Source organism: Mus caroli, unplaced genomic scaffold, assembly GCF_978045245.1.
Source record: "Mus caroli unplaced genomic scaffold, Mus_caroli_1 scaffold_8, whole genome shotgun sequence".
NCBI classification, from domain to species: domain Eukaryota; kingdom Metazoa; phylum Chordata; class Mammalia; order Rodentia; family Muridae; genus Mus; species Mus caroli.
In genome coordinates, this window is record NW_028227263.1 from 129957221 (window position 1) to 130011631 (window position 54411).

General features: G+C 39.1%; 1 protein-coding gene and 2 pseudogenes across 3 annotated transcripts; all 3 read left to right on the top strand.

Moving 5' to 3' along the window:
• The first annotated feature begins 10081 nt into the window (after window positions 1-10081).
• On the top strand, window positions 10082-41944 carry LOC147003521 (sulfotransferase 2A1-like). 3 transcript variants are annotated; one of them, XM_085842180.1, is made up of 10 exons: window positions 10085-10217; window positions 11266-11474; window positions 14729-14855; window positions 16203-16222; window positions 21506-21525; window positions 25579-25606; window positions 26964-27003; window positions 33478-33572; window positions 36018-36195; window positions 41722-41944. In XM_085842180.1, exons 1-10 carry the CDS (start codon window positions 10085-10087, stop codon window positions 41832-41834), a joined length of 963 nt encoding a protein of 320 aa, XP_085698306.1. In that variant the 3' UTR covers window positions 41835-41944. The 3 variants fall into 3 exon arrangements, with proteins under 3 accessions (XP_085698307.1, XP_085698308.1, XP_085698306.1); XM_085842181.1 differs by lacking the exons at window positions 16203-16222; window positions 21506-21525; window positions 25579-25606; window positions 26964-27003 and having other exon boundaries at window positions 10082-10217; XM_085842182.1 differs by lacking the exons at window positions 16203-16222; window positions 21506-21525; window positions 25579-25606; ... (1 more) ...; window positions 33478-33572; window positions 36018-36195 and having other exon boundaries at window positions 10082-10217.
• LOC147003522 (histone acetyltransferase KAT6B-like) lies at window positions 22189-24662 on the top strand (annotated as a pseudogene).
• LOC147003523 (histone acetyltransferase KAT6B pseudogene) lies at window positions 24799-25573 on the top strand (annotated as a pseudogene).
• Window positions 41945-54411: the final 12467 nt, after the last annotated feature.

Genomic DNA, 54411 nt, shown 5'->3' on the forward strand with positions numbered 1-54411 from the left:
TCAATATATGGAAATCCATCAACGTAATCCAGTATATAAACAAACTCAAAGACAAAAACCACATGGTCATCTCCTTAGATGCGGAAAAAGCATTTGACAAGATCCAACACCCATTCATGATAAAAGTCTTGGAAAGATCAGGAATTCAAGGCCCATACCTAAACATGATAAAAGCAATCTACAGCAAACCAGTAGCCAACATCAAAGTAAATGGTGAGAATCTTGAAGCAATCCCTCTAATATCAGGGACTAGAGAAGGCTGTCCACTTTCTCCATACCTATTCAACATAGTACTTGAAGTCCTAGCCAGAGCAATTCGAAAACAAAAGGAGATCAAAGGGATACAAATTGGAAAAGATGAAGTCAAAATATCACTTTTTTCAGATGATATGATAGTATATATAAGTGACCCTAAAAATTCCACCAGAGAACACCTAAACCTAATAAACAGCTTCGGTGAAGTAGCTGGATATAAAATTAACTCAAACAAATCAATGGCCTTTCTCTACATAAAGAATAAACAGGCTGAGAAAGAAATTAGGGAAACAACACCCTTCTCAATAGTCACAAATAATATAAAATATCTTGGCGTGACTCTAACTAAGGAAGTGAAAGATCTGTATAATAAAAACTTCAAGTCTCTGAAGAAAGAAATTGTAGAAGATCTCAGAAGATGGAAAGATCTCCCATGCTCATTGATTGGCAGGATCAACATTGTAAAAATGGCTATCTTGCCAAAAGCAATCTACAGATTCAATGCAGTCCCCATCAAAATTCCAACTCAATTCTTCAACGAATTAGAAAGTGCAATCTGCAAATTCATCTGGAATAACAAAAAACCTAGGATAGCAAAAACTCTTCTCAAGGATAAAAGAACCTCTGGTGGAATCACCATGCCAGACCTAAAGCTTTACTACAGAGCAATTGTGATAAAAACTGCGTGGTACTGGTATAGTGACAGACAAATAGACCAATGGAATAGAATTGAAGACCCAGAAATGAACCCACACACCTAAGGTCACTTGATCTTCGACAAGGGAGCTAAAAACATCCAGTGGAAGAAAGACAGCATTTTCAACAAATGGTGCTGGCACAACTGGTTGTTATCATGTAGAAAAATGCAAATCGATCCATTCCTATCTCCTTGTACTAAGGTCAAATCTAAATGGATCAAGGAACTTCACATAAAACCAGAGACACTGAAACTTATAGAGAAGAAAGTGGGGAAAAGCCTTGAAGATATGGGCACAGGGGAAAAATTCTTGAATAGAACAGCAATGGCTTGTGCTGTAAGATCGAAAATTGACAAGTGGGACCTCATGAAACTGCAAAGCTTCTTCAAGGCAAAAGACACCATCAATAAGACAAAAAAACCACCAACAGATTGGGAAAGGATCTTTACCTATCCTAAATCAGATAAGGGTCTAATATCCAATATATATAAGGAACTCAAGAAGGTGGACTCCAGAAAATCAAATAACCCCATTAAAAAATGGGGCTCAGAACTGAACAAAGAGTTCTCACCTGAAGAATACCAAATGGCAGAGAAGCACCTGAAAAAATGTTCAACATCCTTAATCATCAGGGAAATGCAACTCAAAACAAACCTGAGATTCCACCTCACACCAGTCAGAATGGCTAAGATCAAAAATTCAGGTGACAGCAGATGCTGGCCAGGATGTGGAGAAAGAGGAACACTCCTCCATTGTTGGTGGGATTGCAAGCTTGTACAACCACTCTGGAAATCAGTCTGGCGGTTCCTCAGAAAATTGGACATAGTACTACCTGAGGATCCAGCAATACCTCTCCTGGGCATATATCCAGAAGATGTCCCAACCGGTAAGAAGGACACATGCTCCACTATGTTCATAGCAGCCCTATTTATAATAGCCAGAAGCTGGAAAGAACCCAGATGTCCCTCAACAGAGGAATGGATACAGAAATTATGGTACATTTACACAATGGAGTACTACTCAGCTTTTAAAAAGAATGAAATTATGAAATTCCTAGCCAAATGGATGGACCTGGAGGGCATCATCTTGAGTGAGGTAACACAATCACAAAGGAACTCACACAATATGTATTCACTGATAAGTGGATATTAGCTCAAAACTTAGGATACCCAAGATATAAGATACAATTTGTTAAACGCATGAAACTCAAGAAGAATAAAGACCAAAATGTGGACACTGTGCCCCTTCTTAGAATTGGGAACAAAACACCCATGGAAGGAGTTACAGAGACAAAGTTCGGAGCTGTGATGAAAGGATGGACCATCTAGAGACAGCCGTATCCAAGGATCCATCCCATAATCAGCTTCTAAACGGGGACACCATTGCATACACTAGCAAGATTTTGCTGAAAGGACCCAAAGATATCTGTCTCTTGTGAGACTATGCAGGGGCCTAGCAAACACAGGAGTGGATGCTCACAGTTAGCTATTGGATGTATCACAGGGCTCCCAATGGAGAAGCTAGAGAAAGTACCCAAGGAGCTAAAGGGATCTGCAACCCTATAGTTGGAACAACATGATGAACTAACCAGTACCCCGGAGCTCTTGTCTCTAGCTTCATATGTATGGAAAGATGGCCTAGTCAGCCATCACTGGAAAGAGAGGCCCATTGGACTTGCAAACTTTATATGCCCCAATATAGGGGAATGCCAGGGCCAAAAGAATGGGAATGGGTGGGTAGGAAAGTGGGGGGCGCTATGGGGGACTTTTGGGATAGCATTGGAAATGTAATTGAGGAAATATGTAATAAAAAATATTAAAAATTAAAAAAATAATATAAAAAAAGAAGAAATACTTCATATCAATTGTTGCTAAAATATGGAGAATAGGCTGTGTCTGAAGATGAAATCTCACATTGATTTTTCTAATCTCAACTGAACACCTCAGGATACATCGTGTACAACCTCAAGTGCATGCACTCAGTAGCTTGACTATATACATGTGTGCATATATAAATAGCAACAGATATTAAAGAAGAGATCAAAAATATGGGAAAAGGAGGGAAGGCTTTGAGGGGAAGAAAAAGGGAACTTAATGTACTATGAGTTTCTCAAAAGCAACCACTATTAAAAAGAAAAAGAAAGCAAGAAAGCAAGAAAGAAGCAAGAAGAAAGCAAGAAAGCAAGCAAGCAAGCAAGCAAGCAAGCAAGCAAGCAAGCAAGCAAGCAAGCATGAAAGAAATTCCATGCAAAGGTTCTGTATGATATCTGTAATTTTTCTGCACATTCAAAATCATTCTGAAAGCTAGATTATATTACTAGACATTTTAAATTAACTTGCATTTCTATGTCCTATTCCGTCTTCCTGAGTCTCTGATTCGGGGTCATGAACTTGGTCTCACAAATTCTGCAGAATGTTATTTGTACAACTTTTTTTTTCCTTTTTTTTTATTACATATTTTCCTCAATTACATTTCCAATGCTATCCCAAAAGTCCCCCATACCGCCCCCCACTTCCCTACCCTCCCATTCCCATTCTTTTGGCCCTGGCATTCCCCTATATTGGGGCATATATTGTTTGCAAGTCCAATGGGCCTCTCTTTCCAGTGATGGCCGACTAGGCCATCTTTCGATACATATGCAGCTAGAGACAAAAGCTCCGGGGTACTGGTTAGTTCATCATGTTGTTCCAACTATAGGGTAGCAGATCCCTTTAGCTCCTTGGGTACTTTCTCTAGCTTCTCCATTGGGAGCCCTGTGCTACATCCAATAGCTGACTGTGAGCATCCACTCCTGTGTTTGCTAGGCCCCTGCATAGTCTCTCAAGAGACAGCTATCTTTGGGTCCTTTCAGCAAAATCTTGCTAGTGTATGCAATGGTGTCAGCATTTAGAGGCTGATTATGGGATGGATCCCTGGATACGGCAGTCTCTAGATGGTCCATCCTTTCATCACAGCTCTGAACTTTGTCTCTGTAACTCCTTCCATGGGTGTTTTGTTCCCAATTCTAAGAAGGGGCACAGTGTTCACATTTTGGTCTTCATTCTTCTTGAGTTTCATGCGTTTAGCAAATTGTATCTTATATCTTGGGTATCCTAAGTTTTGAGCTAATATCCACTTATCAGTGAATACATATTGTGTGAGTTCCTTTGTGATTGTGTTACCTCACTCAAGATGATGCCCTCCAGGTCCATCCATTTGGCTAGGAATTTCATAATTTCATTCTTTTTAAAAGCTGAGTAGTACTCCATTGTGTAAATGTACCATAATTTCTGTATCCATTCCTCTGTTGAGGGACATCTGGGTTCTTTCCAGCTTCTGGCTATTATAAATAGGGCTGCTATGAACATAGTGGAGCATGTGTCCTTCTTACCGGTTGGGACATCTTCTGGATATATGCCCAGAAGAGGTATTGCTGGATCCTCCGGTAGTACTATGTCCAATTTTCTGAGGAACCGCCAGACTGATTTCCAGAGTGGTTGTACAAGCTTGCAATCCCACCAACAATGGAGGAGTGTTCCTCTTTCTCCACATCCTGGCCAGCATCTGCTGTCACCTGAATTTTTGACCTTAGCCATTCTGACTGGTGTGAGGTGGAATCTCAGGGTTGTTTTGATTTGCATTTCCCTGATGATTAAGGATGTTGAACATTTTTTCAGGTGCTTCTCTGCCATTTGGTGTTCTTCAGGTGAGAATTCTTTGTTCAATTTTGAGCCTATTTTTTAATGGGTTTATTTGACTTTCTGGAGTCCACCTTCTTGAGTTCCTTATATATATTGGATATTAGACCCTTATCTGATTTAGGGTAGGTAAAGATCCTTTCCCAATCTGTTGGTGGTTTTTTTGTCTTATTGATGGTGTCTTTTGCCTTGCAGAAGCTTTGTAGTTTCATGAGGTCCCACTTGTCAATTCTCGATCTTACAGCACAAACCATTGCTGTTCTATTGAAGAATTTTTCCCCTGTGCCCATATCTTCAAGGCTTTTCCCCACTTTCTCCTCTATAAGTTTCAGTGTCTCTGGTTTTATGTGAAGTTCCTTGATCCACTTAGACTTGACCTTAGTACAAGGAGATAGGAATGGATCGATTCGCATTCTTCTACACGATAACAACCAGTTGTGCCAGCACCATTTGTTGAAAATGCTGTCTTTCTTCCACTGGATGTTTTTAGCTCCCTTGTCGAAGATCAAGTGACCGTAGGTGTGTGGGTTCATTTCTGGGTCTTCAATTCTATTCCATTGGTCTATTTGTCTGTCACTATACCAGTACCACGCAGTTTTTATCACAATTGCTCTGTAGTAAAGCTTTAGGTCTGGCATGGTGATTCCACCAGAGGTTCTTTTATCCTTGAGAAGAGTTTTTGCTATCCTAGGGTTTTTGTTATTCCAGATGAATTTGCAGATTGCACTTTCTAATTCGTTGAAGAATTGAGTTGGAATTTTGATGGGGATTGCATTGAATCTGTAAATTGCTTTTGGCAAGATAGCCATTTTTAAAATGTTGATCCTGCCAATCCATGAGCATGGGAGATCTTTCCATCTTCTGAGATCTTCTACAATTTCTTTCTTCAGAGACTTGAAGTTCTTATTATACAGATCTTTCACTTCCTTAGTTAGAGTCACGCCAAGATATTTTATATTATTTGTGACTATTGAGAAGGGTGTTGTTTCCCTAATTTCCTTCTCAGCCTGTTTATTCTTGTGTAGAGAAAGGCCATTGATTTGTTTGAGTTAATTTTATATCCAGCAACTTCACCGAAGCTGTTTATCAGGCTTAGGAGTTCTCTGGTGGAATTTTTAGGGTCACTTATATATACTATCATATCATCTGCAAAAAGTGATATTTTGACTTCATCTTTTCCAATTTGTATCCCTTTGATCTCCTTTTGTTGTCGAATTGATCTGGCTAGGACTTCAAGTGCTATGTTGAGTAGGTATGGAGAAAGTGGACAGCCTTGTCTAGTCCCTGATTTTAGAGGGATTGCTTCAAGCTTCTCACCATTTACTTTGATGTTGGCTACTGGTTTGCTGTAGATTGCTTTTATCATGTTTAGGTATGGGCCTTGAATTCCTGATCTTTCCAAGACTTTTATCATGAATGGGTGTTGGATCTTGTCAAATGCTTTTTCTGCATCTAACGAGATGACCATGTGGTTTTTGTCTTTGAGTTTGTTTATATACTGGATTACGTTGATGGATTTCCGTATATTGAACCATCCCTGCATCCCTGGGATGAAACCTACTTGGTCAGGATGGATGATTGTTTTGATGTGTTCTTGGATTCGGTTAGCAAGAACTTTATTGAGGATTTTTGCATCAATATTCATAAGGGAAATTGGTCTGAAGTTTTCTATCTTTGTTGGGTCTTTTTGTGGTTTAGGTATCAGAGTGATTGTGGCTTCATAGAATGAGTTGGGTAGAGTACCTTCTGTTTCTATTTTGTGGAATAGTTTGTGAAGAACTGGGATTAGATCTTCTTTGAAGGTCTGATAGAACTCTGCACTAAACCCATCTGGTCCTGGGCTTTTTTTGGTTGGGAGACTATTAATGACTGCTTCTATTTCTTTGGGGGATATAGGGCTGTTTAGATCATTAACCTGATCTTGGTTCAACTTTGGTACCTGGTATCTGACTAGGAACTTCTCCATTTCATCCAGGTTCTCCAGTTTTGTTGAGTATAGCCTTTGGTAGAAGGATCTGATGGTGTTTTGGATGTCTTCAGGATCTGTTGTTATGTCTCCTTTTTCATTTCTGATTTTGTTAATTAGAATACTTTCCCTGTGCCCTCTAGTTAGTCTGGCTAAGGGTTTATCTATCTTGTTGATTTTCTCAAAGAACCAGCTCCTTGATTGGTTGATTCTTTGGATAGTTCTTCTTGTTTCCACTCGATTGATTTCGCCTCTGAGTTTGATTATTTCCTGCCGTCTACTCCTCTTGGGTGAGTTTGCTTCCTTTAGTTCTAGTGCTTTTAGGTGTGTTGTCAAGCTGCTAATGTGTGCTCTTTCTAGTTTCTTTTTGGAGGCACTCAGAGCTATGAGTTTTCCTCTTAGAAATGCTTTCATTGCGTCCCATAAGTTTGGGTATGTTGTGGCTTCATTTTCATTGAACTCTAAAAAGTCCTTGATTTCTTTCTTTATTCCTTCCTTGACCAAGGTATCATTGAGAAGAGTGTTGTTCAGTTTCCACGTGAATGTTGGCTTTCTATTATTTATTTTGTTATTGAAGATCAGTCTTAGTCCATGGTGATCTGATAGGATGCATGGGACAATTTCAATATTTTTGTATCTGTTGAGTCCTGTTTTGTGCCCAATTACGTGGTCAATTTTGGAGAAGGTACCATGAGGTGCTGAGAAGAAGGTGTATCCTTTTGTTTTAGGGTAAAATGTTCTGTAGATATCTGCCAGATCCATTTGATCCATAACTTCTGTTAGTTTCACTGTGTCCCTGTTTAGTTTCTGTTTCCATGATCTGTCCATTGGTGAAAGTGGTGTGTTGAAGTCTCCCACTATTATTGTATGAGGTGCAATGTGTGCTTTGAGATTTACTAAAGTTTCTTTAATGAATGAGGCTGCCTTTGTATTTGGAGCATAGATATTCAGGATTGATAGTTCCTCTTGGAGGATTTTACCTTTGATGAGTATGAAGTGCCCCTCCCTGTCTTTTTTGATGACCTTGGGTTGGAAGTCAATCTTATCAGAAATTAGAATGGCTACTCCAGCTTGTTTCTTCATACCATTTGCTTGGAAAATTGTTTTCCAGCCTTTCATTCTTAGGTAGTGTCTATCTTTTTCTCTGAGATGAGTTTCCTGTAAGCAGCAAAATGTTTGGTCTTGTTTGTGTAGCCAGTTTGTTAGTCTATGTCTTTTTATTGGGGAGTTGAGTCCATTGATATTAAGAGATATTAAGGAAAAGTAATTGTTGTTTCCTGTTATTTTTGTTGTTAAAGTTGGCATTCTGTTCTTGTGGCTGTCTTCTTTTAGGTTTGTTGAGGGATTACCTTCTTGTTGTTTCTAGGGCGTGGTTCCCGTCCTTTTATTGGTTTTTTTCTGTTATTATCCTTTGAAGGGCTGGATTCCTGGAGAGATAATGTGTGAATTTGGTTTTGTCGTGGAATACTTTGGTTTCTCCATCTATGTTAATTGAGAGTTTGGCTGGGTATAGTAGCCTGGGCTGGAATTTGTGTTCTTTTAGTGCCTGTATAACATCTGTCCAGGATCTTCTGGCTTTCATAGTCTCTGGTGAAAAATCTGGTGTAATTCTGATAGGCTTGCCTTTATATGTTACTTGGCCTTTTTCTCTTACTGCTTTTAGTATTCTATCTTTATTTAGTGCATTTGTTGTTCTGATTATTATGTGTCGAGAGGTATTTCTTTTCTGGTCCAGCATATTTGGAGTTCTGTAGGCTTCTTGTATGTTCATGGGCATCTCTTTCTTTAGATTTGGGAAGTTTTCTTCTATAATTTTGTTGAAGATGTTTGCTGGTCCTTTGAGTTGAAAATCTTCATTCTCATCCACTCCTATTATCAGTAGGTTTGGTCTTCTCATTGTGTCCTGTATTTCCTGGATGTTTTGAGTTAGGATCTTTTTGCATTTTCCATTTTCCTTGATTGTTGTGCCGATGTTCTCTATGGAATCTTCTGCACCTGAGATTCTCTCTTCCATCTCTTGTATTCTGTTGCTGATGCTTGCATCTATGGTTCCAGATTTCTTTCCTAGGGTTTCTATCTCCAGTGTTGCCTCATTTTGGGTTTTCTTTATTGTGTCTACTTCCCTTTTTAAGTCTAGTATGGTTTTGTTCATTTCCATCATCTGATTGGATGTGTTTTCTTGTTTCTCTTTAAGGACTTCTACCAGTTTGGTTGTGTTTTTCTGTTTTTCTTTAAGGACTTGTAACTCTTTAGCCATGTTCTCCTGTAGTTCTTTAAAGTCCTTCTTGATGTCCTCTACCATCATCATGAGATATGCTTTTAAATCCAGGTCTAGCTTTTCAGGTGTGTTGTGGTGCCCTGGACTGGGCGAAGTGGGAGTGCTGGGTCCTGATGATGGTGAGTGGTCTTGGTTTCTGTTAGTAAGATTCTTACGTTTACCTCTCGCCATCTGGTAATCTCTGGAGTTGTTATAGTTGTCTCTCTTCAGAGGTTGTTCTTCTGGTGATTCTGAGTATCGTCTGTCAGCAGACCTGGGAGACAGGCTCTCTCCTCTGAGTTTCAGTGGTTAGAGCACTCCCTGCTGACAAGCTTTCCTCTTAAAGGGAAGGTGTACAGATATCTGGCGTTTGGACCTCCTCCTGGCCGAAGAAGAAGGCAGAAAACAGGACCTTTCCCAGATGCTGTGTTGCTTTGGCAGGTCACAGAAGCTGTAGGCTTCTGTGGTGCACACTCTCAGCTGTGCAGATTAAGTTCCTAAGTTCAGTGGAGTCCTGGATCCAAGGTGTGCTCCCTGCTCCTGAGGCAGAGGGCTCCTGTGCAGGGCAGACCACTGTCTTCCAGCTGGGAGGGTGCCGGATGTCTGCGGCCCCAAAAGGGTGCTGCCTCAGCAGCTCTGTGGCTCCCACCTGTCCCAGAAGCTGTCTGCCTCTGTGGTCCTCACTCTGACCTGTGCAGACTAAGTTCGGCGGAGTTCCGGAGCCAAGATGGTGCTCCCTGCAGGGCAGGTCACTGTCCTCCGGCTGGGAGGGTGCCGGATGTCTGCAGCCCCAAAAGGGTGCTGCCTCAGTGGCTCTGTGGCTCCCGCCTGTCCCAGAAGCTGTCTGCCTCTGTGGTCCTCACTCTGACCTGTACAGACTAAGTTCGGCGGAGTCCCGGAGCCAAGATGGCGCTCCCTGCAGAGCACATCACTGTCCTCCGGCTGGGAGGGTGCAGGATGTCTGCGGCCGCAAAAGGGTGCTGCCTCAGTGGCTCTGTGGCTCCCGCCTGTCCCAGAAGCTGTCTCTTTGTACAACTTTAAAACTGCTCAATAGTAACCTTTGACTGTATGTGACAATATTTATTTCTCGCCATCAGTAAATATTTCAAAACACATAAAAATGTTAATAATTTTTTACCTGCACTATAAATCTTACCTCTCAGCATTTGTTATAAGTTGAATAGGTGTCCTTGGCTGGAATCCTAACAGCACCTACAAGGAGCTATTCATGATGTCAGAATATTATTGGTTTGAAGGCATACCTTTTCCTGCCATATTACATCAAAGAGAAATTTTGGAAGATATTCGTAATAAGTTTGTGGTGAAAGAAGAAGACTTATTGATATTGACTTACCCCAAGTCAGGTAAGGATCATCAGTAAAACTAATTCAGAAATGTATAAGGGAGATTAGTACTTTGATCCTAATTCATTTCGGGTGATGAGTAGAGTGTTCTATATATTAATGTGTAAAATGACTTGTGGGCATGGAGATTTGTGTGTGTTCCACTCAGACTGACCTATGTGGGCAGAGGAGATCAGCTATGGCTCCAAAACAATGACAGTGCTCCCTGAGGCAGAATATGTCATTGGTCCCTATCTCTGGGGAAGAGATAGAAGAGAGAGAGTGATGAGAATAAATGCAAGAAATAAGAGATAGAGGCATGTATGTGAGGATATGTGGAAGAGAGGACAGTTTCAGGTAAAATTACTATGGACCTTGTCCAGGATGTAGAAAGAATCAGAACACTCAAGAAAGCAAAAAGCAACATCATGGTAGTTTTGTGATATGGATGATTGCTGTGTGGAAGGAGCACTGAACATTGAGCAAGTATTAGGTTGTTGACATATAAAGAAAAATGACACAGAAATTCCATAGGCAGTGGGAATATAGGAAAAAAGTACCAGACACTATCTCAGAGAAGGAAGCTAGAGAAACATCCAGTGACAAATCAGAACACAATCAGAAATAAAGTGTGTGATAAAAATGCACAAGGGAATTGATTCACCTTAAAAAGGAGAAGTACTCAGTCATATATTTCAGCATGGGGGCATCTCAATGACAGTGAATTAAATTAAATGAGGTAGTCTCCAAGGGCATGTGATATGATTATAACATTCTGAAATATATGAGATACAAATTCATTCCACCAGAATATAGAATGATGTTGGCCCAGGCCTGGAGGAGATATTCCATTGCCAGGTTGCTGTTTACTGAGTATAAGGTTTTGCAAATGAAGTCTAGAATATGATGAGTGAATATACTTTGCACGTATGTCACACAGACATTGTGAATACAATTCTGTGTGCTTGAAATTGGGCAGCACTGTAAATTTTATGGGCATATATTCTACTTGAGGCTTTTTCACAAGTAATGTTGAAATGAGTGACAGTCACTTTTCCTTTTCCTTCAGGAACAAACTGGCTGATTGAGATTGTCTGCTTGATTCAGACCAAGGGAGATCCGAAATGGATCCAAACTGTGCCCATTTGGGACCGCTCACCCTGGCTAGAGACTGAGACAGGATATCCTGCATTAATCAATAAAGAAGGACCACGACTCATAACCTCCCATCTTCCCATCCATCTCTTCCCCAAGTCTTTCTTCAGTTCCAAGGCCAAGGTCAGTGTCCAGTGGTTGAAATTTTCTTTGACTAAACACTCTGAACTTATTTTACCTGACAAATCCTGGAGGTCTTGCTGAAATGTGAAGATGGGATTCTCATGCAGTAGGTGATGCTGATGTTTCCCCACCTCAGACTATATTAGATAGAGTACAAGGATGTGGACCAGCACACAGTGATCCTGGGCAGCTTTAAGAAATAAAGTGAAATATCACACTGAAACATTCATGAACTACATATAAAGGCCAAATAGAGTTCAATCTCTAATGTACAATGGATATTACTATATCATTGTCATCAAAAAGCTAATCTTTCTTATATAATGTATAACTAAGCCCTGTGGGTGAAACACCAAAGACACAATTGCTCATAGGGGAAGAAAATTGACCAGCCATCAATGTTCAAAGATCAGTTATATATACAGTGTCATCACGTGTGTAGCTGTTTATTGAGATCAGTAGCCACAGAAGTCTCCCATGAAATGGAAAGAGGAACAGTAGAAGTAATCAGAGATATCCACATACTGACCTATGAAAGGTCCTAGTTAGTAAGAAATTTTTGTGTAAATTCCTCCATCCATAAAAGCTATAGTTTATGCTGCAACTACAAAGACAAACTTAGAATAATCTCTCACTAAAATGGCACAATGTTTGTGGCCATTCATATATATGTATGTGTCTTATCTGGATTTGGAAAATTTTGACCAGGGAAACTGAAGCTTAAAGAGATGAATTCTATATTTCTGGCAGAGCCTCTCAGAAGACAGTTCCTGACAGCATGCACTTCTTTGCATCGAAAATAGTGTCTTGGTTTGGTTACTGAATATGGGATGGATCCCCAGATGGAGCAGTATCTGTATTGTCTTTCCTTCAGTCTCTGCTCAACACTTTGTCTTCATGTTTCCTCCCATAAGTTTTTGTCCCCCCTTCTAAGAATCATGGAAGTATCAATGCTCTGGTCGTCCTTCTAGAGCTTCATGTGGTGTGTGAAATATATTTTGGTTATTCTGACCTACTGGGCTAATAATAAATTATCAGTTAATGCATACCATTTGTATGCTTTTCTGATTGGGTTACCTCACTCAAGATGATATTTTCTATTTTTATTAATTTTCCTATGAATTTCAAAAGTCATTGCTTTTTATTGATGAGTAGTATGCCATCGTGTAAATGTATCACCCTTTCTGTATCATTTCCTCTGTTGAAGGACATCTGATATATTTCCATAATCTGTCTCTTATCATTACAGCTGCTATGAACATATCCTTGTTATATGTTGTAGCATCTTTTGGATATATGCTCGGGAGTGGGTCCTCAGGTAATACTATGTCCAATTTCCCTAGAAACCACCAGAGTGATTTCCAGAGTTGTTGTAACAGCTTGCAATCCCACATGCAATAGAGGAGTGTTCCTCTCTCCATTTGTCCTAATGACAGTGTTCTTTGCCTTACAGAAACTCTGCAATTTTATTAGGTCCCATTTGTTAATTCTTGACCTTTGAGCATAAACCATTTCTGTTCTGTTCAGGAACTTTTCTCTTGTGCCCATGTATTTTAGGTTCTTCCCTACTTTATCTTCTATAAGTTTCAGTGTATCTGGTTATATGTGGAAGTTCTCGATACACATGGAGTTGAGCTGTGTAAAAGGAGACAAGAATGAATCAATTCCCACTGTTCTACAAGCTGATAGCCAATTAAACAGGCATCATTTGTTGAAAATGCTCTCTTTTTCCCAGTGGATGGTTTTAGAAGCTTTGCAAAAGATCAACTGAACATAGGTGTGTGGGCTCAATTTTGGGTTTTCAATTCTATTCCATTAATCCACCTGCATTTCATTGTACCAATAGCATAAATGTTTTATCATTATTGCTTATAACACAGCTTGAGATCAGGGATGGTGATTCACCCAGTAGTTCGTTTATTGTTGAGAATAACTTTAGCTATCCTTGGGAAGTAGGAGTGGATGGTTGTCAGAAAACACTTTCATTGAAGCAGGGGGAAGGGAATTGGATTGGGGGTTTACAGGGAGGAGGTAGGAAGCTGAAAAAGGTGATAACATTTGAAATGTATACAAAAACATCCAATAAAAATATTTAAAATTTCTAAGACGACTTAGCGAGATGGCTCAGCTGTTAAGAGTACTGGCTGCTCTTGTAAAGGACCTAGGTTCAGTTCCCAACACCCACATGGTGTCTCACAACTCTCTGCAACTCTAGTGCCAGGGCATCCAACTCCCTTTTACTTAATGTCTGTGGGTTTCTGTCCACATATGGTGTGCAAAAATGAATGTGTGCACTCAGACATGCATAAATCAATACATTTGAAGATAAAAAGATGAGATATAGAATAATTGGTACAAAATATGAAGTTCATGTTATTAAAAATGATTACTTTGGGTGCTGGTGTGTTGGCTCCAAGGTAAAGAGCAGTAATTGCTTTTCCAGAGGTACTGACATCAGTTCCCAGAAACAACATGGTGGTTCATGACGATATGTAATGAGATCCAGTGCCTTTTGGTATGTCTGAATACAGCAACAGTGTATTCCTATGTATAAAATAAATATATTTTTAAAAAATAATGATTTTTTTTAAATTATTTCTTTTATGTTTTGACATTTTATAATAAAATATAATTGTATATATAATCATTTTCCCCTACCATATTTCCCCTGCAAAATTAATATATAATTTTTTCTCTCTTTCAAATTTATTTTTTCCTTTTTCATTAATTATGTTGCATATATATACATATGAATATACATATATATTTCTAAATATATTCCTATGTTTATGTATTCCTATAGAGATATATATTTACATGCTTCTAATGTATACAGTATATATTCCTAAATAAATAAATAATCAATGTATTCGTAAATGAATCTGTATATCCCAAATTACTTCAGTGCACCTTTCTCAGTCACTACAGTATTAATTGTATGTTTATTTTACAGGCATGGCCTTTGGTGTTGGATAACCAATTGTTATTATAATCTTTAGAACTGTCGAATCAGTCTGTTTCTTTTTTTCAGTATTAATGAACTAGTCATTTTGTTGTTCATTTTTTACAAATCATATAAAATTAGAAAAGGGGAATTATGACTATAGATTTTTCACTTGTGTATATGTTTTCCCACCATAGAAATAGCAAATGTAATTAGAAATAATTAGATATTAGAATATATCATGTAAATTATGACAGTTAAAATGTGAGGAATAACTGTTGACCTTCATTTACATTTTCATCCATTCAAGGCGATCTATCTCATCAGAAATCCCAGAGATATTCTTGTGTCTGGTTACTTTTTCTGGGGAAACACAAACCTTGTGAAGAATCCAGGGTCTTTTGGAACATATTTTGAATGGTTTCTCAAAGGAAATGGTGAGTAATCTGTTAAATATAGGAGGGGGAGAAACTCAGAGAAATTAATTTCATTAATTAATTTATAAATTAATAAATTTATTTATTCATATTATATATATATTATAAATTTATTCGTTTGTTTGTTTGTTTATGTCACAATATACAGCACCACTCTCCTCTTAATGACCCCTACTCACAGCTCCTAGCCCCATCCTCTTCTCTTCTGTGAAGGGATAGTTGCCCTAGGGTACCTCCCTACCATGACACAACAATTCTCCCCAGGACGTGGTGTGTCTTCTCCCACAGAGACAAGACAAGGCAGCCCAGATAGAGGAATAGGATCCACAGAGAGGAAACATGTCCATGGAGAGCCCCAGCTCCAATTGTTGGGAGATCTGCTCAAAGACCAAGCTACAAATCTGCTACATATGTGCAGGGCCCCTAGGTCTAGCTCTGGATTACTTTTTGTTTGGTGGTTCAGTATCTGAGAGTGCTAAAAGGTCCAGGTTAGTTGACTCTTCTTGTCTTCATCTGGAGTTCTTAACCCCATTGGGTACAACAATCCTTTCCCCAACTTTTCCAAAAGACTTCCACAGCTCTAACTAATGTTTGGCTGTGGACTTATATATCTCTGTAATTCAGCTGCTACGTGGAGCCTCTCAGAGTACAGTTATTCTGGGCTATTGTAGGTAAGCATCTAAGAGTATCAGCAATAGTATCATGGATTGTTTCTTGTCCATGGTGTGTGTCTCAATTTTGGCCAGTAATTGATTGCCCATCTCTCCTCCATCTTTATTTCTGGACATCTTCTGGTTAGGACACATTTGGGGCCAAAGGTTTTTCTGAATGGGTTGCTATTCTTATCCCTCCACTGTGAATCCTATCCGCCTACAGTAGGTGGCATTTCAGATGTGGGAGACCTTAGCACTGTGCTATCACCTGTCAGAATTCTCCAGAAAATGGCTCCCAAGATCCCATCTCCTCACCAAATAATGAAAGAGTTTGTAACTGTAGTTTCTTCTGAAGAGGTGTCTGATGTGTCTGTCACTGAAAAGTACAGCAGAGAGGAGGCCTTGGCAGTCTCCTCTCTCAACCTCTCCATGCTCCATTATGATAACACTTCAGAAACCATGGCAGACAGAAACCTTTCCTTTCCCCAAAGCACATTTGGGTCCAGGCAGAGATCAGCCATCTGGAAGCACTTCTACTTGTCACCCCTTAGTTGCTCAAAGGCTGTGTGTGTCCACTGTATGAATGAGTTCAGTAGAGGGAAGAACAGGAAGGACCTGGTCACAAGCTGCCTCATCAGGCACATGTGGAGAGCATATTGCTCCATTGTACTGCAGGAGAACGGGAGCAACACAGGCATCCCACCATTGTACCCTGTGCCCTGAACCCTGATGCCTGCCCTGCTGCCCCAAGAAGGGGATCTCAACTCTGCATCGTTATCTCCAGGCAAATGAGTCAAAGAGTCCCCTTCTGCCTCCTCATCCCCCGACAGACTTCCTGAGGTCCTGTCATCACACATAAATCCTGGGGATGTGTCCCCAGAAGATGTGTCCATGTTGTCATCCTCTGATGACTTGAGGGAGGCCTCTGTAGTGTTTTCTCCAGAGAAGCAGCCACCAGACACAGTAAATCCAAGGTTGGAATCAGGCCCTGTCTTCCAGCAAAATTAAGGTGATGAGAAAACTATAGTCAGAAGTCTGGCATCACTTTTCCCTGTCCCTAATGGTCAGTCTCAAAGCAGTGTGCCAGTACTGTAGCTGCATTATTAGTCGGGGGAAGAAGGGAGATGTTGGCACCAGTTGTTTGATGCAACACCTGTACAGACGCCACCCTGAGGTGGTTGGGAACCCAAGGACTTTCTGGGTGCAAGTTTGGCAATCTCTCCATATGCCACTTTGGCCTCTGCAGAAATATCCTCCAAATTAACTGACTTGCCAGCAGTGGTCAGAAAAAAAAAACCCTCAAGGTGTGTTTCCTACTAATAGCAAGAAGACCACCAAGCTATGGAATCACTTTTCTATTTGTTCAGCAGACTCAACAAAGGTGGTGTGCCTGCACTGTGACCGGACCATCAGCAGGGGCAAGAAGCCCACAAACCTGGGCATCAGCTGTCTTCTGAACCATCTGCAGCAGTTCCATGGCCATGTACTCAAGAATGGCATCTCAGAGACCACTCTGTCCCATTCTCCAGGCATCTGGAGGCCTCTGGGCATAGAGCTCTTAGGGCCTTTCCCTTTCCGTGACTCCACAGAGAAGTTCTATGACTCTCATCAAGTTGCCAAAAAAATCACAAGTCTCATAGCTGAAATGATTGCACTTGACCTTCACCCACATTCCCTTGTAGACAATGTTGGCTTTAACAGGCTGCTTGAATACTTGAAACCTTGTACTCTTTACTCTCCCCTTCCTACTTCTCTAGAACAGCTATCCCAGATATGTATGACAATATGAAACAGATAATTATGTCACATCTGAAGGAAGCTGAGAGTGGTGTGGTTCACTTCACCTCTTGAATATGGATGAGTAGCCAGACTCGTGAATATCTGACCATTATAGCTCACTGGGTCACCTTCACACCCACTGTCCAACCACATTGTGAGGATCACCATTGCTCAGCACTTTTAGATGTGTCACAGATTGACTGTGACAATAGTGGAAATAGCATTCAGAAGCAATTGGAGTGTTGGTGGGAAGCCTAGGTGACTTCCATTGGCCTTCAGATTGGCATCACTGTCACTGACAATCCAAGCATAGGGAAGATGCTGAGTGAGGGTGAACACTCAAGTGTGCAGTATTTCAGTCACACAGTGAATCTGATTGTGAGTGAGGCTATCAAGAGCCAGAGGATGGTCAAGAACTTACTGAGTATTGCCCGGAAGCTGTGTGAGCGGGTCCATCAGTCACCCAGAGTAAGAGAGAAGTTAGCAGAACTGCAGAAAGACCACGAGCTGCCACAGCACCAGGTGATTCAGGATGTACCGTCTAGGTGAAGCACATTGTTCCACATGCTTGAACATCTGATTGAGCAGAAGAGGGCAGTTAACCAGGTATCCATTGAATGTAACTTCAGAGAATTGATCAACTGTGACCAGTGGAAGGTCATGAGGTCTGTTTGCCATGGGCTGAGATCATTTGATGCTGCAATCCAAGAGATGAGTGCCCACATATCTACGCTGAGCCAGGTAATCCCCATGATCCACAGCCTCAGCAGAAAAGTGGAGATGCTGTTTGGGGAGACCATGGGCATTGACACCATGCTTAAGTCCCTGAGGGAAGCCATGGCGAGCTGCCTGTCTGCCACCCTTCATGACCACAGATACATCATTGCCACACTGTTGGACCCTCGCTACAAAGCTTCCCTGTTCACAGAAGAGGAGGCAGGGCAGTACAGGCAAGACTTAATCAGGGAGCTAGAAATACTGAATTCTACCTCAGAGGACACTGCCACCTCCAATGGCTGTGACTCAGGGACCCCACTTAAAGACACTGGCACAGAGGAGAGCCTGTGGTCACTCGCACCGATAGAGAGAGATCAGAGAGAGAAACTATCTGAAGACATGGTGCTTGCGTATTTGGAGGAAGAGGTGCTGGAACACAGCTGTGACCCACTTACCTACTGGAACCTAAAGCAGTCATTGTGGCCTGGGCAGTCTAACTTAGCAGTCTGATTTCTGGGCTGTCCCCCAAGTACAGTCCCCTCAGAAAAGTTGTTCAGCATATCCAAAGATGCTGGCAGCTTTGGCCATCCCAGTCTCATGATGGAGCATTTTGAAAAGCTAGTCTTTTAAAAAGTGAATCTTCCTTTGATATGCTTTCAGTATTGAACTCATTGATGGAGCCACCAGACTGTAAACGTCCTTCAGAGTGCTAGCTATTGTACCAGGGCTGACTTGCCTGGATGGGCCATTTAGGACCCCAGACCAGGCATCTGGGGCTACCTGCCAGTTCTCACCATAATACCCACATGTGCCTTACTCCTCCTTCAGGCCAGGTGTCAAGGTGCATTTTCAGAAGCCCACTAGAAACAAAGTCTTGGCAATTATGAATTAGGATGATCAGGTTTAAAACTATAAAGGTTTTTTGTTTTGTTTTGAGAGGACAATAATCTGTTTTACTAGAATGAAAGGAAGATGTAAACAATTTTATTATGTAGGGTTTTTATTCAGTTGTGTAAAAACCATAAATTAGGTGCTGTATTTTAATTAAATATTTTATTTGCAACAAAACAGCTTTTGTGGCTGTTAAATGAAACCTGTAAATAGGAGGTGGAGGTTAAGCCATCCTGACTGAACAGTTCTTAACCACAGGCTCCAAAAGTATGTCCTAGAGGGAATATTCTGGAAGCTGTTTACATTACAGAACCAGGCATTTGAAAACAAAACTCATCTTGGGCATATCATGGAGTGTCAATCACATGGCGAATTGGTCATGAGCACGTTCCAATGTCAGGTGTTGCAATCAGGTTTTACAGGGTCAGTTAACTCAGAGATATCCTGCTTATTATGAGTCCCTTGAAATTTAATCCAATTTTTAAAGTCATGCTTAGGACTTCACCAGTGCATGATATGACATGTATAAAAGAGATAGGGCCTGTTGATCAAATATCCCTGCCTCTGGTTTACTTTTTGCATCTCTATACAATAAAGCTATCTAGTAAGAAGTATGTGCTGACCCCTCAGAGCTTGACCAGATATAGCTCAGATTCTTCTTTGAGGAGGTAGCTTGTTGACAAGGAAAGCGCTTGTATATTGCAGTCATGAGAAAAATCTTAGATATTTAGATTTTTTTCCTATGATAGGGAAGCCTAAACCATCATTGGTACATTATAGAGTGCCAAGGATATCAAAATGAAGTATCAGCTATCAGACACTTTACCTGACTCCAAAGTTTTTGCTTATGTCTTAAAAAAAAAAAAGTTTTTCATTTTCTCATTGCAAATCAGTTAAATATTATGGGTGAAACAAATCACTCATTTGCCTCTGATATTTTAGAAAAAAAAATGTTTTGTTGAAATAGTGTATGTAGGCTCTGTATTTAATTTGCCTGGACTATGCTTTCGTGTGTTTATAAATGACGAACTTGGATACTGAAATTAAACTTTTTATTTTTTTAATACTTTTTATTAGGTATTTTCCTCATTTACATTTCCAATGCTATCCCAAAAGTCTCCTATATCCTCCCACCCACTCCCCTACCCACCTATTCCCACTTTTTGGCCCTGGCATTCCCCTGTACTGGGGCATATAAAGTTGGCAAGTCCAATGGGCCTCTCTTTCCAGTGATGGCCGACTAGGTCATCTTTTGATACATATGCAGCTAGAGTCAAGAGCTCCGGAGCTAGAGAAACTACCCAAGGAACTAAAGGGATCTGCAACCCTATAGGTAGAACAACATTATGAACTAACCAGTACCCCGGAGCTAGCTAGACTTCAAGTCCTATATTGAACAGTTAGGGAAAGAGTGGGCAGCCTTATCCAGTCCCTGCTTTTAGTGGGATTGCTTCCAGTTTCTCACCATTTACTTTGATGTTAGCTACTGGTTTGCTGTATATTGCTTTTATTATGTCAAGGTATGGGCCTTGAATTCCTGATCTTTCCAAGACTTTTATCATTAAGGGGTGTTGGACTTTTTCTAATGTTTTCTCATCATCCAAAGAGATGATCATTTGTTTTTTGCCATTGAGTTTGTATATATAGCAGATTATGTTGACAGATTTCCATATATTGAACCATCCTTGCATCCCTAGGATGAAGTTTGCTTGAACATGAAGGATGATGGTTGGATGTTTTCTTAGATTCGGTTTGTTAAAATTTTATTAATTATTTTTGAGTCGATATTCATAAGGGAAATTGATCTGAAGTACTCTTTCTTTGTTGGGTCTCTATATGATTTAGGTATCAAAGTAATTGTGGCTTCAAAGAATGAATTGGGTAGAGTACTTTCTGTTTTGATTTTTTGGAATAGTTTAGGAGATTTGGAATTAGGTCTTCTTTGAAGGTTTGATTGAACTCTGCACTAAACCCATCTGGTCCTGGGCTTTTTCTGTTTGGGAGACTATTGATGACTGCTTCTATTTCTTTAGGGGAAATGGAACTGTTTAGGTCATTAATCTGAACCTGATTTAACTTTGGTACCTGGTATCTGTCTAGGAAATTGTCCATTTAATTTAGGTTTTACCGTTTTGTAGAGTATAGACTTTTGTTGTAGGATCTGATGAATTTTTAGATTTCCTCAGATTCTGTTGTTATATCTATATTTTCATTTCTGATTTTGTTAATTAGGATACTGTCCCTCTGCCCTCTAGTTAGTCTAGCTAAGGGTTTATTTATCCTGTTGATTTTCTTAAAAACCAGCTCTTGGTTTGGATAATTCTTTGAATAGTTCTTATTGTTTCCACTTGGTTGATTTCTACCTTGAGTTTATTTCCTTCCACCGATTCATATTGGGTGTTTTTACTTCCTTTTGGTCTAGAGATTTTGGGTATGCAGTCGAGCTGCTAGTGTGTGCTCACTTCAGCTTCTTTTTGGAGACGCTCAGATCTATGACTTTTCCTTGTAGGACCGCTTTCATTGTGACCTATACATTTGGGTATGTTGTGGGTTCATTTTCATTAAACTCTAGAGTTTTTAATTTCTTTCTTTCTTTCTTCCTTGACCAAGTTATCATCGAGTATAGTGTTGTTCAGCTTCCACATGTATGTGGGATTTCTATTATCTATGTTGTTATTGAAGATCAGCCTTAGTCCGTGGAAATCTAATAGAGCACATGGTATTCATTCTATAATTTTGTATTGCCTAGGCCTGTTTTGTGACTTATTATATGGTCAATTTTGGAGAAGGTAATCTGACATGTTGAAAAGAGGATATATCGTTTTATTTTTGGATGAAATGTGTAAAGATAGCATTTAAATCCATTTGTTTCATAACTTCTATTATTTTCACTGTGTGTCCATTTATTTTCTGTTTCCAGGATCTGTCCATTGATGAGAGTGGGGTGTTGAATTATCCCAGTATTATTGTTAGAGTTATAATGTGTGCTTTGATTTTTATCAAATTTTCTTTAATGAATGTGGATGCACTTGCATTTGGAGCATAGATGTTTATAATTTAGAGTTCATTATTGTAAACTTTACCTTTGATGAGTAAGAAGTGTCCCTCCTTATCTTTTTGGAGAACTTTAGTTTGAAAGTCCATTTTGAGTTGAAGGTGTAGAATTCTCACCTCCTCCTCCACTAGGCTTGTCTAGATGCTTCCATGTTCCTGCCTTGATGATAATGGATTCAAACTCTGAACCTGTGAGCCTGCCCCAATTAAATGCTGTTCTTATAGGAGTTGCCTTAGTCATGGTGTCTGTTCACAGCAGTAAAATCCTAACTAAAAAAACCCCTGCTGATCCCATTCCAATATGTAGCTTCTGTTTGAGGACTAAAGAGTCAAATTGTGAAAAGAAACCAGAAGAACTTGTATCTTGTGCAGATTGTGTCAGTAGTGGATATCCATCCTGTCTGAATTTTTTCCTGAATTAACCACAAATGTGAAGGCCTTGAAGTGGCAGTGCATCAAGTACAAGACCTGCAGAACATGTCAAGTCCAGGGAAAATATGCAGATAATATACTTTTTTTTTTTTTTATTCCTGTGATAAAAGATTCCATATGGCGTGCGGTGACCCACCACTTTCCAGACTGACAAAAGAATTGTAACCAGTGATAAAGGATCCATAAGTGCATTCACAGGAAGGGGTCACCTGATACTGAAATTAAAATAAGCATCAAAAAAGAAAGTGCAGATGTAAGTCTGATGGGAAACACAGATATCGTGACTGAAGAGTATCTGGACAATTTTAATCAGGCCCAGGACTGTCTTGGGAGAAAATCGAATTTGAAAGTGGATTGGAAGACTGTGGTCACTACCCCTCAGTAATAGAGTTCAGAAAATATGATATCCAAACCTGGTACTCCTTGCCTTACCCACAGAAATATGCAAGATTATCAAAGTTTTACCTGTGTGAATTCTTTCTTAAATATATGAAGAGTAAAAATATTTTGCTATGACACTCAAAGAAGTGTGGATGGTTTCGTCCTACAGCAAATAAATTTTCCTGAAGGAAAGACCTTTCGGTATTTGAAGTTGGTGGAAATATATGTAATATGTACTGCCAAAACATTTACTTCGCCAAGCTCTTACTAGACCACAAAACCTTGTATTATGATTTTGAGCCATTCCTTTTTAATGTCCTTACAAAAAATTATGAAAAAGGCTGTCATGTGGTTGGATAATTCTCCAAGGAAAAGCTCTGCCAGCAGAAGTATAATTTGGCCAGCATAATGATCATGCCCCAGCACCAAAGGGAAGGATTTGGATGCTTTCTCATTGAATTCATCTATTTGCTTTCTCAAGGAGAAGGCCAAGCAGGGTCTCACGAAAGCCACTCTCTGACTGGGCCAGCTCTCCTATCTGACCTACTGGAAAAGTGTCATCTTAGAATACCTCTACAACCACCACAAGAGGCACATCAGCATCAAGGTCATTAGGAGAGCCACAGGTATGTGCCCACATGTCATTGCCACCACTCTGCAGCACCTCCACATGATTGATGGAGAGATGGCAGGTTTGTCATCATAAGAAGGGAAAAGTTGATATTGAGCCACATGGAAAAGCTGAAGAACTGTTCCCAAACCAACAAAATTGATCCAGACGTTCTAAGATGGACTCCAATTTTAATTTCTATTGCTGTGTTTTCTGAGGAAGAGTGAGAAGCTGAGAAAGAGCCTGAATGACTAGTGGAACAAGCCAGCTGCTGGGAGAAGGAGGATCAAGAGATCCTGTAGTCTAGAGTTACCAGTGGGCAATCATCTGCAAAAGTACAATAAAAATAAATAAATACCTGCATTGTCCAGATAGGCAGCCAGTGGCCGGGGAGAGAGGACAGTAGTTAAAACTGTCAAAAGAGAGCAGTGAAGAAGAGGAAGAGGAAAAGGAGGAGTACGATGATGAGGAAGAGGAAGATGATGGGGAAGAGGAGGAGAGCATTCACACATCTCCCCCACAGTTGACTAAGCCACAGTCAGATTCCATTAAAAGAAAGAGGACTTTTGTAGTAAAGAAGAAAAAAGGTCATAAACGCAGGAGGATCAACAGCAATGTAACCATTGAGACCATTTCCAAGAGGACAGAAGTGCTGAATGAGCCCTTTGACAACTCAGATGAGGAGAGAACAATGCTGCAGCTGGAGCCTACCTGTGAGGTCCCAGAGAGAGGGACAGAAAGTCAGTTCTTAGAAAAGCATTCCAACATCACGCAGGGAAGAAAAGGCAGACAGAGGAAGAGGAAGGAATCGACAATCATTTCTTCAAGAATGCTGCCCTTTGTAGAAAAGATGTAGGCAATGATGCATAACACTTGAAAGTAGGCAGTAAAGACAATCCTGAGCCTCTAAAGTGCAGACAAGTGTGGCCAAAAGGAGCGAAGCAAGGGCTCTCCAAGAGGAAGCAAAGCAAAGAGAGGATAGATGAGTTCAAGCTGAATCTGTATGGGAAGAACAGGATGAGGAAGGAGGAGGAGGAGGGAGAGGAGGAAGAGGAGGAAGAGGAGAAAAAGACCAAGGTGGTGCTGAAAGTAAACAAAACACAGAAGAGGAAATCTCCTAGGAAAAGGAAGACCCTGTGCATTTGGATGACCATGAAGAGGATGAGGATGAGGAAGAAGAGCCATCTCACAATGAGGACCATGATGCAGATGATGAAGAATATGGCCACATGGAGGCTGCCAACATGGAGAGAGGAGACCTCCCAAGAGAAACCTTCAAAGATGCACTAAAGGGCCAGGAGACTTATTTAGACCTGAACATTCAGTTGAGCCACTTGAACCCTGGGGTCTTGATAAACTGCAGTGTTGGTCTCACAGTGTCATGTAACAGTGAGCCAAAGGAGCTTGCCGGGGACACTGGAATTGCACCTGAGTCTGACAGGGAGCACCAGGAAGAAAAGACACAGAAGCAGGACCAAAAGAACAGTGATGGTATGGATGCTGATCTCAAAGAGGGAGGCCCAGCAGCTGTGGAAATTGACTCCAAGACTGCCCAGGCTATTCAGTCTTTGACCCAAGAAAACAGGGAAAAAGATGACACCTTTCCAGATTGTGCTGAGACTCAAGAGGCCTGTAGAAGCCTGCAAAACTAAACGCACACAGACCAAAGTCCTCAAATTCCCACCATACTGGACGAGTGCCAACAGTCCAAGGTAGCCCACTTTAATCTGTCCATTCCTTTCCAGGCAAGTCAGTTCATTCTGTCAATAGCCCCAGTGTCCCTGCTAGAGAATAGCTTTATCCAAATTAGCCCTGATCAGACTGCCATCACAGTGCCACCTCTGCAGAACATGGAGACCAGTCCAATGATGGACATCCTGTCAGTGTCAGATCACTCACAGCAGGTCATTGACAGCAGGTTCAGTGACCTGGGCAGTATTGAGAGCACAAGAGAGAACAACGAGAACCCAAGCAGCTATGACTCAACCATGGGAGGCAGCATCTGTGGAAATAGCTCTTCCCAGAATAGTTGCTCCTATAGCAGTCTCACCTCTAGCAATCTGACACAGAACAGCTGTGCTGTCACCCAGCAGATGTCCAACATCAGCAGTAACTGCAGCATGATGCAGCAGACCAGCATCAGCTCCCCTCCAACCTGCAGCGTCAAGTTTCCCCAAGGCTGTGTGGTGGAGAGGCCTCCCAGTAGCAGTCAGCAGCTAGCTCAGTGCAGCATGGTCACCAATTTCACCCCACCCATGAAGCTGGCTGACATCCCCGAGACCAGCAATACCAACATTGGCTTATATGAGTGAATGGGTCAAAGTGATTTTGGGGATGGGCACTACCCACAGCCATCTGCCACCTTCAACCCTGACAAACTGCAGCAGTTAACTAATACACTTATTAATCATTCCACTGCTGTGACCTCCTATGCAAACAGTGTCTCTTTGTCCACACCATTAAGCAACACAGGGCTTGTTCAGCTTTCACAGTCTCTACACTCTGTCCCTGAAGGACCTCAAGCACAAGCTACCATGACCCCAACCCCTAACCTGACTCCTCCTCCCATGAATCTGCCACCATCTCTCCTGCAGCAGAACAAGTCAGCATCGAATATTGGCATCTCCCACAGCCAAATACTGCAAACTCAGATAGCCAGCAAGGACCACGTCTCCATAAGAACTAAGTCCGAATCTCTGCCACCAGATGCTGCCACCCATCAGTCACAAATCGATGGGCGTTCCCAAACTGTAGCCATGCAGGGTCCTGCATGGACTTTAACAATGCAAAGAGGCATGAACATGAGTGTGAACTTGATGCCAGCACCAGCCTACAATGTCATCTCCGTAAATATGAACATGAACACTCTGAATGCCATGAATGGGTATAGCATGTCCCAGCCGATGATGAACAGGATGATGAAGAGTGGTTACCACAGCTACCATGGCTCCATGAATCAACCCCCCCAGTACCCGATGCAGTTGCATATGTGCCCATCTGCTGGGCATATGATGGGAAGCCAGCCATATGCCCAGCAGCTGATGCAGACCCCACTCCACACTAACATGATGTACACGGCCCTGGGACCCCATGGCTACATGAACATGGGCATGTCCAAACAGTCTCCCAATGGATCCTACATGAGAAGGTAGACAGCCTGGCAGCCCACCCAGCCCACTGGGCCCCACTATTGGATTGATCTGCGCAAATACCTTTGAAGAGTACGATTTCAAAACCAGCATTGGTGTGAGTACAAAAACATTTGTTGGCACCATTTATTCAAAAAAAAAAAAAAAAAAAAAGCTGTATGCAGCAGAATGCCTTATACAAGTCGTTTTTCTTCTTTCCTTTTTTTTTCTTTTTTCATACCTTTATTTCTGTTACTTTTATATAAAATTCTTTGCAAAGGAAGGCCTCTCTTAGGACTCTAGTTGGCAGTAGCCACACATCTTGCCTGTTTCCATTTAACAGTGTGCATACAAGCCCCTTCCCAAATCACCTGTTTTAATACTGAACCTCCAGCTTTTCTTCTTCCTTGTCTACTCCATGGAAATGCCTTTAGCATTTCAATTACTGTATATTTTGTTTAAGGTGACCCTTCAGTATGCCACTAATTTCTTTGATGGTGACAGTGCATTTTGTAGTAATGTACAAGTGTTGTGCTAACGGTAAGCCACTTCTTAAGGTTTTTGCTTTTTTTTTTTTTTTTGCCTTGATTAGGATACCCTAATTTGAGGTTTTAAAAAAGTATCTATTTTTGTTAATTATAAAACTGTAAAGAGCAATCACAGCTATTCCCGTCTGGTTAGTGAAGGGGGTTTATTGCTAAATGTTTGGTGTAAAGTTGAGAAGACCATTTTCCATTTTGGTGGCAGGCTCCTTTGGGGAGAGGCAGCTTTCTGTTTTATAAATGCACACTTCTATTTATTAAATGAAGCATGTCTCAGTGTTTATCTGTCAGGTTTTGAAGCATTTCATATATGTCCAAATACTTGGCAAGATTTTTTTTTAATCATGAATTTGGTGTAAAGTTGCTATTTTATGGAAATGCCTCTTTACATTTTCATTTCATCTGTAGATTTTTCTATCTTTAAAAAATATTGAAATTATTTTTTAAAGAAAAATAGAAAAGTAGCTTGTGAATAGCACAAAGTAAGCTTACAAATCTCAAGTAAAAAAGCAGAAAACTTATTTGTGTCTGTTTCTATTGCTTCCTTTTGTAGCCTTTGCACCTGGACAGATGGCAGTAAGGGCTAAGCATAACAGGTGTGCACGACCTTTTATAAAGTAGGAGCCAGCAGAACTCTTGTATTTACCTGTTTTCTTTTTATTCAGTTACTTCAAAAAAAAAAAGAAGGTAAACACCCTCCCCCCCAAAAAGCTGTACATTTTAATATAAAATAAATTATGATGAGCCATTTTTAAAAAAGAGAGAAAGTCCATTTTATTTGATATTAGAGTGGCTACTCCAACTTGGTTCTTGGGACCATTTGCTTGGAAAATTTTTTTCCAGCCTTTTACTCTGAGGTAGTTAGTGTCTTCCTTTATGCCTTAGGTGGATTTTCTGTATGCAGCAAAAAGTGGGGTCCTGTTTACTTAACCAGTCTGTTATTGTATGTCTTTTTATTGGGGAATTCAGTCTATTGATATTAAGAAATATTAAGGAAAAGTTGTTATTTCTTCCTGTTATGTTTATTCTTAGATTTGGAATTCTGTTCATGTGGCTATGTTTTCAGGTTTGTTGAAAGATTACTTTCTTGCTTTTTCTCGAGCGTAGTTTCCCTCATTGTGTTGAAGCTTTCCCTTTATTATCCTTTGAAGGGCTGGGTTTGTGGAAAGATATTGTGTGAATTTGGTTTTGCCATGGGATACCTTAGTTTCTCCATCTATAGTAATTGAGACTTTTCTTGGATATAGTAGCCTGAGCTGGCATTTGTGATCACTGTGGGTCTGTATGACATTTTCCCTGGATCTTCTGGCTTCTGTAATCTGTGGGGAGAAGTCAGGTGAAATTCTGATAGGTCTGCCTTCATATGTTCTTGACTTTTTCCCTTTACTGATTTTATTTGGTGGTTTGATTATTATAGGATGGGAGAAATTCCTTTTCTGGTCCAAACTATTTGGAGATCTGTAGACTTCTTGTATATTCATGGGGATCTCTTTCTTTAGGTTGGGGAAGTTTTCTTCTATAAATTTGTTGAGGGTATTTACTGGCCTTTTAGGTTGAAAATCTTTCTTCTTGTCTATACCTATTACCATTAGATTTGGTCTTCTCACTGTGTCCTGGATTTCCTGAATGCTTTGGGTTAGGATCTTTTTGCATTTTCCATTTTATTTGATTATTGTGTCAATGTTTTCTAAGGTATCTTTGCACCTGAGAGTCTCTCTTCTATCTCTTGTATTCTGTAGATTATGCTTGCATCAATGGCTCCTGACTTCTTTTCTAGGTTTTCTTTTTTCAGAGTGGTCTCCCTTGTGAATTCTTTATTGTTTCTACTTCCATTTGTAGATCCTGGATGGTTTTGTTCAATTCTTTCACCTGATTGGATGTGCTCTTCTGTGTTTCTTTAAAAGAGTTATTTATTTCCTTATTATAGTCCTCCATCATTATCAAAAGAAGTGACATTAGATCCATATCTTGTGTGATGCTGTATCCAGGACTTGCTATGGTGGGACAGTTTGGTTCTGATGATGCCAAGTAGCCTTGGTTTCTGTTGCTTCTATTCTTACACTTGTCTCCTGTTACCTGATTATCTCAAGTGCTTGCTGCCCTCAATATGTCTGATTGGAGCCTGTCCTTCCTGTAATCCCAGTTGATTCAGAACTCCTCAGAGTCCAGCTTTCTCTATGATCCTATGATTCCAGGATCCTATGAACCTGATTTTCTGGGTGTGTCAGAGTTCTTGGCAGTCAAGCTTCCTCTGAAACCCTAAAATCCTGTTGTGACCACGCTCCTGGGTACTGGGATCCTCAAATCCTAAGATTGCCGGTGTGTTAGAGAATCTGGAATCGGAATCTCCTCTGGGGACCATGGGACATTGTGTTCGAACCCAAGGTAGACCAGCACTGATCTGAAGGAACCCGAGCTGCTGGTCAGGCAGGACTCCTGTGTCCTTCTTTTGCTGGCACAGGCCCATCATGATTGTTTTAGAACAGATGTTACACTCTACTCACCAGGGATCCTAAGATCCTGGGCATGCAAGGGCACCAAGAGAGTGTAGAATCCTCTGGGGACAGTGGACTGTCTGCTGAGTTCGCACACATGGTGGCCTAGAGCAGGCACTGACCTGAAGAGGTGATATATTATTTTAAAATGTGATATACTCATATATTTGGAATTATTTGAAATTTATATTGAGAATAAGGTATGTATTTTCAGTATTGCTGTAGACAAGCATCAATATAAGATTTTTCAGTTGATTGTGGTTTTATATCAAGTAACTTTTAGAGTACTCATTTTTATTGTTATATTATTTTATAAATTTTACAAAATATGATAAAAATCCTGAAAGATATGGCAGGTATTGAAGGAGGTTCTCTGGGAGGAATTGGGGAACCAAAGGAGAAGAAGAATGTGATATAATTGTATGTACTCAAAATATGTTTTTAAATGTTAAAATATGTTTTAAATGTTAAATGTTAATTTCTGATAAATTGAAATTATCTTTTCTCATCATAATGCAATAAAACTTAAATTAATAAATAAAAAGTCACATTAATAAGTTGTTATAATTGTAAGTTGACTATCAATGCCTGTCATTTTGATGATTTTGCTAAGGTACACAAGGTGTTCTCCTATTTCCTGTTTAATGATTGGTCTAGTTTGGTTTATGTTTTTTCTGATAAAATAGTCTTTCCAGAAGCAACTTAAGAGCAGAAAGAGTTTATCTGACTTACACTTTCAGGTGAAAAATCTATCAACAGGAGAAATCAAGGGAGGATCTTAAGAAAGAGCTGAAGTGAAAACAGTTTACAAATCAGCTTACTAATTTTCTCAATGTCTCACTCTCAGTTTTTTCATTCAGACCAGGTCGACAGGTTTATGCTCTTTGCGCTACCACGTCATTGGTCAATAAAGACAATCACTCAAATACACATTCATAGGCAAATTTCATGGGGAAAATCTCTAAACTGAGAGTCTAAGGTGACACAGGGATGTATATGGTTGACTGCTGAAACTAACTCATGTGGATGGGGTTTTAAGATAAAATCGTTTTTCTCAAGTAGAACAGGCTTGGTGGCCATTAATTCATTTCATATGCTTTTCAACCTGAAAAAATGTTGAACATCCTTAATCATCAGGGAAATACAAAGCAAGACAACCCTGATTCCACCTCACACCAGACAGAATGGCTAAGATCAAAAATTCATGTGACAGCAGATGCTGGCGAGGATGTGGAGAAAGAGGAACACTCCTCCATTGTTGGTGGGATTGCAAACTTGTACAACCACTCTGGAAATCAGTCTGGCTGTTCCTCAGAAAATTGGACATAGTACTACTGGAGGAACCAGCAATGCCACTTTTGGGCATATATCTAGAAGATGTTCCAACTGGTAATAAGAATACAAGCTCCACTATGTTCATAGCAGCCTTATTTATAATAGCCAGAAAATGGAAAGAATCCATATGTCCCTCAACAGAGGAATGGATATAGAAATTGTGGTATATTTACAAAATGGAAAACTACTCAGCTATTAAAACAATAAACTTATGAAATTCCTAGGCAAATGGATAGATCTGGAGGGTATTATCCTGAGTGAGGTAACCCAATCACAAAAGAACTCACATGATATGCACACACTGATAAGTGGATATTAGACCAGAAATGTAGAATACCCAAGATATAATTTGCAAAACACATGAAACTCAAGAAGAACTAAGACCAAAGTGTGAACACTTTGCCCCTTCAGAATTGGGAACAAAACACCCATCGAAGGACTTATAGAGACAAAGTTTGGAGCTGAGAGGAAAGGATGGAACTGCACCATGCATCCATCCCATAATAAGCCACCAAACGCAGACACTATAGCATAGGCTAGCAAGATTTTGCTGAAAAGACCTTGATATAGCTGTCTCTTGTGAGGCTATGCCAGTGCCTGGCAAACACAGAAGTGGATGCTCAGAGTCATCTATTGGATTGAACACAGGGCCCCAAATGGAGGAGCTAGAAAAAGTCCACAAAGTGCTGAAGGGGTCTGCAATCCTATAGGTGGAACAACAATAGGAACTAACCAGTACCCCAGAAATTCGTGTTTCCAGCTGCATATGTCCTATGTTTTTACTTGATTTATTTTTCAAAATTTTTGTGTTTTTATACATAATATTTCTATTCTTTAAAAAATTAAAAATGAATATGTTATATCACATTCTACCAGATTTACCAGTATGCATTCCAACACACTATACATTGCATAATATGTCCATAGCAGAACTTAATTTTTTCAAAACAGTACAACCCACTAATGATAATTTGTGGTGCTCATATGTGCATGGATGTAGGGCCATCCATGTGTGCACTAGAAACATAAAAGTGGCCCTATATGAAAAGGGTGTGGAAGTCTTTCTCATCTAGCAGTCATCAACTGCAAATGGATCTTCAGTGAGGAGTGAGGATTCAGGACACCCTCTCCCATGCATCCTGGAATATTGATCGGCTTTATGTTATGCAGTTTTGCTATAGGCAACCATTGGTGATATGAACACATTTGCATAATAACAGCTAATTCATGTTCAAAGGACAATATTTACAGAGGAATATTTCAAATCACTCCACCACATTCTCTAGCTTTTACTTTCTACTTCCTGTCCCATGGTATTTCCTGAGTCTTCGGTACATCAATGACTGAGCACTCACAATTAGGCTGCACAATTTGATCACTTCTGAGTCTACATTATCCAGAGCCAGTTGCAAAATTAATCTCTAACAAAGATATAGAACAGCACAATTCCACAGGTATAAATACAAATATTTAGACGGTAGTTTGACAATATGACCGTTTAGTTAAATGACAGTAGGAACCCTAGTTTGGAACTATGACATCATCAATCATGGGTTCATGACCAGGATTATAGTACCAGGCATGAATTCCATCTCAAGGATCAAGGCTCAAATCCAATCAGACATCATTTATGTAACCCCATAACAATTGTGTCATTATTGCACTACAAGACACTTTTGGCCTGGTACATCTATATTGTAGCATTGAATTCAGCTCAGGATAAGAGCATTATGTGGAAAATCAGGGGCTGAAAATTGAACACTGAGAAATGGAAATGATACCCCTATATACTCCCAAAGGTAATTGTAGACATAGGTATGCTGAGTTGAGGGAATCTGTTAAAATTCCTCTGTCTCTTGTCTTCCCCACTTGGCAGTGCCTTATATAGTTTTCATAATCAACAGATCTGCATCCAAACATATGCTAAGATAATTCTAAAACCTCACATTCTCTCTCTCTCTCTCTCTCTCTCTCTCTCTCTCTCTCTCTCTCTCTCTCTCTCTCTCTCTCTCCCTACCCCTTACACACACACACACAGACAGACAGACACACACACACACATACACACACACACCATAAAGGTGCCTTATCCCCTTAACTAACTTTGTTGATGTGATTATTAATGATGTCATATAGCTTTGTTTTATACATCTATTAGATTTCTGCCAGTAGGTTGCTGTATAAATTGGAATGTTTCTTTCCAACACCATATAAAATACTGTTCTCCCATCTCCATTATCAAATCTTTCTGTTGTCTTCATATACCTCACTAGGAGGCAGGTACTTACAGAAATCACCTCTGGATTTCTGTATTGGTGTGATAGGTTTCCCCCAGCACACACCTCTGACCTTGCACCTTGGCAGTAGAATATCTCCTCATGGCATCAATGGTAAATCTTAGTGGTAATGAGTTTGATAATGAACTTGATTTTATCAGTTCTCTATTTGTGTATCAACCTCAAACATCATGTTTAATGCTATAAATACAGACTAGTTAGATTTTTCTTAGTGAAGCTTTCTGCTGCTGCTTTCAGAAAATGAAGAAAGTCAAGCAGACCCTTTGTTAGTGCTTTGTAACTGACACTCCACTTCTCCCTGCACACAGTCATATTTGGATCATGGTTTGAGCATGTCCGTGACTGGCTATCCATGAGAGAATGGGACAACTTCTTGGTACTATACTATGAAGACTTGAAAAAGGTGAGCTTACAGTTATCACTCAGTTAAGAATGAGAATCCATTACAACAATAATAACAACAACAACAAAAGATGAATATTGGTCATAGGATCTAGAAAAGCAGAGAGAAAGCCAAAAATCTGCTCTCAGCCTACCTGCTTCCCTGAAGGAATGGAGAAAAATAATTATTAATAAAAAGTAAAAATGCAACCAGACAAAAACTGAAAGATGAAATTATTCAAAAACAAATTTGACCTCATAGAGTTTTCTCTCAGGAAATAGGAGGGAGGAACCTGGGAGGGAAAGTATATGGGGGAACTGGGAGGGAGAGGTGAACCTGATCTAGTATAGTGTGAAGGAAAAGGACTGAAACTCTGATGGCCAGCAGTAAGAATGGATAAAAGCATCCTCTAAAATTAGGATGTTTAGGGGACCCTCCAGAATTTACCTGAGACCTGGTAAGTTAAAGACTCTCAGGACTCAAAGAGAGACACCTTAGATGAATTTCCATGCATTAGGGAGAATGATGTTATAGACCCTACCTGCACTTCCATCAGGAAGACAGGGCATCAAATGAGGGAGAGTGGGCCCATCCCACAGTCATAACTCTGACCCATAATTGTTCCTGTCTGTAAGAATGACAGGGTTGGAAATGGAGAGGAACCTGAGGAAAAGTAGGTCCAGCAAAAGACCCAAAGTGGTGTCCAGCTCAAGGGGAGGTCACAAGGCCTGACACTATTCCTGAGGCTCTGGATAGTTTGCAAAAAGGGACCTATCATAAATGGCCTCTGAAAACACCAGCAAGCAGCTGAAAGAATCAGAGGCAGATGTTTGTACCCTGCCAATGGACAAAAGCAGCTGATCCTTGTTTTTGAATTAGAGTAGGCTGAAGGTAGCTGAGGAGAAGGGTGATCCTTTTAGATGACCAAGAGTCTCAATTAATCTGGACCCCTGAGATCTTTCAAAAGGTGGACCACCAAACAGACAGCATACACCAGCTAATATGAGGCCTCCAACACATATACAGTAGAGAACTTTTGGTCAGTGTTCATTCAGAGATGATGCACCTAACCCTTGGGAGACTGGAGGACACAGGGAGATTAGAAGTCAGCTGGTTTGGGGAGGACATCCCCATAGAGACAGGATGGTGGGGAGGAGATATGTGGTATGGAACAGTCATAGGGTCGGCTTTGGGGAAATAACATATAGAGTGTACAAAATAAATTAATTTTACAATTAAAAAAGTTTCATCACACTCCTTTTTCCATATGTAGATTCTTTTACTTAATCATCATTAAGTTCACTTTTCCCAAGAAAGGATCACTACCCAGCTGTCTGCTACACACTACTACACATTCTAATAAGTCTTCTATCTGACCATTAACACATTCTTTTTAGTTATTGTCATGATTGTTTACATACATATGAAATATTAAGCAGAATTCTAATAAATATGCAAAAAATGTTTTAAACCAAGAAAACCTCCTGTCCCCATGGGGAAGGCTAGGATTAAAAGCACAATTTTTGACATTCTAAGATTTTACCTTGTAATGACTATATCAGAAGATTAAATTAATTGTGGTAGTACACAGATATCATTACAACAGTTAGAGATCTGAGACAGAAAATTTGGGAATGTGATGCCCATATAAGCTGCAACCTGAGATACTTTCTCAAAACAAAATCTCTTGGAAGTACCCTCAAAAAACAAATATTGAGAACATTTCTATGAAACTGTCCTAAAATCTGTATTGTTTTCAGATACCTAAGCAAACACTATTATCTGGAACTAACAGTAATCTCTGCTGAGGATTTTGTGCACACGTCTTCATTTGCCTTGATCATTGTCTAGCAGCATTTCTATAAGTTTCTTTAAACCTGCCAGGGCAGGATAGGTATGCTTGTACATACTTTCAGTGCCAGCACTTGGAAGGAAAAAGCCAGATAGATGGATTTCTGATCTCTGTGAGCATGACATATACTAATCTCCACAGCAACTTCCAACACACAAGAAAAAATTCCATAGTGAGGCCCTGTCTTAAGAAAAAAAACTCAGTATACTGAGAGACTGTGTCAGCACACACCTGTGACCTTAGTACTATGGAGATTGACCCAGGAAGGTCTGAAATTCAAGGTCATGATCCTCTAAAAAGCAAGTTTAAATTTAACCTTGGTTCTATGAGAGCCTCTCTCTTACATTTCCTCTTCCCTAAAAAGAATACCCAGTCTCTGTCTTTTAGAGAGCAGAGATGAGCCACATTGAGAGCCCACTCAATATATAAATGTTGAGTCTGAGTCCTTCCTCCCTTTGTTCCATTTCCTTTATTGCCTAATTCCTATTCATGCTCTCTCATTTGATGATGACCTTTTCACAACACTTTGATCATCTCCATCCACAGATCACATGTTTGAATCTTTTCTCTCAGTGCTCTCTGTTGATTGCCCTCATTTCACTTTCTTCTTTTAGGATACAAAGGAAACCATAAAGAAGATCTGTGACTTCCTAGGGAAAAATTTAGGGCCAGATGAGCTGGATCTCGTCCTCAAATACAGCTCCTTCCAAGCCATGAAAGAAAACAACATGTCCAATTTTAGTCTCATTAAGGAAGAATGGGTTCCCAATGGCTTGAAGCTCATGAGAAAAGGTAAAGAGATCATCTAGCTTCAGAATATGTCAGAATAAGTGAAGGGCTTGTGCCAATGAAACTCTAAGTAGTTGTTGGGAATGTACTGAAAGTCACTGCTCATCACTGATAGCTTCTCACAGACATTACAGGGAAGGTTTTTGTGGAGAAGATGTGGGTTTAAGACACTCTGCAAAGTTTATTTATTCTGGTAGATGAACTTGGGATTGGAGATGGTCATGTCTAATAACTTCAATGAAGAAAATGGGAAAGTAGTCAGTATTCTATGAGGCATTGTAAAGTTTCCTGTATCACATTCCTCATTTCTACAATATAAAAAGTGTAATGCAGTAGACCAAAGATATATCTAAGATGATAAGCATAGAACTGCAAAAATTACATTAACTGCTGGAAAAGATTTTGAACAGGTCAAGATTGCTGCCAACTGTAAGCCAAGATGATACTCCTATAGGAGTAAAAAAAAATCTCTAATGTTAAAATCTGATGTTATTTGCCAACCTATGTTTAGATTGCTTTAGGGTCATGACCCCTCTCTTCTTTGGAATTATCTTTCCTGAACAGGGAATTTCAATGCTCTCTATTTATTTGCCAACTCCTCTCTATGATGGGAGCAGATTGTTTGTGTGTGTGGTGTCATAGTTGTACAGTTCTGGAGTGACTTTGCCAGAATGAATCAGACCTTGAACCTCACCCAGACCTAATTAGATAATGATAGGTGAGATGGAACTTAGAGTAGAAGAAAGAAGGTGTCAGTCATCAGATATTTAACACTGAATAAAATTATAGGTATAAATGAATGAAGTATAAATTATGAGTTTAATTTTCTTTATCCATAATTTAAATGTTTCAGCCTTTAACTTCAATCGACAGTTTTGGAGTCTGAAATTTGGATACTAACAATATATGTTAGTATCTTTCCTTTATACATAATTGAAATATTTCAGCATTTGCCTTCCATTGACAGCTTTGGAGTGTGAAATTTGGAAATGAACAATATAAGGATATAAGGAATTTTCAAAGAAAACATGAAGTCAAAGTAGATACCAGATTGTATTTAGTCCAGGACTAGTACTATCCAAATAATGGGAAATTTTGACTGAGATGTAAACATAAAGATATGTCACCACTAACTAAAAGATAATGGAAATCTATACACTAAAGTTCAAGGCATGTGGAAAAATAAACTTTTCTTTCCAGCTGCCATCACACTACTGTACTCCTGACTCTGTGGAGACATACTGCACTAGAAAAATGGTCTCACCTAAGCAAAGTGGTCTGTTTCTGGATTTTCTATAATGAATGAGAACTTGGCAGTGTTAAAACATTGTAAGAAAATAAGTCTGTTATTACATACCTAAAAGAATGAAGTAGCTCTGTTAAGAGCAAAGGGATAAGGAAACTGACAAGCAAAAGCATTAGCAGAGACAAATCAGAGCAGATGGAATAGAATTTAAGACAAAATTCCATGAAGACAACTGTTGTTTCTGCTTTGCCAGGAAGATTCTTTTAGAATGAGACCATACTTGGTTTTATTCTCTTCCAAATACAAATACTATTTGCCATGCAGCACAGATGATAGCAGAAATACATACATATATACATACATACAGTAATTATAATATAGTTCGGCCAAAATTCTTGATAAGACTTCATTAGTCTTTAGAAATTTAATTATCCTAGTGATTATATGTAGCATATGTTTGTTGTTGTTGTTTTGTTTGTTTGTTTGTTTGTTTGTTTTGCATTTGAAGACAGCTTTTATTTGGGGGTATTGTTTTTCTTATACTAGTGTGACACCAATATCCTTTAAGCCAGGTAATTCTGGAAACCAGGTCACTGATGAGGGACACAAAATACATTGCCCACTTGCTTCACTAATTCATTATAGAGAATGATGAAATGGATATGTCTGGAAATAACTTTGAAAGAAAAATGTATGTAAAGATAATATTTGTCTTCTCAATTTCTCTATCAGATTGGTGCCAGTTTTGAATCATCAAAATATGTGCAAATCTAAGATAATGCTAAAACACACTCCATTATTTACCATTAGGCAACCTAATTCCCTATATCATAAAGCATTAAAAAGCTGTAGTAAGTGTTAGACTTGCTTGGGCAATGAGGAATTCACTAGACCTATTTTCCAAAATCCTTTAATTGTTCTTATCTTAAGACACAAGAAATTACCTTTTATTGCCTCTGCAGAGCTGCTTTGTAAGCTTTATCCCAGAGACTCAATCATTCAAGTTGTTGAGATGCATCTGCTTTTAATCTCCAAGCAATGATTTTCCATGTACAATTGTAGTCAATGTAATTCAATATTTAGGCTCTGCAGGAAATGCATACTAGAGAGATATTTAGCTACTCTTTGGGTGACAAGACTTTATAAAGACAATGCCACAATCTAGATATGTATAGGAAATATATTCTGGCAAACCTCAAAATTCCCAGCACTCATTACTTCACAGTGTATAATTTAATGGACACAGTAGTTGGGCCATCGATCATTTTCACTGGTATCTTCAGAAGACCTGAATCAGAGTCAAAAGGGGAAGATGACCCAAGGACAGAAGAAGAAGCCTCCCATCTTCAGGCCATAAAGAAAATCCTACAAAGGTTTGGACAGTACTCTGATGTGAGATCTGCAGACTCCAGAACTATGAGGAAGTTCTTTTTCAACAAGAGTTAAGCCACCACATGTTAGGGTTATCCTGACATCTGGCACACAAAAGTTTGTAGAGATTTTTAGAAACAAGGAAAGAAAATAAAAGTGCATCAATAAGGTGCACAGAATTTGCAAATAGGTGAACTTACAACTCCATGTGTGTACCTCCAAAGATGTGGTTTCTCAGATGGACTGATTTATTCCATTGGGAATCCATATTGAATTTGTTTGAGATGCTTGAGTCTAACATCTATCTGGTTTGGCCTATCAGGATCCAGGCATGCTGTCAAAAACCATAAGATATCATGTTCTAATAAAGAAAAGAAAGAACCTGAGAGCACAATGAATATTAATAGGTACCCATCTCATTAGATGACACTTTTATATTCATATCAATTATAGTATATTATTTTAATATGCTGTATCAAGGATTTACATTTTTATGAATTCTTTATATTTTCTTTAATATAGCCCTCTGGGGAATTAAAATTAACTTATGTGATGATATAGAAAGAAAGTAATGTGATAAAGAAAAGAATGGCTTCTATTGTCATTCTTTTTGGATTCAAATACACATCCATCACTGTCATACTGGCAACATCTCAAAGACTAATTTTTCGTCATCAGCAAAATAGGAGCACTGCCTATACCTTTCTCAGGTATGCACGAATTTATTTAACAATCCCACACTGAGTATATCCTACATGTCAGTCACTCTGTACAATGAACCATTTAGTAATTTCAGAAACACTTTCTTTCCAAATATATTTGATGCATATTCTGTGTGTATATTCAAAGCATAAATACATGGTGTAAATAACAGTGTCACAGCTAGGAAACAAAGCAAGGATGGGACCTGCTGGGTTATAAATGGAGGAAAGATGGGAAGAGAAGGTTACAGTGTCATTAATAAAAAGACAAAGAGCAAGATGTAATTATATGAAAATTATTAGTCCTCTAGGATGACAGAAGACACAACACAGAATGTACAATTGATTAACCTCTAAGGTTATAACTAAAAACATTCTGGAATGGAGTGGTGAAAAACAATATATGGTCAGAAGACACAGTGCTACATTGGACATATGCAGAAATTATGCAGATCTCCATGCATCACAAAACACCATGGATGAGTGAAACAGAGTCCTTCAATGCCCTCAGCTGTGAGGGGCTGGGTTCACTGTATCTAGTGAGAAAATCAAGACAGCTGAAATGCTGCTCATAACTGTGTGTATCTGCAGCACTCATGTGACCACACACACACACACATAAGTAGAAACTATTTTAAGATATTAGTTAAAAGTTGCTTTAAAATTATTTACTTCTATAAGTAAATACTAAGATGTAGACAGAACAGTTGAAGTTTATTTGGATCATTGAGATGATAAACACTTCTGAGTTGGATAGCATGATAGGAACAGGTTTGATGGGAAGCAGGAATAATCTGTGTATATATAAAAAGATCAAGCCATTGTTGCCGATATTAGATTGTCTAGCATATAGGTTGGGAGAGGAAAAGGTAGGACGTAATTTAGACAGAGGGAGAAGTTTGTATATATGATTTCAGGACTTAAGAAATTTTTGGCAAGGCATGGTGGCACATGCCTTTAATCCCTTCATTGGGAGGCAGCCTGGTCTACAAAGTGAGTTCCAGGACAGCCAGAGCTATACAGAGAAACCCTGTTTCAGAGAAGAGAGAGAGAGAGAGAGAGAGAGAGAGAGAGAGAGAGAGAGAGAGAGAGAGAGAGAGAGAGAGAGGGGAGAGAGAGAGAGAGAAAGGAGAGAAGAGGGAGAGAAGGAAGGAAGGAAGGAAGGAAGGAAGGAAGGAAGGAAGGAAGGAAGGAAAGAAAGAAAGAAAGAAAGAAAGAAAGAAAGAAAGAAAGAAAGAAAGAAAGAAAGAAAGAAAGAAAGAAAGAAAGAAAGAAAGGAGTTAATTTTCTACAGAAAATGGTAGTTTGATTTATTAATGCCACAGACCAGGTTCATTCAGCCCCTTTCAACCTGTGGGAATCAAGGTTCCAACAGGTGAGCATAGACAGACACAGAGAGGAGAGAGTGTGCTGAATCTGAATGTATTGTCACAAATCAAACACTAGTCTTATATAATACAGAAAAGAAAGGAGTAGTGTGTCACAGCAGGCAAAGTACATTGAAGTATCTGACACAAAACAGAGAAATGACTTCAAAAGACTTACAGGAACTAGGTAATATTTACAGTAAAGATAAAACAGCCCTGCCTAGAGTCAGCTAATGTCAGGTAAGGACTTCACAACCTAGTCACAATTTCTTCTACTCCTTTGAGCCTTTAGAAAGCTAGCACCAGGGGGTTCTGCTCAAGCAGACCTTCTCATGAGTAATATAATACCACAACCCTTCTATATCCTAGGCCTTGATAAATTCTTGCATATGAGTGTAACTTGGCTGTTCTTTAAAGTGTCTGTAGGGAATCTCCATTTGTCAGAAGAATTCACCAACTTGCTTCTAATATGCAATGTAGACTGCTATACCTGGTTGTAATGAAGAGTCTAAGTATACTTTGCTAAGCTTGCCCTGAGATTTCTAACTCTTATCCAGTAAATAACTTAAGAAAGCATGCAAGACCCTCCACAATATTGCAGAGAGAAATCTGGGGCATTCTAGCTATGGGAATGCCAAGGTTCCAGGAGGCTCTTTCCTTGAAACTGTGCCTCAGGACTGCTTCCAGATTTCTAAACCTGTAATGTGAGTCACTACTGGAGTGGATGTAGGATATTAACTGTGTGATCTTTATCAAACGGAAGGTAAAAGCATATGATGGGAAGAACTAGTTTAGTATTATGACCATTATAAATCCACCTATGTATCTTCTTCACATTTTACAGGCACAACTGGGGACTGGAAGAATCACTTCACAGTAGCCCAAGCTGAAGCCTTCGATAAAGTGTTCCAGGAGAAAATGGCTGGATTCCCCCCAGGGATGTTTCCATGGGAATAAGTTTTCAAAACTTTTAAATAATATATGAACACTGATGTTTATGTTCCTGTTGTTCTGTATCCTGAATACCTGGATGTAGTCATAGAATAAATCCTGTTGTGGAATTGTGAGAGTGAATTTTTAAAAACTTGTGTTACTGATACTAGTAGTAGCAACAGTGGTGCTGCTGGTCGTGTGTATACCTTTATGTTTGTAGTGCCTTCAGTGGCCAGAAGAATACATTGGTTCCAAGGGACCTGCAGTTGAATGTAGCGGTAAACTTCCTGCTTTGAGTTGTAGGAACTGATCTTAGGTACTCTACCTAAGCAATACAATACTTCTAAAATCTGTCCATCTTTGAGAGTCATCTCTTAAGCCAAGAATCATGGAATCTTGAGTCATCATATATTTGCTACTTTTATTATTGTTTTGTTGTGTATTATCAGCAAATTCCAATGCACTTTATAGAATTCCAGCTTTAAAACATTTTATTTTCATTTAAATAAGTCATTTATTTCTAGTTTTATTGACTGAGATTGGACATGAAAAGTTTATAAGTGTGACGCTATGAAAATTATACAAGTATTACTCAGTATTTGTGTATTAATCAAACTTTTCATGAATATCAGCTCCATTGTTTGCAAAGAAACATATATATATATACACATGTATATATATATATGTATGTATATATATACACATGTATATATATACATATATACATATGTATATATGTGTGTGTTTATATATATGTGTGCATATATATAAACATATATATATATATATATTCTTAATGTTTTCATTTGTTTATTTATTCTCTTTACATCCTGCTTGCAACCAACTCCCTACTCTCCTCTGAGCCGCACATTTACAACTTCCTCCCTCCATCCCCTCTCCTCTTCTCCTCAAGAAAGGGGGTTCCCTTGCATTCACCCACTCAGGGAAAAACCCACCCTGGTGCATCAAATCTCATAGAACTAAGTACATCCTCTCCCACTGAGGCCAGACAGGGCAGTCCAACTGTGGGAAAGGGATACAAAAGGAGGCAACAGAGTCATAGCCAGAGACAGCCCCTGCTTCAATTAGTCTTCATGAGACACACATGAAGATTAAGATTCATATTTGTTACATATGTACAGGCAGCCTAGGTCTAATCAGTGCATACTCTTTTGTTGGTGGTTCAGTCTCTGGGAGCCCCCTAAGACCCAGGTTAATTGGCTCTGCAGGTTTTCTTCTGATGATCTTGACCCTTCCAGCTCCTTCAATCTTACCCACAATTCTTTCATAAGACTCCCTGAGCTCTGTAGTAGAGGTTGAGAACACAGATGGTGACACATCCCAGAAGTTCTTTTCTTGTACAGGAGTTTTTAGCTTTCTCATTGTTTTTTGTTTTGTTTTGTTTTTAACCACATAAAATGAAAAATTATTCTTTCAAGGTGGGTAAAGAATTCTTTAGGAATTTTTATAGAAGTCACACTGAATCTATAGATTGTTTTTTGGTAGAATGGCTCTTTTAACTATGTTAATCCTACTTGTACATGAGCATAGAATATGATGCCATCTTCTTTTTCGGCTTCAATTTCTTTACAGACACCTGAAATTCTTGTCATACAATTCTTTTACATGCTTGGTTAGAGTCACCCAAATGTATTTTATATTATTTATGGCTATTCTGAAGGGTTTGTTTCCTTATTTTCCTTTTTTCTTTTTCTTTTTCTTTCTCTCTTCTTTTCTTTTCTTTCTTTTTTCTTTTGTTTGTTTGGTTTTTTGATACAGGGTTTCTCTGTATAGGTCTGGCTGTCCTGGAACTTACTTTGTAGACCAGGCTGGCCTGGAACTCAGAAATCCACCTCCTTCTGCCTCTGGAGTCCTGGGATTAAAGGTGTGCACCACCATGCCCGGCCTTTAGCCCTTTCATCTTTTGTGTAAGTGAAGGTTAATAATTTGGCTGAAGAAGTTTATCACCTGTAAGAGTTCTTTGATAGAATTTTAGTGCTCACTTATGTATACTACCACATTATCTGCACATAGTGATATTTTGACTTCCTCCTTTGTAATTTGTATCTCCTTGATCTTCTTTTGTTGTCTTATTGTTCTATCTAGAACTTCAAGTACTACATTTCAAAGCTATGGTGAGAGTGGACAGCCTTATCTTGTATCTAATTTTAGTGAAATTACATTGGATTTCTCTCCATTTAATTTGATATTTGCTATTAGCCTGATGTATATTACTTTCATTATGTTTAAGTATGTACCATGCATCCCTGATAACTCCAAGACTTTTAAAATAAAGAAAGAATATTAGATTTTGTCAAAGGCTTTTCTCATAATCTGATGAGGTAATCACATGTTTTTTTTTTCCATACTGTTTGTTTATATGATCGAGAATATTGGTAGATTTTTGTATGTGAACATCTCTGCAGTCCTGGGATGAAGCCTATTTGTTCATCATGGATTATGGCTTTAATGTGGTCTTTGATTGGTTTTGCAAGTATTTTGTTGAGTATTTTTGCATCAATGTTTACAAGGCAAATTTATCTGTATTTCTAATTTTTGGTTGAGTCTTTGTGTTGTTTAGAAATCAGGGTGGCTGTTGTCTCATAAAATGAATTTGGCAATGTTCCTTCTGTTTCTATTTTGTAGAATAATTTGAAAAGATATCAGCATTAGCTCTTCTTTGAAAGTCTAGTAGAATTCTGTGCTAAAACCATCTCTCCCGAGGCTTGTTTGTTTGTTTGTTTGTTTACCTTGGCATGAAAGAGCTTTATGTCTGCTTCTGTTTCTTTGCGGGTTATAATTTTATTTAAATTGTTTACCTGATCTTGACTTAAGTTTGTTAAGTGAAATCTATCAGGAAAATCATTGATTTCACTTCTATATTCCAATTTTAAAAAGTACAGGCTTTTAAAGTAATACATAATGATTCTTTGTATTTCCCTGGTGTCTATTGTTATGTCCCCATTTTCATTATGATTTTGTTAATTTGGAAGTTCTTTCTGTCTTTAGTTAACTGAAATCTTGTCTATTTTATTTATTTTCTCAAAAACAAACAAACAAAGAGTTATTTGCTGCATTGTACGTTTGTATTGTACTCTTTGCTTCTAATTTATTGATCTCAGACTTGAGGTTGATTATTTCCTCTGATCTACTCCTCTTGTGTATGTTTGCTTCTTTATGTTCCAGAGCTTTCAGGTATATTATTAAATAGCTAGCATGAGAACTCATCAATTTCTTTATAAGGCATTTAGTACTATGAATTTTCCTCCTAGCACTGCTTTCATTGTGTATCATAATTTTGGTATGTTGTGTTTTCATTTTCATTGAATTCTAGAAAGTCTTTAATTTCTTCTGTATTTCATCCTGACCCAGTAGTCATTCAGTAGAGAGTTGTTCAATCTCCTTCAGTTTGTAGGCTTTCTGCTCTTTCTGTTGTTCTTGTTGAAGCCCAACCTTAATCTGTGGGGATCTGATAAGATACAGGAGGTTATTTCCATTTTTTGTATCTGTTGAAATTTGCTTTGGAACTGAGTACATGGTAAATTTTTAAGAAAGTTCTGTGACAGGATGAGAAGACAATATATGCTTTCATGTTTGGGCAAAATATTCCATAGGTATCTGTTAGGTCCATTTGAGTTCTAACATCTGTTTGTTTCATTATTTCTCTGTTTAGTTTCTGTCTAGATAACATATCCATTGGTAGGAGTGAGATGATAGTTTTGCACTACCAATATGTGAAGTTTGATGTGTGATTTAAGTGTTAGTAATGATGCTTTTATAAATGTGGTGCCCTTGCATTTGGGGAATGAATGTTCAGTATTGAGATATCATCGTGAAGGATTTTTTTCTTGGATGAGTATGAAAAGTACTTCCCAATCTCTTGATTCATTTTTGTTGGAAGTCTGTTTTATTAGATATTAGAATGGTTGCTCCAGCTTGGTTCTTGGGTACATTTGCTTAAAAAATCTTGTCCCAGCCATTTACTCTGAGATAATGTCTATCTTTGTGGCTGAAGTGTATTTCTTGTGTGTAGCAGAATGATGGATCCTGTTTTCACATATATTCTGTTAGCCTGTGACTTTGTATTGAGGAGTTGAGTACATTGATGTTGAGAGATATTAATTACCAATGGTTGTTAATTCATATCGCAGTAAATTTTCAACCTCAATAAGCCCATGAAGATAACATACAACTCAGTTCTTATGTTTATATACTGTATGCTTAGATTGGGCAGTACTACCACTATACCAATCTATTCCCCAAGTATGACATAGATCCCTTGCTACTTGCAGCTTCTCCAAGCCATGTGATTCTTTTCCAACTTCCTTCTACCTCTTCTTTCTCTGACCTTTTTCTCTATCATGCCTAACCTTCTTCCACTTTCTAAAACTTCCAGCCCCACCTTTTCCCTTCTACTGTCCAATCACGGGCCCCATCATTTATTTGACTAGTTAGAATGGGAGAAAGTTCACATAAAATCACCTGAGTATGTGATCTATTATTAATTGAGGTAGCCCCTCTTGGGGATGCAGAATTAACATCAGACTACAAACAGCACCAGGGCCACCTGTGGGGCAATGGGCTATGCACAGACAGCCTGGTCTCCGGTCGAGCTGAGGGCTTGAACTCCAGTGGGACCCGTAGGGTGGTAATTTACAACTACATGGGATAGAAGGCATTTGATCATGTCTCCTGGACCCCGGCTCCTGTTAAAGTTACAAACACCACATCCTCCACAACAGAAGCATGTTGTTAGCAGTCATGTAGAAAATGTCCCAAGCTTTTGGCATTCTTGCTAGACTCCTCCCCCAATTAATGTATTAACAGCATGATAGCTAGCCCACTAAAGAGAGGCTGCTTGGCCACTCTTTGCTCTCTTAAGCTTTCACTTTTCTTACTCTGGAAACTTATCTCTCTTACCCTCTCTTACCTTCTCTCTCTCTCTCTCTCTCTCTCTCTCTCTCTCTCTCTCTCTTTCTCTCTCTCTCCCTTCTCTCTTTCCCCCTGCCTTTGTCCAATAAAGCTCTAAAATTATAGAATGTCTCTGACTATCAAGACCTACCATGCTTGAACAATGGGATAGGCTTTCTTGTAACAATCCAGGTCTAAACTCCTGACATAAGGCCTTCTATACTGCAGCCAAGAACCGGAATAAGGACACCCGCCTGTGTGGGAACCACACAGCACCTGCCTCTCTCCCTCCCTTCTTCCCTTATCTCTGGGGCCAACTGCCACCCCTGGGCCCCTATTCTGTTCTCAGCTCCTCTGCCATATTGAGCATGTAATACTGGAGGCTGAGAACCTGGTACCTGGAGCTGCCCCTTGTCCATCATCTGCCATGTGGGGTCAGTGACTTAACACAGCCAGGTGCCCATCCAGGGCCGCATGAAAAGCTTCCGGCAATCCTACCGTGTCCACCCACCCAGACCACTGGATCTATGGTGGGACAATCGAAGACAAAGGCAAGAATAGGTGGTTCAAAAACATATACCCTATTCAGCTTTTTTGTCACCATAGTCAGGGCACTCAGCAAACTCACAGGTCAGGTTGTCACATGAATCATTGTGACAATTGTCATGCTTCTGAGCATTCTGTGGAGAGACCCTAATCTTTTTCCCTTTCCCCAATAGGGTAGCTGTTCCGGATCATGCCATATGCCAATAAGTAGATCCTTTTCATCTCACCTAGACATGATTAGGTCTAGTTTTAAGGTACTATAAGGCATTTATTAAGTTCTTTGATATCCAAATTTCAAAATTCTTAAAAAGTATATGATTTAAATAATGTGCATAGGGATATAATTCCTCCCCCTTTTGTGTTTTAAGAAGCTATAGTTTAATACCTTGTCTTTGAGAATTATTAAATTGTTGACGAAACATCTCAAATACTTGACTGTTATAGTCAGTTTTAATATAACATGGCCAGTGACTAATTACACTTTCAGTTGTTTCTCTTGAACAGTGGTTGTTACTAGAAAGCATGAAAAGTTATTAATAGTCACATGTGCATAATTTATTTATTTATTTATCAGAAATAAGAGCATTCATTTGCAGCAATTGATTAAGTATAGGTCCTCAATAAGTAATACAATTATGTGGAAACAGGTAGAATCTGAAGACATCAAGAACAAATTCTTTTCTTTACAATTTGATATGCACATTCTCTAAAACTACCAAACTATTATTATCTTAAGCCAATACTCTTTTGATTATATAAAGAACGAGATTATTCTTATGTTAGGCCTGTAATCTGCCTGAGATATAAATCCAGCATGGCATTGCCTAAAGGGGTCTTGTCCAGGCAAGATAACATCCACCAAAGGTATAAGTCACTTTAAGACCTTAAGGTGAGACCTTAGCCAATTAACATCTTCTGGAAGCTTTTGAAAATAAAATTTTGAAGCAAATCAATTTTTCATTCTAGAATTTCTGTACCACATTTTTATAGTATAACTAAAACCCTAAATATTAAAAAGATATTGCCTCTGAATTTTTTTGGAGCAACAGCTACTCCCAAGAAATTTAGAGCTCATTGTGTGAAAGCAAACATTTGAAGTAAATTTCCCCTGAGAGGCATTAGCTAGTAAAATACTTTCCACTTAGGAAACAATATACAGTGAAAGATTCGAACTCTTAGCTTCTTGTATTGAAGCAGAGACAATAAAAACTTTTCTAACATAATGTAAAGCTATATTAGCCATACACAGAGACAAAAATTTCCAGTGATTACCAGTTCACTAGAAGCAAACATTTTACAGTTATCCAGATGCAAAGGAAAAAGCAAACCTTTAAACCTATAACAACTTTACATGAAGTAGGCAAGCCAGATTGCAATACCTTTATAAGTTCTACAGTCTGGTTGAACTTTTATAAACTTTGAATTTGAACTTCATTAGAACAACATCTGGATATATCTGCAACTGTGTTCTTTTAGCTAAAGAGAAATTACCCTGGGGCAGGGAGAGGCAAGTTTCAAGAACTAACTTAGGCACACCATTTGCAAAACAAAAGAAAGTCACACAATCCTCTCTGAGGCTGCTCTGAGCTTTGTATGGCTTTATGGCCACAGAGAGCTGTATTGGTACTCTCATAAGATGATTACTCTCGTAATAATCTTAATTAACACTATATGGGTGAGTAGAAAATCTTAAATTTGTGATCAAACTGCAAGTGGCAGTCAATGGAACACTGGCAGTTTTAACCATAATTTTTAAGTTTCTTTTGCAACGTTAGGATAATATCTACAACCTTGGGAAAGCAAAACCCAATTTTAAAACAATTTATCATCTTTAAAATCAATATTAGAAGCATTATTATCATGTTATGAAATTTTGGCTGCCATTTTATACCTATGAGTGCATGACAGTGCAAATTTTAATGCTTCATTAAAGAGACATTGTTTTAAATCTTATCTTTAAGTCTACCTTTTAGTATAAGAATCACATTAAATATTATCTCAACTAGAAGTGTCTTTAGAGGCCTACTTTTTGGCCTGCTTTATGCCACAAGTTTGAAAGACTCCAAACCTGAGTTACCAATTTAAAGCTGTCTTGCTACCAGTGTTACACCTTTAAGACCAGTAAAAAAAAAAAAAAAAAAAAAAACAAATGCAGCGGGTACATGAGTCTTATAAATTTAAACCAATCAAAGAATTTTACTGTTTATAGCTATAATTATAAGATAAAAAAGCACTTTGTCATTTGCTAAACACAATAATGATTGCAGAGAATTTTTTAGGAAAAAACAACTATCAGCTTTTTTTGCCTTAAAACTAAGAAGCTGCAGACTCCTTTTCTTTAAAAGCAGTTTTTTCCAGCAGTGGCTCCCCTGCTGTGCTTGATTCTTGGCTACTCTCAGGCTCTGCTGAAACAGCAGATAGTCTTAGCCATTTTTATTTTCCAACATAAAACACAAAACAACAGGCATACATACAAGGAAATAAAGACAGACATGAATTGACAAGTGGACAAATATTGGTGCACCAAACACAAACAACACAGAGAATGTAGAGAACTTGATGTAACCAAATCTAAGAGTGTCTCCTGTAGGGGCCAGAGAGAATAAAGCAGGACATCCCCCGATTTTCTCTCTGTCTCCGGGAGAGTTTCAAAACCCATTTTCCTCTATTGTATTTTATTTTATTTTATTATCTTATTTTATTTTATATTATTTTATTTTATTTTATTTTATTATTTTAAGCACTATTCCTCTAGCCTGATGCAGTTCTCGACTGCGGACAACCACATGTTTTATTATTTTAAACCCTATCCCTCTTGCCTGAAGCAGCTTTGAAAGCTGCGGACAACACCCTGATTCAAAGTTTCTAGTCCGACATATATTTTGCTGTCAAACCTAAGTGGACCTAGTGCCAGGTCAGCACTATTTCAAACTTAGCCCTATTCCTATCGCACCTCCAGAAACACTTTTAAAAAATGATGTTTAAAGCCAGCGCTAGCATAAATACCTGTTTTTCACTGTGCCAGATATGATCCTCTGATTCTTCCTTCTCATGGAGCTCCACACAAGACAGCGATTCCCTCAGTGTTTCCCTGCCATTTCCATGTTTCCAGCTGGTAGCTGTTCAGGCGCCAATCTGTTGTATGCCTGCCCACGGCCTACATGAACCAGGTACACCTGGGAGGCAGGCTGGAGCTGAAAGAGACTTAGACTACGAGAGAAATTAATGGAGACCATGACACATTTCTGTTCAAGGCCTGTGAGTTTACTAAGAGATGGTGTTTATAAGGGGGAAGCCACCCTCCCACCCCCTACCACCTCCGCCAATCCATTCTTGGTGCCTGGAGCCATTCTGTCAGCTCTTGGTCACCAGACTGGTTGCTTATTCAGTAATGTCTCAGGAAGAGAGGTTCAGCCTCTCTGCAGACAACAGAATCTCAGAGCAGTTGTCACTTCAAAAAGGAGCCAGCCAAGTCTGAAAGCTGTACAGCAGGTGGCACCACCTCAGTGGCAACAAGGTTTGTACCAGCCCACTTCAGGCTGGGGAAAGCTACAAATTTGGAAAGAACCCATAGCTTTTCTCTCCTTATAGAAATATAGGCATAACCCTTCTGCCTAACACATTTCTCATCTTCCATTCTGATGTCTGAACATCCTTAAAGTAAAACAGGCTGGTTTAGTTTAGCAGTTTTTTTTTTTCAAAAATTCAATATCTTTTAGCAGTGTTAGTTTTCTTTTGATTAGCATTTTAAAAATTAAGGTTAATAAAGCACTATGTAATCTATCTCTGGGTGCTTTTGTTGCCTGCCATTGCCTGTTAAGCATCTCTTTTAGAATTCAATTGGATTGTTCCACAATTGCTTGTCGTATATTGATTATGTTATATGACTATAACATGTTTTATCGTATAATGTATTAAAAATTGTTTCATCTTATTAAAGACATATGTCAGACTGTTGTCCATTTTAGTTTATGTGGGTATTCCCATAATGGCCATAACTTCTAACAAATGTGTAATACCAGAATCAGCCTTTGGTTATTGTCCATTGAAATCCTGAATATGTTTCTATAGTATGATGCACATATCAGTTTATCAAACTCTGTAAAAAGGAACATATCTCTGCCAAATTTCATTTCTTTGCCTACCATTAAGGTTACTTCCAGGAGGTAATGGAGTATGGTTATATAGTAAACAAGTAGGAAAGTGCCTCACAATTTTCTTGGCTTGATGCTAAGTGATAGAGAATTCTTTAATTCTTTGCTGTTAACATGTTTTGTTATTTTTAATGGAATTCTGAGTCCTCTCATATACTTCCTATCAATAGCTGGTCAATTTCATTATTACCTTGTAACAGACGGCCTTGCAGACCTGTATGAGATTATATATAGTGGATTACTCCTATTTCTAATCATTTCTTGTAGCTGAATATATAGTGAAGTCAATTCAAAATCATCCTGAATAAGTTTAGTAGTCTCTATGTGTAAAACAGTGCTTTCTGCATATTGAGAGGCAGTTAATGTAGTAAGAGACCCTTGAAAATCTGACAACACCATGAGTATTATATATAATTCAGATTTTTGGACCAACTTATATGGACTCTCAGCTACCTTACCTACATCTTCTGGTCTGTATCTTGTCTTTCTTGATTTATTAGTGTGTATATAAATCTATCCTAAAAGCAAATAGTCCCAATTTTATAAATTCACAGTTCAATCAATATCTGACACAAGAAGTAGGCAGCTTGCATTCTCCAGTTTGCTGACTCAGAGCAGCCATCTTGACTCTTCACACTCCTTCTCAGAGCCCTCTTTCTTTCTTTCAAGGTTTCCATGCTTGAGTCATCACATCACTAGACTCTGCTCAGCTCTCCAAACCTCCAAATTTTTAACTCATAGGCTAATAATTTTAAATTCATAGTAGATTTTTGCCTCACAGTTTGGAATAACACCTGTAGCTGTAATTATGAAATAAGAATCCCACACTACCACCAACTAGGCACCAGTGGATAGGCTAGACTCTTCTCAGCCCAGCAGACTCTTTGACCCAGAGTTCTGAAATCTCTCCACCTGGCTCACTAAGTTCACATGGCACTTCTCACATTCCCATGCTTTGCTGCAGTACCATTCTCTCTAGAACTCACTTGCCACATGAAGACAAACACCACACAACTTAGTTTAAAATCAACAGGTAACACAATCGCTAAGTGCAGCAGGTAGTGTTCTAATTTGTAAGCTCTTCTGAGTTACATATCCTCTGGTAATGAATTCCAGTGGATCTACCAACTGAACCTGGGGCCTTTGGTACCTACATATGTCCTCCATCCACTCTCCCATTCAAAAGATCTCTCTCCTGCTTCTCCTCTTCCTTTCTCCAACCAGGAAGTTCTGCCTATTAACCCAATGATTGATTCCTTGAAATCTTTATTCATTAGAGGAAATTCCACCTGAAGTCACCTGAGTATTTCACTCCTTGTTCCAGGCAGCCTCCTCTTGGGTAAGCAGAATTAGCATCAAAATACAAACAGCAACAGGGCAATCCACAACAAATGGATAGTAGCTGTAAGGTCCACATTTTCAGAAGACTAGGATAGGAGGAGAGAAGGGAGGATGTGCGATTGGGATGTAATGTGAATAAAAAAATAAATTATGAGGGAAAGAAATGAAACTTTCTGGAGGTGCCAATACCATCTCTGATTATGTATTCCTCTTCTCACATTAATCCAATGAAGGAATTCAGACCATAAACCAGTGGGATTTAGAAAATTCAAAACCTCTGACACCCTCTCAGAGTGTGGATGGAATCAGCCCTCTTATTGATAATCCTAGCCTAAGCCAAACTTATTAATTATGCCAGGGAGGAATAAGATTTGCTATCCTTTTATTGTCTATGTGTTCTTCCCTGGCAATGACACATAAATACATTGCCCAAACCCTCACACTGAGAAAAATACTTTTATTTCTCCTCAGCTATAATTGTGTAACAGCAGAGGGTCATTTATTATTACCATTGGTTAGCCAGTACAGTGTAGAGACCACCAGAGTTGCCTCCTAACATGACTTTGTAAAGTGCCCTTCTTCAAGTTGGAAAAAAAATGTTAAAATCAATAGCTGGCACAGCAGATACCGGCACCTGCTTTGCAAGCTGAATGTAATGAGTTCCTTGCATATCATCCATAAAGCAGAAAGAAGTAATAACTCCCCACAGAGTTCTTTTTGTCCTCCACACACAAGTGGTGACCCATATCCATAATGTAATTATACTATATAATATTATATATCATAACAGTTTCATATCAACTTGACACAACTTTTCTTAAAGGAGGGAACCTCAATTCAGAAAATGCCTCCATAAGATCTGGTTGCAGGGCATTTTTCTTTTATTATTAACTTTATTTTTTTTTACAGTCCAGTCATTATCCACCTCCCAGTCCTACCTCCCACAATTCCTCATACCATTCTTCCTCCCCTTTTTTCAAATCCCTCAACTTCCAACCCACAACTGCACCAGCCCTCTGACATCCATAATCCCTGTGGCCTCAAGTTTCTAGAGAGTTACATTCATCTTCTCTCAAGAAGCCAGACCAGGTAGTCCTTTGTTGTATATGTATGTTTTGGGGTGCTCATACAAGCTAGTATATGCTGCCTGGATTGATGGCTCAGTATCTGAGACATCTCAGGTGTCTGGGATAGCTGAGACTACTGGTCTTACTGTGGGTTTGCCTTCCTTCTCATCTTCTTCCAGTGTTTCCCTAATTCAAGGGAAACAGGAGTCTCCAAACTCAGTCCATTGATTGAGTGTAAGTATCTACATCTATCTCAGTCAGCTGCTTGTTGGGCCACACAGAGGGCAGCCATGCTCCTGTCTGTAAGGACACCATAGCAACAATAATAGTAACAGGCCGTGGAGCCTCCCCTTGAGATGGATTCCAAATTTGGCCAGTCACTTCTTTCAGTTTTTTTTTTCCATATTTTCCCCTGAAGTTCTTTTAGAAAGGAACAATTCTGGATCAGAGTTATTGACTGTGGAATGGCAAGCCCATCTCTCAAATAGATGTCCTGTCTTTCATCTGGAGGTGGACTGTACAAGTTCCCTCTCCCCAGTGTTGTGTATTTTATCTAAGGTCCCTCCCTTTGAGTACTGAGAA

Bases quoted from the DNA above. Each gene is read 5' to 3' on its own strand.
- LOC147003521 (XM_085842180.1), top strand. From the start codon at position 10,085: ATGTCAGAATATTATTGGTTTGAAGGCATACCTTTTCCTGCCATATTA. The intron at 27,004-33,477 runs GTGCATTTTGTA...CCCTGCACACAG, and splicing joins TAATTTCTTTGATGGTGACA to TCATATTTGGATCATGGTTT. The intron at 33,573-36,017 runs GTGAGCTTACAG...TTCTTCTTTTAG, and splicing joins ACTATGAAGACTTGAAAAAG to GATACAAAGGAAACCATAAA.